At 35.6% G+C, this 72089-nt stretch overlaps 1 long non-coding RNA gene across 1 annotated transcript; it reads right to left on the bottom strand.

Annotated features, from left to right (window-relative positions):
• Nucleotides 1-39513: 39513 nt before the first annotated feature.
• On the bottom strand, nt 39514-68714 carry LINC01442 (long intergenic non-protein coding RNA 1442). Its single transcript, NR_184201.1, has 3 exons — nt 68231-68714; nt 44724-45062; nt 39514-40070 (listed from the first exon to the last, which is right to left on the bottom strand). It is a non-coding gene; the product is annotated as a long intergenic non-protein coding RNA 1442 (long non-coding RNA).
• Between the last annotated feature and the right edge of the window lie 3375 nt (nt 68715-72089).

The raw sequence follows: 72089 nt of genomic DNA, 5'->3' as shown, positions 1-72089 counted from the left end.
AAACCTTGATTCCCACTACGTCCTTAAAGTCCACTAAGTCCAATCAAATCCACTAAGACTGCTATTACCTCCTCTGCTGAAGGTTTGCTGTATCCTTGTAATAATATGTTGGCTATTTCAACATAGTGTGATCACACTAAGAGCATTTAAAATAAAAAATCAAAGCACTGTATACTTTCTACCAAAGAGGAAGGAAGCTTATTCTCTTCCTTGCCTTAATGTTACTACATTGCTTGGCTCTTAAAAAATGTCTGCAATATATTTTAAGTACTGATTAGAGTATTTTAGTGAAATAGCCTTTTCGGGTTGTATTTACTATCTTCACTCTCCCTAGGATTCACATATAAGACCACGAACGGGTTTATTAGGACCAATTGGAGTGCCAGTGTTGTTATTATGGTTGCCCTTCTCTTGCGAATACTCCAGATACAGTTGGAGGAACTGTCACATGTCAAAGTCTCACCCTTTCTTCCTATTGGGTGATATTTTTCAAGAAGGCTCCATTTTGGCCAACTCATGCATTCTTCTAGTCAGGCTCACACATGTATTAATCTTAAATGGGCAAAGGTTAGTCTCAAACTAAGAACTTTTTTACTATGTACAAATACATAAAAAGTTGTTATATTCTTTTGTTTCCTCCATTTAAAAATGTTTTTGTCTTTATGTTCCTAATCAATAATTAACCCTAAGTTGAAAGGAGGGAAGAAGTCTGACAAGGTGACAGAGAGAATACGTGTAACAAAACACAAAGAAAAAATATGCCAATAAGTCAGCCCCACTAATGTGAATAAATTATTTCCATGATCCTTTTCTGTAATCACTTCTGTCAAGTAATCACAATGTGCCCTAAAACCTGATAGTTTAAATTAGCAACTTTCATTGAGTGTTGTAGTAATTTCATATTTCCAGTCACAATAGCATGATGTTTTATGCTTGCAGGGCACTCATTTGCTCATCCCTTCATTCATTTAACAGCAGATGTTGTATGCTCATTATGTTCTGGATGGATGTGAATATAAGTAATTGCACTATAGCAGGTTAAGGGAAGATGAGCAGTTTGGACCAGAACCAATGGGAGTACAAAGGAGAGTGTCATCAATTCTGCTTGGTTGAGTCACAGAAAGCTTAACAGAGAAGAACACATAAGAGATTTGTTCTTGAACGATAAAAGTTTTAGTCTATCAAGGGAACAGTAAGAAAGAACATTACAGGCAGAATGAAAGTTTGCGCAAGATACGAAATAATGAAACTTGTCCAAAGAATTATAAATAGGTCCATATACTTGGAAAGCCTTAGAAGCTGCAGACTTTGGTGTCAGAAAAGCTGGATTTGAATACAGCTCCAATATTTACTGCCTTGGTAATTTTGGTCAGGTCGCTTAATCTTCCAACACTTCTATTTTACTCATTTTGAAAATGAGGATAGCAACGGTATTCACCTCAGATTTTTGGGTAAGGATTGAATAACATATGTCATTGTATAGAGTTTTACACTGCTTTTGGCATGTGGAAAATACCATACAATTGCAAGAAGTTGTCATGGTTGAAGCTGTCATCATGGTTGTTGCTGTTAACATAGGAAAAAAGAGGAGATAAAGTTGAAGAGGATTGTGGATGGTCTGCTAAGGCATCTGACACACACATTTTTAAATATTAATTTAAATGTTAATTTCATTAATAACATTTTTCAAAATTGAGTGAAATCCATCCTTAAACCTTACCATCCTTTATAAGTACAAATTAAACTTCTAGTTATATTTCTATATCAACCTTCAATACTTTTACTAATCCCTTCCTTGGCCCACATTCTTTCAATTGGCAATTTACTGTTATGTTTAGCCATGTAATTGTTAAGCATTTTCCCAAGATGCAAAATTAATTTTCATTTTCATCTTCACTTGCAGTCATTTCTGTGAATGAGGAATTAAACTTTTAACTTGACACTTTCATCATAAAAAGTCCTAGACGTCTTTTTGTCAATCTCCATTCTTTTTTCACTATACTCATTTGTTCAAGTGATTATTGGTTAAGAAAACGGAAAAAATACTTTCATCCACATGCTTTAATAGAACTACAAGGCTGACATAATTCTATTAATTTATGGCATATAAATAGAGCTTTCATTATATATTGTCAAAAATCACGTTTTTAAATAAATGTTTTAAATAAATACCTAAAACAAAAATCATGTTTTAAACAAATGTATACAGAATATTTGATTTAAATATCCTGGTTTGAAAATTTTTTAAAAAGCTATTTATGGCAGCTATCAGGAAGACATTTATGCATGAAAATGATTTTGGGTCTGAATAGCATCATGCGAAAGTATACATTTTTTACTGTGTTTCAAAATAGTCATTTCCATAACTCTCACCCATGATATATTTACATTGCCAAATTCCTCCTACTGAACTAGCAAAAAGTAAAAAAAAAAAAAAAATCCTCAGACATAAAGATGTTTAGAGAAAAATATATAATCCAAAGTAGTTACACTTTGCAAGATGAGTATGCAAGAATACTACCTTTAAATTTTGCCCATAGTAAAATCATTTTTAAAAAATTATTTTAAAAATAACATTGTCTTGGGATTAAGAGAAATGAAAACTTAAATATTGAGGAGTGTATAAAGTAGGGACATTTTAGCATACTTACTGAGATATAATTCATGTACCATAAAATTCACCCATTTAAAGTATACTATTAAATGATTTTAGTATATTAACAGAATTATGCAACCACCCCACAATCTAAGTTTAAAACACATCAATCACTCCTACAAAAACCATGTACCAATTACAGACAGTCCTAATACCCTCTCCAGCCCTAGGCACCATTATCTATTTTCTGTCTATGAATTTGCCTGCTCTGAACATTTCATATAAATGGAATCATATAATGTATGGTTTTTCATAATTGGCTTCTTTCACTTAGTGTAATGTTTTCAGGGTTCATTCATTTTGTATCATACTTCAATAATTAATTCCTTTAATTGCTGAATAATATTCTTTGTGTGAATATAGCACAATTTGTTTATCCATTCATCAGTTGATAGATGATATGGTTTGGCTTTAACCCCACCCTAATCTCATCTTGAATTTCAGCTCCCATAATTCCCACATGTTGTGGGAGGGACCCGATGGGAGATAATTGAATCATTGGGGCAGTTTCCCCCATACTGTTCTCACAGTAGTGAATAAGTCTCATTCAATCTGATGTTTGTATAAGGGGTTTCCCCTTTTGCTTGGCTCTGATTCTCTCTTATGTGCCACCACGTAAGATATGCTTTTCACCTTCTACCATGATTTTGAGGCCTCCTCAACCCTGTGGAACAGTGAGTCCATTAAATCTCTTTTTCTTTTTAAATTATCCAGTCTCAGGTATGTCTTTATCAACAGCATGAAAATGGACTAATACAGTAAATTGGTATCAATAGAGTGGGGCATTGCTGAAAAGATACCTGAAAATGTGGAAGCGACTTTGGAACTGGGTAAAAGGCAGAAGTTGGAACAGTTTGGAGGGTTCAGAAGAAGACAGGAAAATGTGGAAAAGTTTTGAACTTCCTAGAGACTTGTTGAGTGGCTTTGACCAAAATGCTGATAGTGAAATGGACAATGAAATCCAGGCTGAGGTGGTCTCAGATGGAGATAAGGAACTTGTTGGGAACTGGAGTAAAGGTGACTCTTACTGTTTTAGCAAAGAGGCTGGCAGCATTTTGCCCCTGCCCTAGATATCTGTGGAACTTTGAACTTGAGGGAGATGATTTAGGATATCTAGCAGAAGAAACTTCTAAGCAGCAAAGCATTCAAGAGACGACCTGGGTGCTGTTAAAAGCTTTCAGTTTCAGAAGGGAAACAGCATTTGCAGCCTGATAATGCAATAGAAAAGAAAAACCTCTTTTCTGAGGAGAAATTCAAGCAAAAATTTGCATAAGTAATGAGGAGCCAAATGGTAATCACCAAGACAATCGGAAAAATGTCTCCAGGGTATTTCAGAGAACTTTCTCGCAGCACTTCCTATCACAGACCCTGAGGCCTAGGAGGAAAATATGGTTTTGTGGGCTGGGTCCAGTGCCCCACTGCTGTGTGCAGCCTAGGGACTTGGTGCCCTGAGTCCCAGCTGCTCTAGCCATGGCAGAAAGGGGCCAAGGTACAGCTTGGGCCACGGCTTCAGAAGGTGCAAGCCCCAAGCCTTGGCAGATTCCCCATGCTATTGATCCTGTGGGTACACAGAAGTCAAGAATTGAGGTTTGGAAACTTTTGCCTAGATTTCAGAGGATGTATGGAAACACCTGGATGTCCACTTAGAAGTTTACTGCAAGGGCAAGGCTCTCATGGAGAACTTCTGCTAGGGCAGTGCAGAAGGGAAATGTGGCATTGAAGCCCCCACACAGAGTCCCCACTTGGGCACTGCCTAGTGGAGCTGTGAGAAGGCCACCCTCCTCTAAATCCTAGAATGGTATATCCGATGACAGCCTGCACTGTGTGCCTGAAAAAGATGCAGACACTTGATGCCAGCCCATGAAAGCAGCCCAGAGGGAGACTGTATCCTGCAAAGTCACAGGGCCAGAGCTGCCCAAGACCGTGAGAACACACCTCTTGCATCAGTGTGACCTGGATGTGAGACATGGAGTCAAAGGAGGTCATTTTGGAGCTTGAAGATTTCAGACTTGCATGGGGCATTTAGCCCCTTCATTTTGGCCAATTTCTTCTGTTCGGAATGGGTGTATTTAACTAATACCTGTATCCCCATCATATCTAGGAAGTAGCTAACTTCCTTTTGATTTTACAGGCTCATAGAATGGACTTGCCTTGTCTCAGATGAGACTTTGGACTATGGACTTTTGAGTTAATGCTGAAATGAGTTAACACTTTGGGGGACTGTTGGGAATGCATGATTGGTTTTGAAATGTGAGGACATGAGATTTGGGTGGGGCCAGGGCAGAATGATATGGTTTGGCTGTGTCCCTACCCAAATCTCATCTTGAATTGTAGCTCCCATAATTCCCACATGTTGTGGGAGGGACCCAGTGGGAGATAATTGAATAATAGGGGTGGTTTTCCCCATAGTATTCTCATGGTAGGGAATAAGTCTCACAAGATCTGATGTTTTTATAAGGGGTTTCCCCTTTTACTTGATGCTGATTCTCTCTTGCATGCCGCCATGTAAGACGTGCTTTTTGCCTTTTGCCATGATTGTGGGGCCTACCCAGCCATGTGGAACTGTGAGTCCATTAAACCTCTTTTTCTTTATAAAATACACAGTAGTAGGTACGTCTTTATCAGCAGCGTGAAAACAGACCAACACAAGGAACAGTTGAGTTGTTCTGATATTTTGCTTATGATAAATGATGCCATTATTAACACTTAGATACAAATTTTGTATGGATATATGTTTTAATTTAGCTTGGTATATACATAAGAGAAGCATTGTCATAAATTAAACCCTATGCTTAACCTTTTGAGAAATTGCCAATCTGTTTTCCAAACCACTGTACCATTTTACATCCCCACCTGCAATGTGTGAAGATTTCAGCTTATTAATATTTTATTAATAAAAACTATCAGTGTCAGCTGGAATAAAGTATATCTCATCAGGACAAGTTTTTTTGTAAGAATTCATTCCCTTGTATTTTTTACATTTTCTACAAGGCTTACTGACTTTGTGATGTGAAGTTGTTGCCATTCACCTACTTCTAACAAACAGTCTGTCTTTGCTTATAGCTATCCTAGTGGATGTAAGGTGGTATTTCACTGGGGTTTTAATTTTTTATTCATCACTTTCCCTTAGAATACATTTTGTTTTTTGATGGGCCAGTAGATATATCATCTTTTATTCCTGATTTTAGTTATTTGAATCTCTTATTTTGTGGCTCTAAATTGACCAATGATAATAGTTTTCAATACTGTTGGTCTTTTCAGGTAATCAACTTTGATTTTGTTGATTTTCTCTGTTATTTTTCTATTCACTATTGATTTATTTTTCCTCTAATATTTATTATTTTTTCCTTCCATTTTTCTGTGTTAGGCTTGGTCTTTCCTGTTTGTTTTTTAATGTGGAACGTTAGGTTATTGATTTGAAATTCTTTTTTTTAACATAGATGTTTACAGCAATAAATTTCCCTCTGATTACTGCTTTTGTGCATCCCATGAGTTTTTGTGTATTGTGTTTGTTTGTTTCTTTTATCTCAAGGTGCTTTTTAATTTCCCTGGTGATTTCTTCTTTGAACAAGAAATTGTTATGTAAGAATATGTTGCTTAATTTCCATATATTTCTGAATTTGCCAAATTTGCTTCTGCTATTGACTTTTTATTTTATTCCAATGTAGTTAGAGGACAAATTTTGTATTATTTCAATCTTTTTAAGTTTAATGACATTCATTTTATGGCCTGAGTGGTCAACAGCCAGTAGAAAACTTATATATATGCAATCCACGTTTTAAAGAAATAGCCTATTTTATAATTTAAATCAATGTAGTTATACTATTTGTAACATCATAAAGTCCTATTCTTGCCTTTGATAACTTTGAATCCATTAACGCTTGTATACATAAATTGTGACTTAAATGCATAAATACCTATCCTTTCTAAATATGTTTATTTTCATTTTATTTTATCCTTTTGATTAACAAATAATAATTGTACATATTTATGGGGTACATAGTAAAGTTTCAATATATTCAATGTATGGTGATCTGATCAGGGTAATCAGCATATCCATCATGTCAAGAATTTATCATTTCTTAGTGTTGGGAGTATTCAATGTCTTCCTTCTAGCTATTTGAAACTACATTAAATAATAGTCTTGACCACAGTCATCCTGAACTGGTATGTAACCCTACAGCTTATTCCTCTTACCAAGCTATAGTTTTGCATTCTTTAACAAATCTCTTCCTATGCCTCTCTTCCCCTGCCCTTTTCAACCTCTAATATTCTCTGTTCTACTTTTTATTTTCATGAGATCAACCTTTTTTAGCTTCCACATGAGTGAGAAGATGCAGTGTTTAACTCTGTGCCTGTCTCATTTCACAGATATATATACACACACATACATATATGTATACACACACATACATATATACACATATATGTATACACACACATATATGTATACACACACATATGTATACACACATACACACATGTATACACACATACACATACATGTATACACATACACATACATGTATACACATACATACATATGTATACACGCATACACACATATGTATACACACATACATGTATACACATACACACATACATGTATACACATACATACATATGTATACACGCATACACACACGCACACACATGTATACACACGCATACACATGTATACACACACGCATACACATACATGTATACACACACGCATACACACATATATATGTATACACACACGCATACACACATATATATGTATACACACACGCATATACACATATATATGTATACACACACGCATATACACATATATATGTATACACACACGCATATACACATATATATGTATACACACACGCATATACACATATATATGTATACACACACGCATATACACATATATATGTATACACACACATACACATATATATGTATACACACACATACACATATATATGTATACACACACATACACATATATATGTATACACACACATACACATATATATGTATACACACACATACACATATATATGTATACACACATACACATATATACATATATATGTATACACACATACATATATACATATATATGTATACACACATACATATATACATATATATGTATACACACATACATATATACATATATATGTATACACACATACATATATACATATATATGTATACACACATACATATATACATATATATGTATACACACATACATATATACATATATATATGTATACACACATACATATATACATATATATGTATACACACATACATATATACATATATATGTATACACACATACATATATACATATATATGTATACACACATACATGTATACATATATATGTATACACACATACATGTATACATATATATGTATACACACATACATGTATACATATATATGTATACACACATACATGTATACATATATATGTATACACACATACATGTATACATATATATGTATACACACACACATACATACATATATATATGTATACACACACACATATACACACAGAGTTGTTGTCACTGAAGAGTTTTCTAGAGGAGAGATGATAATAAATTTCCAACAGTCACCGAGAAGAATAAATGCAAGGATCTTTACTACTATTTATTAGAAGGCTAGATCCTATTGAGTAGGAAATTGGATTCTCTTCTAGCCCTCTCATACTCTCCCAGGTAAATTCTTAAAGAGGAAAGGGGTGGAGGATCACTGGGTACGTTTACTTGATAGGAGTGTTTTCTCAGTGTTAGGTGCTTCTCATAATCATGGGATGCCTGGTAGCCGCCCCTACAGATTCTGATAGAACTGGCTTGGAGCTTGGACTGGGAATCTTATAAGGTCTCTTGTTAATTCAGGTACAGCCTAGATTGATAACCACTGTGCTATAAGAAATTATACAGCTAGACATATATATAGACACTTTTCCTTTAGATACACACACACACACACACACACACACACACACACCCCAGTGAAAGTTCCAGAATTCTTCTACTGGAAATGTCTTAGAGATGGCTATTCTGGTTGGAAGGCAGTCTGGAGATATATCTGGAAGCTGCAATTTTTCAGCAAGAATATTCTTTACTTATATTTTATTTGGAATGGCTGTTAATGGTGGGGCAGGTGATGGCCCCAAAACCCAAAAGGCTTTCTTGGCACCTTTGCTGGTGAACACAAAGACTGAACTCTGGAATGTATCATTCTCTCAACATCTGTCATCTGTCCCTGACAATAAACAGACCAAAGCCTTCATTAGTTCTGGTTTGGAAATTTTGTACAGCTGTATAATATTGTTACACTATTACTTCTTATACTGTTGAGTAATAGTATTTTGTTTTCAAGGTGTTAGATTTGTGTAGCTTTAACCATTTTCTTCTAACTTTCACATCTCAGTTTACAAATCAAACTTGTATTCGGTCTCTGTTGAAATTAGTGAAAAGTTTAAGAATTAAGGCATCAGATAAACTATGTTTAAATCTGGAATAGCTTCCTAATTAGCTGTGTATCTTTGGAAAGTTATACAACTTATTCAAAAGTCATGGTAATATTCTTAACCTTACTATATAGCCATTGATAAAATCTTAAGAAAATGCATAGATGAGAGCATTTTTGTGGCCTATAAAACTCTATATAAATGTAATATATTTTATTATAAACTCTGTCATCAGCAATGGTCTTACTTTCAAAAGTAACAGGTAGTAACAGCATTCTATAATTTGAGAGGTGTTTTTGGAAGAGTGCTCCAAACCACCCCACTCCTGTCAAAAACAAACAATTTTGCTTTTCAGCTTGAACTCATGGTCAAAATCCCATTAAGAGAAGCCATTACTCAGTTATACATATATATATCCCCAGAGAGATGACAGATATTCACTGACAGTGCTATTTTGAGGTTAAAAGCATGGATGCCGGGACAACGTTGCCTGGATTTGGATCCCAGCTCTGTCATTCACTGACTTTAAGAACTGAAGTGAATTTGTCAACCTTTTTGTGCCTTAATTTATTTCTCTGTGTCTGAAATGGTGATAATTATAGTATCTGTGTCATAGAGTTGCTATGATGTTTAAATGTATTAATAAACACTAGGAATTTAGAACAGAGGCTGGCACATCATTGACATTAAATAAATGTTGTAACTATTTGTTATTGTTGTTATCATTATTATTCTTTCGCCCATCTGCCTTACATTAGCTGTTTCTTACCCACCAGCTGCTACCCATCTGAGATAGCCAGCTCTCTCACTGTTATTACCATCAAATATCACTACTTTCAGAAAGCCTTCCTTGATTTCTTACCTCCTTCCTTCTGGAGTAAATACATGAGAAGAGTAGAACTATAGAAGAGAGATGGAAGGGAACAAAGGAAATTTTTTTCTTTGTAACTTTACTTAAGATTTGCCCTACCTATAGAAAATGCCTCAGAAAAACACAATGAATTCCTTTCCTTTGCCTACTCCCCTCCCAATGTGACACTGAGATAGAGTAGAGATGGGACAGAGTAGAAATAGGAAGGACGCCATACCTGCAGATTTCAGGGCCTTGAAGAAACTAAAATAAGAAGCATCACACTTTAACTCTGACTCAAGGGAGTTAGTTAATTCTATCACCTGCATGCACACAAGACTAGGAGGATGACCAATCTTTACACTTTGCCTCATTTCAATATGAAAATCCATGCCCAGGAAAGGGGTATCTGCCATTTTCTGATTACGGGATGTATGTTTTTGCATGATCTCTTACTATGCCTGTGCATCAGCACTCCACCTCACACATATAATGATTCTTCTTAACTCATGAGTTTTTCATGTCACCCTCCTCAAAACACAACAAGAACCTTTGCTCAGGGAACCAGCTGCAGAACGCATCCTCTGGGCTGTCTCCATTTTGCCCAATCTGTCCAGGCATAAGTCTTAATAAACCCTAGCTGGGAAAAGTTTGCCTGGCCTCCTCTCAGTTTATATTGCATGGGAACCTAAGAACCTGTGGTCGGTAACAACACCAAAAGTAGAATGTGAAGAATTATTTTCATCCACAAAATCCTCTCTCCTGCCCGTTGGTTGACTCAAAGCAAAACTTTACTGGACAAAGTTAAATTGATAAAGAAGACTTTATTTCAAGCTACTGCAATAGAGGAGAGAAGCCAGAAGTCAGGCTGTGGTTAACTCTGATAACAAACAAAAGGTGGAAGGGTTTTTAAGTGCTAGTTCAGTAGCTAGTAAAAGTACTGGAAGAAAGACTTTAGTGTGGAGGTTGATGAATGGGATCTGTTGAGCACACGAAGCTTTTCCTGAGTTTACAAATGTTTTTCTCTGTGATTAGGCCATCTGTGTTTGCTAATTGACCCCAAATGAACAGAGCCCTGGAGGTAAGAGGAGTGCTTTCTTCCTTAATGATTACATTTCAAAGACATGGCTCCCAGGTCCTTGAGAAAGACATTCCTGGGTTGGAAAACTAGCAAGAGGCTTTTTAAAAATGTACATATGCAGCTGACCCTTGAACAACACAGGTTCAAAACTGCATGGGTCCACTTATACACAGATTTTTTTTTTCAATAAATATAGCAAATATTTTTGGAGATTTGCAACGATTTGAAACTCACTGATTAACCATGTAGCCTAGAAATATCAAAAACAGATTTGTCATAACTGCATAAAATATACATAGATACTAGTCTATTTTTATTATTTAATACCATAAAATATACATAAATCCCTTATAATAAGTTAAAATTTATCAAAACTTACTTACACACACAGATTGTACTTGGTGCCATTCACAGTGGGGAGAAATATAAGCAAATGTAAACGTGCAGTGTTGAATCACAAATGCATAAAATTAACTGAGTGCATACTGTACCACTGCAATAATTTCATAGCCACCTCCTGTTGCTATTGCAGTAAGCTGAAGTGTTGTATCTGCTTAAAATCCTGTGTGACACTTATCATCTCCATGTAAGCAGTTCAACTCTCCAGTAAATTGTGTACCACAAACAGTAATATCTCTTGGTTCTTGCGTCTTTTCATCATGCTAAGTGTAATACTGTAAGCCATAAATAATACCATGGGAGCCAACAAAGTGCCGCTAATGACGTTGGAAGTGCTCCCAAGAAGCAGAGAAAAGCCGCGGCATTACAATAAAAAGTTGAACTGCTTAATATGTACCATAGATTGAGATCTGCAGCAGCAGTTGCCCATGATTTCAGATGGACAATTTATTTCGTAAACAGATGATGTAAATTTACAGTGTTGATAAATACAGCACAATACTGTAAATGGATTTTCTCTTCCTTATGATTTTTTAATAACATTTCTTTTCTCTAGCTAGCCTCATTGTAAAAACACAGTATATAATACATGTATCATATAAAATATGTGTTAATTGACTATTTGTGTTATCAGTAAGCCTTCTGGTTAATGTAGGCTATCAGTAGTTAAGTTTCGAGGTAGTCAAATGTTATATATAGATTTTTTTTACTGCACAAGGGTCAGCACTTCTATCTCCTGCATTGTTCAAGGCTCAACTGTATCTCAAAGAGATAGAGAAAGAATTTGTAACTACACATTTTTCTAGGGTAAATGCTCTAAGAAAAGGCCAGGGGCCTGTCTAAAGTTTGATGCAGCTGAGAGAAACAACAAGGTTCTCTTGGTCAGTTGCTATTATCATCTCTGCCCCAAGTAATGACTACAAAAGAATGAAAATACTGACATTACCAAATTCTTTTGAGTGATCTGCATTTTATTCTCTACCTCAGCATGTCTTACTATGTTGAGATTTCAAGATTTTCGTTCTATTCAAATGTTGATTATTTTTCAAAGTTCTAGAACAGAGGCATTACCAAGTATAGCAATTAACTGAAATATAAGATCATTAACTTACAATAGTAATATGAAAATAATAATATAACAAGCTTAGGTATGTGTGTGTTTGCATGCATGGGTACAGATACATGTGTGTGTATATAACAATTTACCTTTGGAAGAAAAAAATGTTGGTAAAAAGAAATTAATCGTAGTGAATTTTTGTCAGTTTATTCTATTAACATATTGTTAATATTAATTAAATCAAGCAAGGAATGACTCCTTATATTATGGACAAATTTTTTTAAAGTGGGTTTGGGCTTACCAAACATATAAATTAATGCCTCATTGTCACCTGAGAGACTGTTTCTTTTTTATGTTCAAAACAAGAAAACTAGGATGTTTGTTCACATGTTTCATCTCTGTCAAATAAGGTAATAAATCAACAGAAATTCATGCAGTATGAATTTGTAAAACTCAGCTAAATCTCTCTAGACTTTTGTCAAGTTATAAAGAAGCCACCTGCATCAAGTTCACAACCCAATGGCAATTGAGGATTGAGTCAGCTTTTAATATAAAGCTTTTGAAAATCTAGAAAACAGCATTAATTAATTCTATTTATAGAGAAATTGTTTGCAGGGTGACTTTTTTTTTTTGAAAGCATACATTGAATTCATTCAAATGATATATTACCAGTAAGTCTAAGTATCACTAATTTTCTCTGCCCTGAAAGTAAAAGGCAGCCATATTAACTTTAAAATAGTCAATAAGATGCAAAGTTACTGAGGTTAAAATATTGACCTTGCAAACTCATGTGAAATCTGAATGAAGGGATACTTGTGTAATTTAAGTAAAATATATACGTATATATATATATATATATATATATATATATATAGAGAGAGAGAGAGAGAGAGAGAGAGAGAGAGAGAGTTGTATTAGTCAGCTTTCACACTGCTAATAAAGACTTACCCAAGACTGGGTAATTCATAAAGGAAAAAGGTTTAATGAACTCACAGTTCCACATGGCTGGGGAGGCCTCACAATCATGGCAGAAGATGAAGGAAGAGCAAAGGAATGTCTTATATGGTGGCAGGCAAGAGAGAAGTGCCAAGTAAAAGGGGGAAAACCCCTAATGAAACCATCAGATCTTGTGAGAACTCACTCACTATCATGAGAACAGAAGGAAGGGTGGGGGTAACCACCCCCATGATTCAATTACCTCTCACTGGGTCCCTCCCAGGACGTGTGGGGATTATGGGAACTACAATTCAAGATGAGATTCAGGTGGGAACACAGCCATATCATTCCATCCCTGGTCCCTCCCAAATCTCACGTCCTCACATTTCAACATGTAATCATGCCTTTCCAAATATGTGGAAAGAAATTGGCCAAAATAAAGGGGTTACAGGCCCCATGCAAGTCCAAAATCCAACAAGGCAGTCAAAACTTAAAGCTCCAAAATGATCTCCTTTGATTCCATGTCTCACATTCAGGTCACAGTGATGCAAGGGGTAGGCTCCCACAACCTTGGGCAGCTCTGCCCCTGTGGCTTTGCAGGGTACAGCCCCTCTCCCAGCTGCTTTCATGGTCTGGTGTTGAATACCTGTAGCTTTTCCAGGTGTGTGGTGCAAGCTGTCTGTGGCTCTACCATTCTGGTGTCTGGAGGATGGTGGCCCTCTTCTCACAGCTCCACTAGTCAGTGCCCAGTAGGGACTCTGTGTGAGGGCTTCAACCCCACATTTCCCTTCTGCACTGCCCTAGCACAGGTTCTCCATGAGGGCCCCACCCCTAAAGCAAACTTCTGCCTAGTCATACAGGTGTTTCCATACATCCTCTGAAATCTAGGCAGAGGTTTCTGAGCCTCAATTCTTGACATATGTGCACCTGCAGCCTCAACCACATGGAAACTGCCAAAGCTTGGGACTCGTACCCTTAGAAACTATGGCCCAAGCTGTACCTTGGCCTGGTTTTAGCCACAGCTAGAGCAGCTAGGACACAGGGCACCAAGTCCCGAGACTGCACACAGCAGGGGGTGCCTCAGATCTGGCCCAGGAAACCATTTTTCCTTCCTAGGCCTTTGGGCTTGGGATGGGAAGGGCTCCCACGAATGTCTCTTACATGACCTGGAGACATTTTCCCCATTGTCTTGGAGATTCACATTTGGCTCCTCGTTACTTATGCAAATTTCTGCAGCTGGCTTGTATTTCTCCTCAGAAAATGGGTTTTTCTTTTCTACTCCATAATCAGGCTGCAAATTTTTCAAATTTTTATGCTCTGCTTCCTCTTGGACACTTTGCCACTTAGAAATTTCTTATGCCAAATACCTAAATAATCTCTCTCACATTCAAAGTTCCACAAATCTCTAGGGCAGGGGCAAAATGCTACCAGTCTTTTTGCATAGCAAGAGTGACCTTTACACCAGTTCCCAACAAGTTCCTCATCTCCATCTGAGACCAACTCAGCCTGGACTTTATTGTCCGTATCACTATCAGCATTTTGGCCAAAGCCATTCAACAAGTCTCTAGCAAGTTCCAAACTTTCCCACATTTTCCAGTCTTCTTCTGAGCTCTCCAAACTGTTCCAGCCTCTGCCTGTTGCCTAAACTACTGATTTTTAGAGAACTAGCCCAAACTAAGATCCATTTGACTTGTAATATTTTTGTATCTAAATGCCTGGTATAATATACCTGTAAACTTTATCCTTATCCAAATAGGACTGAGAAAAAAATACTTATTGTCCTCAGGGATGAAACAGAAATAAAATATTATCAACACAATTTCTCTCTGTTAGTTTAAACATGTCAGGAAATATAATATCTTTCTGTAGTGTACAAACCTTGTTAATTACTTATATTATCTTGTTATCCAGGTTTCACAACAGATAGTAGATAAATTATAATTGGCACATCCCTAAAGACTGCAGATGAAGAATAAATACACTAGAAAAAATATATCTCCACTGATTACCTTCAAAATCCTTAATAAATGTTGTTAAGAAGTGATTTAAAAACCTTTTATCTGACAGTAATGAATCATTTGTCAATTGTTACTGTGAAGTGATGATAGTTATTGCACAGCAAAGTGTTTAGCAACCAATGCTGATGTTTTGGAGCTATTTATACTTTGGCAAACATTGGAGATAAGGACTGGGAATTGGCACCAAAACGGAACTCTCAGCTACTTCAGGAGAAAGCTATTTTATTCTGAAATTTTTCATTGAGCAGCACAACCCAACAGTAACTATTGGAAGCCAGAAACTCTGTGTTAACATTCAGATCTAAAAATCGAAGACCTGGGTCAATTCCTGCTGCTTTCTTTTCAGGAACCACAACAAAGTAAAATAAGCTACAGAAATATACTAAGATACTTACCTTTGAAGCCATTTTTCATTTCAAGCAATATTTTATTTATTTTGCAAATACTGATACGTGAACCTGTAAGATCATAAATAAAGTTTGTTTTAAAAGTATGAAGATATTCAAAGTTTGTCCTTCGATAAGGAAGTAGTTATTATTTCTTTTATGTGTAGAAATTTATGACAGGGAAAATTGATATAGATTCCTTTGCATTGTGTTCATGTAATATTTCTTTATTTTATATATGTATATTATAATTTTAATTTTATTAATTTATTTCTCACATCTCAGAACAATCTTATCTCACAGTTAACAGCTTTTTTTCCTGTGAGATGAGACTAACAGATTTTTAAATTTTAAATTTTGTGTTTTTGTTTTTGTACATCCCAAAACACAACTTAACCCCATAGATCAAAAGATTAACACATATATAATATGTATGGGTACATTCAGACCTTCCAACAAAATAGGTAATACCAATATCAAACAGAATATAAGACGTTTTATTTCTAAACTGAGTCAAAATAGCAACATTTTAAAGTGGTTTAGGTAAAATGACAAAGCCAAACTCAACCAACACCTGTGTAAGCATTTCATTTCAACTATGGATTCCAATAGACTAGTGGTAGAAAAATATTTCAACAAATATTCAACATTTCACCTGACTTTTAAACACTAAAATTTTTAAGAAATATGGCAGTTGTTTCTCATGGCCAAAAATTATAGTAGAAAAAAATAGAAAACAAAATTCTAGGTAAAATGTTAACCCTTTGAGAATTCTCCAAGTCAAACAGACTTGTATTCCATTGTCTAAATAATTCACCTTTAGTAGCCTCAGGGGTAAAAAAAAAAAAAAAATAAAGACTGTCTTTGATATATACATGTCACCCAGAGGCAGAATCTCAGAATGTACAAAAGTTATTTCGCTCAATAATAAAAAATGGAAAACTTCCCAAATGATGTTATAAAGCTAACATGGCTTTGATATCCAAACTTGGCAAATACTGTACAAGAAAAAAAAAAACAAAAAACTGAAGCAATTTCATTAGTAAATACAGATACAAGTGCCAAATAAAATATCATGCAAATCAAATCTGACATTTTATTAAATAGATAACATACCAGAACAAATATGTGGTTTGAAAAGATAGAGAGATGCCTCAAAATTAGGAAATCAATTCAGAAAACATATGTTATCAATAGGTTAAAATTTCCAAAAACACACAATTATCTTAATAAATGTTAATAAATAAATAAATCGTGAAAGTTTAATATCAGCCCTGATTTTAAATTCTTAATAAAATAGAGAAGGAAGTTTCCTTACAATGATTATGAAATATATCTGGCCAAAATCCAATAGTAGTCTTTACAAAGAAATGTTAAAGAAATTATAATAAATGGAATAAGGCAAGATTGCCAAGCAGTAACACTCTTTTTAAAATTTTTCTAGCCAAAGCAATAAATAAAAAGAGGGAGGTATAATAGAAGATATAACTGTCTGAAAAGAAGGCAAAACTTTCATTATCTGTAAATGATACTATTATCAACCTAAAAATGATTATCAACCCCCAAAATGATTGAATAATCAATTAAACTTATAAGTGTTTTCTATGTTTAGATTTTGAAAGAATATATATAAATCAGCTCTTCCATAAACCTCAAATAGCTCATTGAATTAATCACAAAGTAATAATAATGTCAAAATGACTTCACATATAAAATTATTTGCAATACTTTTAATAAGAAATATAAAATAACTTTAATAAGAAATATGAAAGAAAACTTTACTTAGTAATATAAGAAAAATAACAGATAAAGATGCATTATTCCTGAATGGAAGTATACAATATTTTAAGGATTATAATTCTCATCAAAATAACTTATAGAGAATTTTAAAAGTACTTCATTAAACAAAACTAAAACTTATTATACATATATACACACAAATATATATATACATATATATGTTTACATATACATGTACCAGAATGAACAGAATATTTTTGAAACAGAAAACTGATGTTGGCTTCTGTATTTCAAATTACTAAAAGCACATTTTAAACACCAACAAGAAAAAAAAAATGCCTGTCATCTACTACTGTCCAACATTCTATTGTCCCTCCTAGCCACGGCAAGAGGATAAGGGAAAAAAAGTGAGAAATAAACATTGGAAATAAAGAATCAAATATTTCACTGTTTGCATGTGTCATGATTGTTTTGCTATGAAATCCAAGACAATCATCTGAAAAACTATTACAACTGTTAGAATATTAGCAAGACACAAAAATGACAGAAAACCTGTAATAGTTTTCTATACACACAAAAATCAACGTATGTAATGAGAAAAAAATTCACAACAGCAATAAATACCCACAAATAATGAAAAATAGTACTTTCAAGAAAAGAGAAAATAGTAATACAGATTGAGTCCTTTCTGCCTAGAAAAAAAATGTATCATAAAAGTCCAGTAAATAAAGGAGCATTGTGTTAGCTCAGAATGAATAAATAGATAAATGAAATAAAAGAGAGATTCCAGAATAAATTATGTATATAGGAGAATACGTGAGCAGTGGCAAAGCCAAACAGGTCTGCGGAAACCTCAATTCTTGCGTCCTCAGAGGAAAAAAATCGACTGAGGAGCATAAGGCAGAAGGAGACCGAGGGAAGTTTTAGAGCAAGTTTATTAAAAAGCTTTAGAGCAGTAATGAAAGGAAGAAAAATAAAAATACACTTGGAAGAGGGCCAAGCAGGCGACTTCAGAGATCAAGTACACAGTGTGACCTTTTGACTTGGGGTTTCACACAGTGGCATACTTCTGGGGTCTTGCATCACTTCTCCCAACTCCTGAGATCTTACTGGGGAGCTGCAGATCACCAGTTTCAGTTTTTTCCTATGTGTTTATTAGGAGACTGCCTTTTCCTAGCACTGGCTGTGACCAGTTACTTTAGAGACAGTTAACAACCACCTGACCATCACTTGATGGTTGCTGGACTCTCCTGGTGTGTGGGTGGGGGGAAGGAGCTCTCTGCTGCCCTGCTTATACCTGACTAGCTACCTACTGTAACAAATATAGTATACAACAAAGGTGAAATTTCAAGTCAATATGAGAAAATGGAGTTTTTAATAAACAGTGTTGGAGCATTTGGAAATCCATATGGAAAAATTAAATCAGAGCTTTACTTCACATCATGCACTCATGTAAATTATAGCTGAATCAAAATTTCCAATGTAAAATTATACAAAATACTGGAAAACTTATAGAAAAATATCTGTATAACGTTATAGAAGGAAAGATATGAAGCCTAAGAATAACCAAAAAATTGGATGGATTCTACTACATATTTTAAACAACTGTGTAATAAAATGGACCATTAATAAAGTTAAAAGACAAGTAATATTCTAGATCAGGTTGAAAATGGTGGCCCATGGACTGCCTGCTAGTTTTTGTGAATAAAATTTTACTGGTGCACACTCATACTCAATCATTTACATATTGTCTGTGGTTGCTTTTATACTCTGGGGAAGGCTGGACTATTGTGACAGACTCCATATGGCCAGCAAACTCTCAAATAACTTGCCAACCCTTGCTCTAGGAGAAAATATTTGCAACTTACATAATAGATAAAAGATTAATCTTCAAAATGGTCACCAGAATAAGATGTCGATCATGCCCGAGTCTACCACTCACAACACCAAAAGAAAATACTGCTTCGAAAGAGTCTCAGTAATGTCTCAGAAGTTGGTAGTGAAGAGTGGATATTAACAGCGTTTTGAAGTCTCGGTTCTAGTGCATAAAGGCAAGTCTTTCAATAATGAAATCTGGTTGAAATTTAAAAAATATACTACTAATAAAAATGTTATTAAAGTATAACTGTCACGTGATAAACTACATATATTTAAATATATAATTTGATGTTTAGACATATATATAAAACCCATGAAACTGTCCTCACAATCAAATAATGAACAGGTCAATCACCCCCAGAAGATTACTGATGGCCCTCCCTGCAACACTCTCTTTCCCCAGTCAACCACAATGGATGTTTCTATATTAATTTAGATCTACTGTGTTTTCTCATAGCAATGTTTTATAGCTTTCCATGTACATGTCTTGCACATCTTTTGTCAGATTTATCTCAAAGTATTTTGTAACTTTGATGTTGTGGGAAAACATGTTATTTATTTAATTATAATTTCCAATTGTTCATTAGTAGTATATAGAAATATAATTAACTTTTCTACATTGATCTTGTACTCTAAAATCTTGCTAAAATTATGTATTAGTTCTAGCAGCTTTTTTTTAAATTTCATTAGGTTTTTTGGATACATGTGATCATGTCATCAGTAAATAAAGATCATATAATTTCTTCCTTTTCAAGGTGAACGCTTTTCTTTTTCTTGCCTATTCACTGCCTAGAAACTCCAGTGTAATGTTGAATACAAGTGATATAAATGGATATCCTTATTTTATTCCTGATCTTATGGGAAAAGTATTCAGTCTTTCATCATTAGGTATGATGTCAGCTGTAGGTCTTTTGTAGATGCCCTTTATCACATTACAAACACCCTTCTACTCTTAATTGGCTTAGAGTTTTTCATCAGGAATAGATGTTGGATTTTATCAGATTCATTTTTTCAGTGTCTATTCAGATGATCAAATGCTATATATAATACTTAAAAGAGCAATCCTGTTTTTCAGAAAGTCACTCTATTGATGATGATTTTTACAGAAGTGATAAAATGTAGATTTTTATATATCTCAGTAACCAAAGCTCTATATTAAGTTCACACAGCTTAACTATGTCCTATTTTTGTTCAAAGTCTAAAACACAGGAAGCATACACTATAAATTATTTTCACTCTTCATCTTACTTGAATCATTCCTTTCAAATAACATTTCTAAACATGTTGAAGAGAGAGGGAAAGAGAATGAGAGAGGAAAAGAGAGAGAGGTAGATAAAGTGGGAGAGGGAAGGAAAAAGGGAGATGAGTTAGATTAAAAACAATCTAATGAAATATAAGCAATGCACAGAAAAAAATAAAATGTCTAATTAACATATGAAAATGGACCCTATATGATTAAAATTTACCTTTCAGAATATTACTTTTCATTAGTATTTACCTGTGGAACCTGTATATAAATTTTGTATTATGTTCTATTAATCTACTCGGTCTCAGGCCAACATTGAAGTACTGTATTTGTTTTATCTTTAAAAAAAGTTTATGTTAATACAAAATAAAATAAATCCCTGGCCAGGCGTGATGGCTTACGCCTGTAATCCCAGCACTTTGGGAGGCTGAGGTGGGCAGATCACCTGAGGTCAGGAGTTCAAGACCAGCCTGGCCAACATGGTGAAACCCTTTCTCTACAAAAAATACAAAAATTAGCTGGCCATGGTGGCGGGCGCCTGTAATCCCAGCTACTCGGGAGGCTGCAGTGAGAGAATCACTTGAACCTGGAAGACAGAGGTTGCAGTGAGCCAAGATAGCACCACTGGACTCCAGCCTGGGCAACAAGAATGAAACTCCATCTCAGAAAAATAATAAAATAAAATAAAATAAATCCCCTTTCATTATTCCTCCTTTAGGAAAGTCTTGTATTTTTGCTCGTTTATTTTTCTAAAAAAGCTTTTAAATGTTTAACTAATTATGCATTTTGCTATATTTTAATTTTGAAAATTTCACAAAGTCTGTGACATCCAATCACATGTTTATTATTCCTGGCAGTGTGGGAATTAAGTACCTATTGCTGGTGAATTAGATATCTAATCCCATTAGTCACTGTTATTCAGTAAGTACTTCCCTGGTTTCTAGCTTAATTTTAAAATGTTGAAAATGTTCAATGATTTCTATTGGTACTGATTTTCAGCTTGAGCAGAAGAGACAAAGAAATCCATTGAGCAAGCAAAACAGCACACCTGCAACCTAAACAAAAATTCATTTTGGCAAGAGAATTCAAGAAAATATTCAACTGTGAGAAATGTATAAAACAAAACCCAAGTTAATTATACAAGTCATTCATAACTTACACATCTAATATATCTTAAATGTTAAATAAATGCAAAAGGAAAAAAATTAACATGGAGACTTACATGAAGACTCTTTGAACATTTGAACGAGTTTTGGAGATGCATGTAATCACGGACCTATTCATTTTCAATGATTTCATATTCTCTTGCCCTTGGCGGCCTCTAGAACCAACTGTGTTTCAGTTTTATATATGTTAATCAAATGATTTCTGAATCTACACATCTTTTATCTTATATTTCCTTGTATCTGTAGACCTTAGTCTGCATTTATATATGCATAGTATGCATAGTCTGAATGCAGGAAATTTAGCATTACCCTGATACCAAAACGAGACAGTTACACAACACCAACAAAAAAGAGATTATAGGCCAATCTTCATGATAAACATCAATGCAAAATTACTCAACAAAATACTAACAAATCAAAGTTAACAACAAATTAAAAAGATTGTTTACCATATTCAAGTGGAATTCATACCAGAGATGAAAAGATGTTTCAACATTATCAAATCAAGAAATGTGATATATCACCTTAACAGGATCAAGGACCAAAAAACAGGATCACGTCAATAGGCACAGAAAAAACATTTGATAAATTTCAACATGCCTTCATGATAACAACTCTCAACAAACTAGGTATAGAAGAAACATACATCAACACAGTAAAGGTCATATATGATAAACCCACAGCTAACATCATATTGAATGGCAAACAGTTGAAAGCTTTTCTCTAAGAACTGGAATGAGACAAGGATTTCCACTCTTACCACTTCTATTCAACATGGTACTAGAAGTCTTTGCCAGAGCAATTAAACAAGGGAAAGAAATAAAGTACATCCAAATAGGAAGAGGAGAAGTCAAATTATCCCTCTTTGCAGAAAATATGATCTTATAGCTAGAAAACTCTAAAGACTCTACCAAAAGAATTGTTAGAACTAATAAACAAATTCAATAAAGGTGTAGGGTACAAAATCAACATACAAAAATTAGTAGTGTTTCTTTACACCAATAGTGAACAATCTAAAAAAGAAATCAAGAAATGAACCCCATTTACAATAGCTACAAAAATGAAGAGTCCTAGGAATAAATTTAAGCAAGGAAATAAAAGATATCTACAATGAAAACTATAAAATGTTAGTGAAAGGAATTGAAGACACACACAAAAATGGAAAGATATCCAGTGTTCATGAGTTGGAGGAATTAACATTCTTAAAATGTTTCTACTACCAAAAGCAATCTACAGGTTAATTGTAACCCCTATTAAAATACCAGTGACTTTCTTCACAGAAATAGAAAAAATAATTCTAAATGCGTAAGAAACAAAAAAGATCCCAAAGAGCCAACATATTACCTGACTTCAAAATAAACTACAAAGATACAGTAACCAAAATAGCACAATACTGTCATAAAAATAGACACATAGACCAATGGAACAGAATAGAGAACCCAGAAATAAGTCCATGCACTTACATTCAACTGATTTTTGACAAAGGTGATAAGAACACAAATTAAGGAAAGGACAGCCTCTGTAATACATGGTACTGAGATAACTGGATACACACAGGCAGAAAATTCAAGCTATACCCTTATCTCTTACTATACAAAAATCAACCAAAAATGGATTAAAGACTTACAAGTAACACTTGCAAGGATAAAACTACTAGAAGAAAACATAAGGGAAATGTTTCCTGGCATTGGTATGGGCAAGGATTTTTTTTGATATGACCTCAAAAGTACAGGCAAAAAAAGCAAAAACAGATAAATGGGGCTACCTCAAACTACAAAGCTCAGCACAACAAAGGAAACCATCAATAGAGTGAAGAAACAACCTACAGAATGGAAGAAAGTATTTGTAAACTATGCATCTGATACAGGTTTATTATTCAGAACACATAAAGAACTCAAACAACTTAATAGCAAATCATCATCATCATCAACTGATTTAAAATGGGCAAAAGACCTTATAGACATTTCTCAAAAGGAGACATAGAAATGTCCAACAGGTATATGAAAAAATGCTCAACATCACTAACCATCAGGGAAATGCAAATTGAAACCACAATGAGATATCACCTCACATTTGTTAGGATGCTGATTATCAAAAAGACAGAGATAGCAAGTACTTGTGAGAGTGTGGAGGAAAAGGGAACTTTGTATTTCATTGGTGGGAGGACACGTTGGTACAGCTGTCATGGAAAACAGTAGGAGATTCCTCAAAAAATTTAAAAAATAAAACTATGATATGATCCAGTAATCCCACTACTGGGTATATATGCAAAGGATATAAAATCAGTATGTCAAAGAGATATCTGTACTCCCACATTTATTGCAGCTCTATTCACAATAACCAAGATATGAATCTACCTAAGTGTCCATCAACAGATGAACAAATACAGAAAATGTAGCCTGTATTCACAATGGAGTACTATTCAGTCTTTAAAAAAGAATGCAATCCTGTCACTTATAACAACATGGATGAGCCTGGAGGACATTATGTTAAGTGAAATGAGCCAGGCACAGAAAGATAATGATCTCACTCAAATGTGGAATCTAAAAGAATTGACTTCATAGTAGATAGCAGAACAGTAGTTACCAGAGGCAGGGGAGGAAAGGAAGGAAAGGTAATAGGCAGAGATTAGTCAATGAGTACAAAGTTACAGTTAGGAAGAAAAAATGCTGATTTTCTATTGCACAGCTGGGTCACTATGATTAACAATACTATATTATATATTTTAAAATAGCTAGAAAATAGATTGTATTAGTTCGTTCTCACACTGCTAATAAAGACATACCCAAGACTGGGTAATTTATTAAGGAAAGAGCTTTAATTGACTCACAGTTTAGCAGGGCTGGGGAGGCCTCAAGAAACTTACAGTCATGGTGGAAGGGGAAGCAAACACATCCTTCTTCACATGGTGGCAGGAGAGAGAATGAGAACTGAACAAAGTGGGGAGCCCCTTATAAAACCATCAGATTTCATGAGAACTTACCGTCATGAGAACAACATGGGGAAAACCACCCCCATGATTCGATTACCTCCCACCAGGTCCCTCCCATGATACATGGGGATTATGGGAACAACAATTCAAGATGAGATTTGGGCAGGGACATAGCCAAACCATATCAGAAGTTTTGAATGTTATCACTACAAAGAGACATTAAATGCATGAGGTGATGGATATGCTAAATATCCTGATTTGATCTTTACACAATGTATACATATACGGAAATATCACACTGTACCACATAAACATGTACAATTATTATGTGTCAACTCTAAAAACTCTCATTACTATATGCTTTTCATAGAATATTTATGATGAGCATTTTAAGCCTTGATGTCTTGATGTTTTCCATGAAGACTTGACTTTGACATGTTGATAGTCTCTTCTAGATCTGAAATTGTGAATTTTACTACGGGTGATTTTAGAAATCATGAACCTCTTGCTAACTGATGTTTCAAATTTTTAATTTGCTTTATATAGGAAAAAGTCTCTAGTTGATTGCAATAGCTTCAGATACATCAAGGAACCCTTGTGAAAAAGGTTAAAAATTATACAAATCATTTAAAACTCAGAGACTTAACGTATCTTAAATATTAAATAAATGCAAAATGGATAAATTAACACAGTAACTTGTATAGAGACTCTTGAAACGCTTGAAAGAGATTTTAAGATGGCCTAACATAATGGAGGACCAATTCATTCCCTATCCCTCAATGATTTCACCATACATATTCTTGCCCTTGGAGCCTCTAGGACCAACTACGTTTCATTTCATATATTAATTAAATGATTTCTGAAACTATATATCTCCCATATCATATGTCCTGGTATCTACAAACCATAGTCTATGAAACTTAAACCATTGTTTTATCATCGAAACCTTTGTTTTCACTTGCCCAATATGCTTACTGTTACAGGATTACTCCATTTACACAGGATGAAACATGTGTCATACATATTTTTTAGCCACTTTCACTCTTCATTACCTTTTCAAGTCTTTGTTTTCTATCATTTTGGAAGCTATAAAAGTGAATCATAAGCTGACCTGCTTTTTAATCATAAAATAGCTATGATTTGGATAGCATCAAACTGTTTCAAATTCCAACCTCACCCTAAAAAGTACACATTATCTTCTATTTAATTAAGATACTAAAACACATAGAATTTGTCACCCCTTCTCATGGGCCCCCTTCCCAAATTCTTTAGCTATTAAGTGGCTTAGCTGGGATTTGGACCAAGGTCTGTCCAACTCCACAGTCCCTGACGTATCCAAAAGAACTGCCATCTATACATAAATACAACAATGACAAAAGTCATTTTCTCTAAGTGCTCTGATATGATCATTCCCTGTCATAGTAATTCATTTTACTTTCAATCATCATTTACCTATGTTTTACTCTCCCCAAGTTGCACTACTCTTACTTAAGTGTGTTTATATAGTTTTGTAGTCTTTACTAGTATCAAGTAAACCTATGTCATTAATTGATTTAACAATGAGTATTAATCTATGTGCTGAGTTCATCCATTACTATTCTTGGTTTCTTTTATTCATAACTTGATTTAAGTTTTTATTTACCCTTTTATGAAACTTTTCTTAATATATTCTAACAAGCTTCAAGTTCATCTATTCTAAACACTCAAAAACCATTTGGATTCAGGAACATAATCTCTGTACAGTTGCAATTGTTTTATACATGTTTGTTCACTTGTATTAATTCTTGCTCCCTTGTTCTCCAGTATTGCTATGTGCATGGAATTTTCCAGAGAACTTGGTGGAGTGGCCCATCAATGAATGCATATGCTTGGCTCTTGCTATATGCTCTGAACATGGTAAAAATCAGGTGTACTCGTCAGGGTTCTCTAGAAGGACAGAACTAATAGGATATATGTATATGTGAAGAGGAGTTTATTAAGGAGAATTGCCTCACATAATCACAAGGTAAAGTCCCATGATGGGCTGTCTGCAAGTTGAGGAGCAAGGAAGCCAGTAGTGAATTGGTCCAAGTCCCAAAACCTCAAAAGTAGAGAAGTCGAGAGTGCAGCTTTCAGTCTGTGGCCAAAGGCCTGAGAGTCCCTGGCAAACCACTGGTGTAAGTCCAAGAGTCCGAAGACGAAGAACTTACAGTCTGATGTTCAACAGCAGGAAGCATCCATCACAGGACAAAGTTGAAGGCTGGAAGACTCAGCAAGTCTGCTGATGCCACCTTCTTCTGTCTGCTTTTTCTAGCCCTAGCCCTAGCCCTAGCAGCAGAGTGGATGGTGCCCACCCAGATTAAGGGTGGGTCTGCCTCTCTTAGTCTACTGACTCAAATGTTAATCTCCTTTTGCAACATCCTCACAGACACACCCAGGAACAATGCTTTGCATCCTTCAATCCAATCAGGTTGACACTTAATATTAACCATAACATCAGGGAAGCCATAAATGCTGAGGATGGTTAAGCAAAGAAAAAAAAATGGTTTATCTTCAAACTTTAATTACCTGTCCAAAATGAGAAGGTAATATATCAGAATACAAAAAGATAGGGTCTCAAACAATTACAGTCTACCTTCTAGTAAGTCACAGATTGCACTGCACCCTTGAGGTGGGGTTGAAGGATTACAATACTAAAATTTAATTTCCTATAGTAATATCCTATAGTACACATGAGACAAAGAAAATTGGCACAGAATTAAAATATGACAAAGTTGGCTAACTCTTGGGAGGCTTTCAAAAAATGTTTATTTATCGAAAAAATGCCTAAAACATTGTTACTTTTTTAGTTTTAATGCTGTTATTCTATTTATACAGAAGTGAGATGGAGTTAAGGTGAAGGGAATTTTGTTCTCTGTAAACCATCCATCCACTTTATCACAAAGTTGTACTATGTAAATAAGTCAGAAATCCAAACTTAACAATTTGGTCATAAAAACCACCAAAAAATTTTTTAATGTCATTGTTTTAGTTCATTTGGGCTGCTATAACCAAATACCTTAGACCGGGTAGCTTCTAAGCAACAGAAATTTATTTCTCACTATTCTGGAAGTTGGGAAGTCCAAAATTCAGGCACTGGCAGGTTCAGTACCTTGTGAGGTTCTAATTCTAGCTGTGTCTTGACAAGGTGAAAAGAAAAAGGCAGCTCTCTGGGGCCTCTTTTACAGAGCATGGATCCCATTAATGAGGGTTCCACTCTCATGATCTAATTGCCTCCCAATATTCCACCGCTAACACCATCACGTCGGCGATTAGGTTTCAACATACGAATTTTGGAAGGACACATTCAGACCATGGCAGACATATAATAAAATAGCATATTCTATATATCTTCTTTATTAACATTGTATTTATTTACAAGGCAAATATAATATTCTGGTTTTATTAAATACTAGTGAATTCACCAAAATATCAATAAATTATATAATTGAAAGTAATAACTGATTTCCTCAATTTTATTGATAAGCATTGAAAATAAATATATTAATGCATTTTAAATATTAAAACTTCAGTAACTGTGTGGTGTTTTGCCCAACCTGCAACAAATCTTTTTGTTATGTTACTTTTAAGCAAAGATTACAATTTCCAAAGACAAAAAACTTGTTACATATTGTTAAACCTGTTTCCTCCCAAAATTACCAAAAAATAAAAATAAAACAATTTTAATGTGCAAAACTGAAAAGTAGCTACTTGTGCAGTTATTACAAAACTTTATTTCAAACGAAAGTTTTAACCCTTTCTATTGCTAAAACTGATAATTTATTATGTGCTTCCTAATTTATTTTCCTTAGTGCACTCTTTAAAACTCAGCATAATATCTTTAACACAGTAATCATTTTTCTTTACAATGACAAAGCTAAAATCTGCTCAAATGTAGGGCTAATTCTTTTATTTTTCTCTTTGGTGAATAATTAGTAAGCACCAGGCCCTGAGCTAGGCAAAATGGTTACAAAATTCACAGTCACCAAAGGATTCCATTTATTAAATAAAGTTTCTTGATTACGAACTGTCCTCTGATTGCAAACACTGACTTTTCTGAAATTTTATTACATTTAGTCAAAATAGTTTCAGATCAGAATCTATAACGTTCAAACAAGAATCATTCAAAATTCTCTTTAATGGGCATATCAGCTTGGATGGTTATAGATTCATCTATTCTTATTCTGTTGGCAAGTTGTATTAATAATTCTCTTAAAAATTGGTAATGATGACTGAGACCCTAAAATATGACCCATCCAATAGCCCTAATAATGCATTTCTTTAGACAGGACCTGCCTGTACCATGAGTGTATGGTCGAAAACAGGGATGCACCAGTAATCACAGTGGGAAAACTGCTAAAGGAATGATTAAAGGACCTTGTTAATCACAACTTGAGTAATTTATCATAGCAGTAGACAGTTTAGGAAGTATAGTCCAGGACAACAACCTTGCACACAGCAATTAGAAGTAGAATAGCATGAAGGAACTCAGAACATTTCAGTGAAGAAAAATGTGTAAAAGAAAACGTCTTAAGTGTTGACTTAAGTCATAATGACTGTGAATATACATATGAGATACTGAGGTCTAAACAAGGATGAACCTGCATTGACTTTGCCTTAGATAATCAAGTGTTCTTAACCACTGTTTTTAGACTTAGGAAAAATTAGAAATTCTAGTATTATAAAAAAGTTCTCCTCTTTAACTATGACACTTTTTTTGCTTGCTTATTGACTGATTAAAACGTCGTGCATTCACATGCCTCAAAATTCCAAAAGTGCAGAGAATAGAGTAATAAATTTTCCTTAACTCCTATCTTGCCACCTAGTTCTCCTCTTCAGAGGCAACTAATAACAATATCATATATAATGCTCAATGCATATATGAGCAAATATATTCCTTCCTTTTACACAAATGATATTCTATTTACCTGGGAGCTTATTTTCCAAGGAAAAAAATACCATGGAACTTATCCCCTAACAGCAATAAATTTACTTTCTCTTTTCAGTAGATAGTATTCTATTGAATGGATGTATCATAATTTATTTGACCAGCTCTATGTTGATAGACATTTAGTTTGTTTTCAGTCTTTTGCTATTTCAAACAATGCTGCAATGACTTGTATTATACATGTCATTTTGTACATAGGTAAGTAATCTCTAAGATAAATTCCCAGAAGTAGAGTTACTAATTTTAAGAGTATGTGTGTTTGTAACTTTGATAAATGTTGCTAAATTACCCTACATAGATTTTTTTAAATGCCTCTTTCACACACACTCACTAATGCTCAGTGTTACCAAGCTTTGTGATCTTTTCCAATTTAATGGGTCAATCAAGATATTTCAGTATAACTTTCATTTGTATTTCTCATTATGAATGAGATTTATACCTTTCCATGTATATTTTAGAGCCATTTATATTTCCTTTCATGTAAACTGGTCATAATCTTTGCTCATTTATCTTTTGGATTACTGGTCTATCTAGAGTTTTTTATATAAGATTCTTTATATTAAAAAATCTTATGTATCTGTTCTTTACAGATACATAAAAGTTGGCACTTTGTGATATGAATTGCAAATATTTTCCTAGTATTTTCAGAGTTAATGAACATTAAAAATTATTTACTGCTTTTATATTTGAATGAAAATTTGGATGATATAAGATACTTGGGTCATACTTTCTTTTCTTGAAAATTTTAGAGACATTTCTCCACTGTCCTCTAGAATTAAATACTACTGTTGAGAAGTCTGATGTCAGCCTGTTTTGTTTTTACTCTCTAGAGATGAATTATTGCTTTTGCCTGATTGTCCAAAGGATTCTTTCTTTATCTTCAAAGTTCAGCAGTTGTATTAGGATATGTCTCCGTGTTGATCATAACATGTTAATTTTTCCTAAGACCTGACATGCCATTTCAAAGTTAATATTTTCTTCAATCATATTTCAAGTATTTATTCTCATCTATTATATAGGAATTTCCAATAAGTGTAGGTTAGATCTCCTTTGTCTGTCTCCCTAGATATCATTTTATCTCTAATCATTTTAAGTTATATTTATTTTCATTCATTTTGATTGCTTTCCTCATAGTTAATCTCTATATTCCTTTTTGCATTCTCATCCTGATGAATCTTTTTAAATTGCCATAAGCACTCTCTTATCTATCTGTACACTCTGAATTATTTTTCAAATATAGGACAAATCCAGGAAAATTTCAGCAAAAAGAGAGATAATGATGTAACGGTTTTTAATTCATGGAATAAAATAAGAATCTGCAAGTCCATAGAGATTTAAATAGGCAGAAAGATACTTATTTACAGCAAAATGCTAACTAATAAACATAGAAGGATTGCAGAAATAAGAAAATCACCTATGGCTTTCAAAGTTAATAGGTAAAAGTTTGGTGAGGAAGTGTATATTTACATGATCTCAAAATAATCTTGGCTTAAAATCTCCTGGGAAAGAGTTCTGGCTAAATGAAATGAGGTACTCATTTTTTTCTAAGGAAATTAGACCTAAGTGCCTTGACACCAAAGTAGAATGAGGTTTTCTTTGTTATTTCACATTTTTTCCTTCCTATCTCTTTCCCTACCATCACCATTTCCCTGCTTAAACCAACAGTCTTGATGGGATGAGAAAGTCAACTTGCTCCTTTTGCATTGTAGTAGAATAAAAAACTAATTCTTAAATACATTAATAAAGAAGACATAGAGCTTTGAGAGTTTCCAAAGCAATGAATATGGAATAATCGGGGTTCTTTGTCTATAGCTGGAAACTTTTGAAGGGGCATGTAATACAAAAAAGTTACGAGTATCAATTTCCAGAGTATCAAGTGTCTTTTGTATTTTTTTCTCAAACACTTGATAAACCAAAGAACTTATGATGTTGGTTCTCCTGTCCCAGTTGTCCTTCTCCCACTTGACAAAAAAAAAAAAAAAAAAAAGACACATATTTCCTACATCCAAAAACCTGTTGTGGTGAATTGCCCCAAGCTCTGAAAACCACCAAAGCAGCAAAGGGTAATTTCAATAGAGGATGCTGAAAAGGCAAAAGGCATTAGTAACTGGGAAACAAATCCATTTCCAAGACAGGTAATTACCAATTATTTGCTTAAGACAAAACTGAAAAACAAAAATGGCCTAAAGCTATTAATCGGTAGAGATCAAACATAATTTTTGATGACAGTTCAGTCTGTGATTTTTAACAAATAAGGTAGGAGTTCAAAGTAACTTATTTATTTGTATCTATTTCTATGTGTTTTTCAGCACTTAATAAAAAAGAAAAACAGCATGGAACTAGTGCTGAATTATCTCATTCTCACATCAATACATCAATTAATTTTTAAAATCATATAAATATAAATTTTGATTATTTATCAACAATTTTAGGTTTCTGTTCTTATGGTCATTTTGAACTGATAATAATTATAATGATAACTCAATGAAGATGTTAACCACTTAGGACATTATTGATCACAAGAAATAACATTTTAATTTATATACATAGTTTTGTTGAATAAAATATATTACTCTGATCTATCAAGCAAAAACATATGTTACATTAATGTAAAATTCTGTTGAGTAAGAGGAATAAATATAAGATCACAGGGAAAAATGAAGTAAAAATTGTTAACTGTTGAAGAATATTCATGTGTGATTTTTTCAACAGCTGATGATGAGTATCAAATTGCTCTGGCATTTATTTCCATTGAAAACTTTTTAAAAGGTAATTTGATGGTTTTGTTTTAAAATATAAACATATGCAATGTGATAAAAGTTACATCTTAAATGAAAGTTTAATATTGTATGTGCGAATATACAGTTTTTCAACATCTTACAAGAGTTGCACAAAGAAAGTTTGAGAATAATCAACTCAAAAACTATTTAGTTGAAATTTGGAGAAACAGATTTTCCATTTAAGAATATGTGATAACTGTTGCCTAGAGCTCATCTAAAGAAACTCTTGTGGAATTAACTATGAGAGTTTGCAAGTATTTGTGCTCACTTCTCATGTCAATATTAAGATTGCATAGCATTTTGAAGTCTGGCATGACTTTTCAAGAGTTGAATAAAGACAGCATTACAGCATTACAAAAAGTAGGACGGAAAAACCTTAATATCTACAAAATTTAGGAAAATTGTTAAAGACTTACAAAGATGAGCAAGCAACTTGCCAGTAATCAATATAGACCAATTTGATATCTGTTGTACTATCTCCACAGTAGGAACAATGTCTTTACACCTTTATTCATCATTGACTGTGATCACTGATTCTATAACCTTTCAATGAATTTATTAGAATTCCTGCTTTTAAAAAAAAGGAGGAGGGTGGAGGAGTGTCTAAATAATTTCACAGTACTTTACTTTTCTGATCATCTTTACAAAAACAAGAGATAGGCTATCTAGCCTTCCAGTCCATTTAAGTGGAGAAGAGGTAAAAGCAAATCTCTTAATACTCTACTAGAACATTTTACAAAATATGTGAATAAAATGTACACATCATGAAGTCACTTACATAACTGAAGAGATATTTGCTCCAATTTTAAACTTTATATTCATGTAATTTCATTTTCTCAATTGCATGTATGATCAAACTAGCAAGTTAATATTGCGTTGCAAATTAAATTGAAGAGTGGAATGGACTCTTTGCACCTGGTCTAAAATATTTATCTTATGATGGTCCAGTAGGCTATTTAAGAGTATTTTCCCTTGGCTTAACTTGTATCTTTTATTTCACACTAGTAGGTTGAGAGTATACATTTTTTTTCCTTTAGTTTAAATAGTGTTCCAGAGAAATAATCCATATGGAAATAATGTTTTGAGCTCAAAGTTACTAATGTACTTAGTAAAAAGTACACTATGAAAATTCAAGTTCCTTAAATTATTGTTAGCTATTAAGTTAGCTACTAAAACAAAAACTGCTGAATGCTGTGAAACCACCTTCACAGGTGCCATAGGGTTTAAGGACCAAAATTAACCCTTTTTTTTTTTTGAGACAGAGCTTTGCTCTTGTTGCCCAGGCTAGAGTGCAACGGGGTGATCTCGGCTCACTGCAACCTACGCCTCCTGGGCTCAAGTGATTCTCCTGCCTCAGGCTCCTGAGTAGCTGGAATTACAGGCGCCCACCACCATGCCTGGCTAATTTTTATATTTTTAGTAGAGACGGGGTTCACCACATTGGTCAGGCTGGTCTCGAACTCCTGACCTCAGGTAATCCACCTGCCTGGGCCTCCCAAAGTGCTGGGATTACAGGCTTAAGCCACCACACCCGGCCCAAAATTAACCTTTCTGAGAGAGAGAGAGAGAGAGGGAGGAAGAGAGAGAGAGATGTAGTTTACATTGACAACAAGGTAAGTATTAACAGAAAAAAAGTTATTATGCATTTCAGGGAGATCAGAAGTTCAGCCTCTGATATTAATGTATTAATGAGGTTATTCTATCTTTGCCTTTATCAAAATTGTTTTGCTGGAAAACTAAATAGGGAAAACGTATAAACCCTTGGAAAATGAAGTATTTAGTTCTTAAAATTCAATTCTTTTTTAATAATATGTCAGTAACCTCAGCCAGTAAGTTGAGGAATTTTTGTGTTTACTTTTCCATACGATCCCTTTTTAGTCCTTCTCTTGGAGAAATTTAATACTGTCAGAGGTGATGTGCTTCGAAGGCTAAAAGGATCTCTTCAGGGAGCAGAAAGTACTTTAAAAGGCAAGCTCTTAACTGGACTGTCTTTCCTAAACTAGGGATTATTTTTCTCCTTTTAAAAACAAAAAAGTTAATAAATTATTGACCAATATTATTAAAATATAAAAATATATATAATAGAAATATTTTTAAAGAGAGAGAAACACTCTCTTAGAAATATACTTTATTGCAATAAAAGGTTAAAAGCTGTTAACAATTCATCAGGCAATGTAGAAATAGAGCTATAATGCCCTTAATTTGAACCATGTTTTGATTTCTTGCCCAAATTCAAGTGGATCTTTTCAAGCTTCGCAAGGACTCTTCCTTCCTCAGGTAGGAGCCTATTGGCTAATCTACTATATTCTTAGTAATTTTTTTTTGACTGCTCTTTCTATCAGTACTAACTTTAATTTCTTTCTACTAGTTAAGATTGAGAAGAGTTCTTTCCACTATAGACCCAAATAAATATTTTGACATAAGTTACGTGAAAATGAATGGAAACCTACAAAATTCTAATTTTAGTCAACAGATTTAAGCAGTTATCATTTTGCCTTTATCTATTTCTTGAGAACTATAGTTAGAAGAGTTACACACCAATAATTTCTTCCTGGGTTATAGATCAGCAATGAAAGCTTCCATGAATATTGATTTGCTCTGACCTAAAGGTAATGACATTTATTTTGCTTATCAGCAGAACTTTGAACTCTATTTCATGATTCTTCACCTGAAAATAGCTACCCACTTGTTCTACTTTGGAGATTCTCATCTTAACTCTATCTGAAATAGTTCTTTTCTGTATTGAATCTCAGACTCACCACTAAAATCACATTTGGAGACATTTTGGTCATTCAGTGTCCTAGCTCATTTTCTATTGCTATAAGTGAATACCACAGACTGGGTAATTTATTAATATAAGGAATAGAGGTTTATTTAGCTCACTGTTGCAGAGGCTGAGAAGTCCAAGAGCACCGCACCAGCATCTGGTGAGAGCCTTAGCTGATCCTAATTATCTCCTAAAGGCCTCATCTCCAATCAACATATGAATTTTAGGATTAGATTTCTAACACATGAAATTTGGAGGACACATTCAAACCATAGCACTCAGTATTCCAGAAAAGGCAAAAAGGTTTCAGCCATATTCTTATATAAACTGGTATTCAGATTGAGGTCACCTTTATGGGAGATTATTCCTTGTAAGTGAGCAAACAATATGCAATGAATTTAAGAGGTATAAAAAAACCAGCTCTGGAAATGATTAACTTTACTGCTTTCAATCAGGTGTGTGGATCAGTATGACAGAAAATTGAATTGGTAGCCAATTCTTAAGAATTGGATGAAACAGGCAGACAAAACCTGGAGAATCTGAGAACAGCAAGTTGGTATAGGAAAACCTCCCCAAAAATGAGAACCAATGAGTAATTCAGAACAGTTTCCAGAAAAAAAAAAAAAGGAGATAATTAGAGTACCTGGTTATATTTAAGAGTGAAAACCCAATGCAGAAAGCTAAACTTTTGAGTATGCCAATATAAGTTGTATTAGCAAAATATTTGGCTGCAAATCACATATATTCCAACTAACAGAGGCTTAAACAAATAAGAGTTTCTTTTCCTCATATAAAAAGTCTAGAGATAGGCAGTTGCTGGAAATACTTTATCTGTTCATGGAAACTACTCTGCTCACTGCAGCCTCCACCTCCTGAGTTCAAGCAATTCTCCTGCCTCAGTTTCTCAAGTAGCTGGAATTATACGTGCATGTGGCCACACCCAGCTTATAGCATATATATATGTATATATATATATATATAATTTTTTTTTCTAGTGGAGATCCCCATCTCTACTAAACATCTTCACCATGTTGGCCAGGCTGGTCTTGAACTCCTGATGATTCACTTGCCTCCCAATGAAACTACTCCTAACCTAGTGTGTTATCATTCTGTTCTGCCATCTTATATTGGCCCCCATTCACATGGGTGTTACCCAATGGTTGCAAGATGGCACTACATCTTCAGACAACATGTCTGTGTTCAAAGTCAGATTAGTGGTATGGGTGGTTGTATCAGCTCATATGTCCCTTTGGAATGTAAAAACTTTCCCAAGAAATCCAGGAGAAATCAATTTACATGTCAATGGACAGAACTGTCATATAGCCACTCCCTAGCTATAAGATAATCTAGAAATTCAGTACATTCTGATTTGCTATGTGTGTTTTTTTTTTTTTTTTATTTTGTTTTTAAAAAGTGGCTATATGGGTGTCTGTTACATAAATTAGCTAATACATGATTGATAAATAAGGCAAAAATGCCATTATAAAACAATTAATATGTTATTTCCTATGTAACTCTCATATGCAAAAGGACCCAAAATATGAGAAGTAAATTCATGTTATATTAATTTTAAAATGTACATTTTTTCACATTTTAACGTTTTTGAAACCAATGGAGTTTATAATTGTTGTGGGCCAGATGGAAGTCATTATAAATTGCCATTTCCTGTGCATGCATATGCAAACTTGGTCATAGTAGTATACATCGTCATGCATTCAAATGAATTATGCACTGTTGGTACTGCATGCCAAGCAATGCACCTGAAGGCAAGAGAAAGTGAAAAATTCCTCAAAGTCAATGAAAGAAATTTCACGACGAGAGGCTGACTGATACATCTATTAATCACGTAAAACTATCATTAAGACAGAAAACATCAGTTTGTCAGAAATTTAATGCTGATTTTGAACAGAAGCTGTTTAATATTCAGTGATGCATGATTTCATAAGGTTAAATGAAGCTATAAATTAATCAAATACAAAAAGAGCAGCTTCAAAATTCATAAGTTAGTAACTTGGAAGAAAACTTCAAAATGCTTTTAAGAAATGCTATAATGCTCTTAATGGCATAGGTTATAATATCATGTGCAAAAATATGGATGACTTTGCTGAGTTGAAACATAATATAAAAGAGTTAGACTCCAAATGTAAAGAAGTTTTAAAAATATTTAACCAATTCTCTTTATATGTAATCATTAGTTTTAGGTATACACAAGAGTGATTTTTTTTTAATTCCATGAGCAAATTAGTCTAAAAAAACTCTTCCAATGAGTATACAACATAATTATAGCTTTGAAAGTAAAACATTGTGTCATTGTTTAATTAGCATGTATCACTCTTTCTTATTAGCTGATAAACTGAGTGTTTTGTCCTACAATCAAGGCATCTTAATGAATTTGATATAATCAGCAAGAAAGCGGGGGGGGAAGTCTTCAGATTAGCTACTCTACTGGAATCAAGGACCCTCTCTGAATATTTTTTAAAAAGATAAAAGTGAGGTCTTCATGAGTTGATCCCTCTCCAGAGACACTCACCAAGCCTTGAATGACTCATGTTTGACTCCACTACCCTCCCTCCTTGGTTTTGAAAATGGCAGCCCCACTAACCCAGAACTCTGTTTTCATCTCCATTGACTCAGTACCTACTACTTTTGTTTTAGTTGATGTTTTGCCATTATTTCCTGTTTCGTTTTTTGTTTTGGGGGGTGTTTTGGGGGTAAATTTTAATATACCCAGTGGTAGCCTCTGTTTGCATCTCATATTCAAATACACAATTGATCACTAATTATCATGGAAATGCAAATCAAAACCACAATAAGATATCATCTCACCCCAGTTACAATAGCTCTAATCAGAAGAACAAAAATAACAAATGCTGGTGAGGATGTGGAGAATGGGGAACATTCAGGCACAGCTGATAGGAATGTAAAGTAGTATAGCCATTATGGAAAACAGCATGGAGTTTCCTCAGAAAACTAAAAATAGAACTACCAGATGATCCAGCAATGGACTGTTTAGTATATAGCCAATACTAGCTTTTCTTTGTAGTTTCTTGACCTTTATGGATTTGGATATATTTGACTTCCTTTTTTGGTATACTTTCTTTTTTTTTTTTTTGGATTGTGTAAGGCTGGTCTCTCCTGGCTTTCTGCTAACATCACTGACTACAGCTTTTCTGTCTCCTTTGCTGAGTCTCAATTCACTTCTAATTGACTTCTAAATGTCAGTGCCCTATTCACAATCACAAAGATATGGAATCAAGCTAAGTGTTCAAGTGTCCATCAATGGATGATTGAGTAAACAAAATGTGGTATGTTTATATACCATGAAATACTACTTGGCCATAAAAAAGAATGAACTTGTGTCTTTTATAGCAACTTGGATGGAACTAGGAGCCATTATCCTAAGTGAAATAACTCAGAAAGTTAAATATGCATATTTTCACTAATAAGTGGGAGCTAAACAGGGTAAACACACAGACATCAAGTATGGAATAACAGACATCAGAGACTTAGGAGGATGGGTGGATGGGAGGGGGATGAGTAATGAGAAATTACCTAAAGAGTGGAATGTACATACACATTTGAGTGACGAATACACTGAGAGCCCAGGCTTCACCACCATGCAATAGATGCATGTAACACAACTGCACTTGTCCTCAAATTTGTACAAATGAGGAAAAAAGAAATCTATATATTTATATATAAATAAAGACCAGTCAGGCAACCTGATTGGAAACCTTTGGTTTCAAGAAAATAAATAAATCAATGAGTGAATGAATGAATGTTGGTTCCCAATACTCTTTCCTAGACCCATTATTTCTGTCTTCTTTTTTAGTCTCATGGTTTGGAACACCATCTTGATCCTAATGAGTCTCACATTTTTCTCTCCTATAATTCCATACTTATTTGATTCTAAATTAGATATGTAATAGGCATGTCTCAGAAGCAAAATCTTGATTTCTTACCGTCTGCATCCACCAAGCTTATTTCCCCCTCAACTTTTCCATTTCAGTAATTAATGCCAAAAGTCTCCCAAGTGTTCAAGCAAAATGTCCAGAAATTATCTTTGTTCATCTCTTAACTCTATCCTTCCCAAAGTGTATGTATTCTCACATATGCACGGACATACACACACACACAAACACACACATGCCATGTAATAAATTGACAAATGTCATCAATTCAGCCTCAAACGCATATCCACAGCCTATATATATACTCCACGTTTCCCATAAACATCATTGTTCAGGCTGTTATTACCTATAGGGTGAACCATTAAAAGACCTCCCAACTGGTTCTGTGTTTCCTTGCTTGCTTTCCTATAATCCACCCACCAAAGAAGCAGAGTTATTTTTAAAATAAAATAATTCAAATTAATATCATTATTCTATTTAAAACACTCTAAGGCATTCCCATTGCACCTGAATAAAATCCCAATTTCTTAATCTGGTTGGTAAGCCCTATACAACCCTGCTGCCTGCCTACCAGTCTGTCTCATCTTGTTCATGCTTCTCTCTCACCCACTGTGCTCCACCTTCTTGCTGTTTCTTGGACACAGCCAGTTTATTCCTGTTTTAGTGCCTTGCACTAGCTGCTCCCTCTGCCTGGAATGACTTGATTCAAGGTCTTTGTGTGGCTGGTTCCATCTCTTCTTTCAGATCTTGATTTATGTCACCTATTCCGAGAAGGGTGATAACCTAATTCAGCCATGAGGTCACTTTATCACATTGATTCATCATAATTCTGTGAAAAAACATTTAACATCTTTTTTATTATATGCTTGTTTGCCTCTTCTAGAATTTAAGCATTTGAGAACAAAGATATCGCCCATCTTTGTTCACTGCTTTATCCCCAGAATCTAGAAAAGTGCCTCTCACAAGATATGAACTTAATAAATGAATTTTTAAACATGTATCCCCAAAACAAAATATAGAAAACATTAAGAGTATTCCCTAAAGTAGCTCAGAGAAACAAAACACAGTGACATTGCAGGTGGCCTTCCTTAATAAAATACCTTGCTTACTTCCTTTTCCATCTGGCAGTAGTTGTTTTAGGGACAGGACTCAACAGGCCCAGTGAGAAGGCACAGCAGCTTTTGCTTAGTCCATTCTGTTAATTCCAGAATGATTTGAAGGCTTAGAGAAGAAATCACAAAACCAAAACATATGACCTCTGACACAATCATCTTGTAGTAACCATATTTCTGAAAAAAAACTGCCACAGGCAATTTAAGAGAAGACCCCGAACTAAGAGGTGGGCTCAGTCCTCATCAGGAAATATCAAGAAGTACCCCTTGCCTTCTCCTTCAATTCTTTTAAATCAGATAAGTAAGAACATTTAAGCTGTGTTTGTGGAATCAGTTGAAAATGGCTTAGACAGGGAAATTATTTTTTTTTCCCCTTTCTAAAATCCTTTTGGTTTTGCTCTGATTTCACTTCTTCTCTCATTCTCTGATGACACTATTCAATGACTGATTTTATTTCTCTAAAAGGTTAAAGCTAGTGCTTGGACAGGGCAATTTGGGGGCATGAGGAGCATCTAGACCAGATACCAGGTGACTTCCGCCCTGAGTTGGCTAGGCAGTGAAAGTGCCATGACACCGGGTTTGACCCTAATGCACAGAGCAGCAGGTGGGGCTTAGAGGGCCTCTCTAAACTGCCTTTGCCCAAAATGCCCAGGGTGAAATGGCCACTTGCAGTGTGGGGCGGTGGGAAGAGGAGAGGCCTGACCACTGTGACCATTAAAGGTTTGCATTTCCCTTCCTTTGAAATGGAAGTTTCAAGAAAACCTAGAAGTGAATACAGGTTAAGGGTCAACTGAAAATATTGATTGTACAAAGTTTTATTCTACATTTTAGATCTAATCAAGTAAATTAGGACTAAGCAAAAGCTGCTGTGCCTTCTCACTGGGCCTGCTGAGACCTGTCCCCAAAGCAACTACTGCCAGATGGAAAAGGAAGCAAGCAGGGTATTTTATTAAGGAAGGCCACCTCCAATGTCACTGTGTTTTGGTAAGGAAGAATGCCTTAAGATTTTTCAACAGAAGGAATAATAGAGCTGTTATGACAATTACAATTATGCTCCGATGATTTTGAGTCCAGAAAATCTTTGATTAAACTGAATCTTCTCCATTGGAAGCAGGAATCTAACGAATCATTCATACATGAAGGTATAACCAATTCTTTACTCACAGAACTTAAGAACTAAAATTATTGACTGCTCTGGGAAGTCCATTATGCATCTTGTTAAAATTCTGCCCTTGTTAAAATTCTCCCCTCTGGTAGCCTGTTTTTGCATTGCTATAATGAAATACCTTATAACATAAGTTATAAAGAAAAGTGGTTTATTTGGCTCGTGGTTCTATAGGCTGTGTTCTATAGGCTATAGGTTCTATTATTGCATTGCTATAATGAAATACCTTATAACATAAGTTATAAAGAAAAGTGGTTTATTTGGCTCGTGGTTCTATAGGAAGCATGGCCCTGGCATCTGCTCCTGGTGAGGGCCTCAGGAAGCTTCCAATCATGGCAGAATGTGAAGGGGGAGCAGGCATGTCACTCAGTGAGAGTGGGAGCAAGACAGAGGGAGCAAGGGCGGGGAAGGTGCCACAGTGTTTTGAACAACCAGATCTCACATGAACTCAGAGCAAGAACCCACTCATTACTTCGAAGACAGGACTGAGCCATGAGGGATCTGCCCCCATGACGCAAGCATCTCTCACCAGGCCCCATTTCCAACATTGGGGATCACATTTCAACATGAGATTTGGAAGAGAAACACATCCAAACCATATCACCCTCTTCACAAGGTCAGGGCCCAGAGTGTGAATTACCTGCTACAATCTTCAAAGTGCCATAAATTGTGGAAGCTGCTTAATTTCCTGCTCTGTGGTCTTCGGGTAAGAAGTACTAGAGGTCCATTCAAAATAGCTTACGCTTAAAAGTAGAAATTCGGTGTAATGGTATGGGATTTGATTACACAAGCTAAGGGGAGAACACATCTGATCCCTAGAAACAAATAGAAGCAGGGACTTAGGCTGGCTTTCATATCCGGACTCTTCTTTTTTGGTGGGGGGCGTGGCTAATTCTTCTCTCTCTTTCTTTAGAGTGGCCTCCTCTGCTTCTCCAGTCACCCAGGTAGAGAAAGTGATCCCAATAGTTCTAAGTTTAGATATTATATTTTCTGCTACTATGTCAGAGAATGATCTCTCTCAGTTCTGATTACAAATTCCTAAGAAAGAAATAAGTGTGCTTTGACCATTTCCTCCAATCTTAGTGTAGCTCCTTACTACGTACCAGCTGATCCTTCTAAAGTTTCTCCCATCTTTGAAAGAAAGCCTACCATTTCTCTCATATCAAGAAATCAGTCAGCTATGATCACTTTAATCATAGCTTCAGACTATTTAATGTCTGAAGAAGGAAACCAATGGTTACTGAATATCTACTATGTGTTTGCTAATTTTATGTGAAGTATCTCATTTAATCTCCACAATAGATACGAGGATAGGCCTTAGGCCTTTGTAATAAATGAAAAAAAGCATTTATACGTAGAGGCCTTAATGTAGCATGCTCAGTAACACGGCCAGCATGTGTCAAGGCTAAGCCTCTCTGTGAAATTCAGAAATTTTTTCTTACATTCTACTCCCTTCAATTTTTAAAATTTTTTTTAAATATAAGGACACCTTATAATCTTTTCTTGAGATTTTTGGTCTAAGAGATCTGGGTTTTCCATATCTCACCAGACTGTGAGTACTTGTGATATTGTAAAATAATTATTTGGTCTTCTTCCCCATTTTCTCACATACAACTCCTAAAATCCTTAGAATATCCAAAGTGATATCTTTTTGTATGCTAATGAATTGACTGATGGCTGGAAGCTCCTAAGTAGCTTCAGTACGGGGCCTGGTCACTGGAAAGACTAAGACAGGGTTAGAGGGTTGGGACTTTTCCTCCCCTCAACCTCCAGGGAATGAAGAAGGGCTAAAGGTTGAGTTGATCACCAATGGCCGATGGTTTGATTAATCATTCTTGTGTAATGAAACCTCCATAACAACCCAAAGGGACAGGGTTCACAGAGCTTCTGGACAGCTGAACACATGGAGGTTCCTGAAAGGTGGCATGCCCAGAGAGGGCATGGAAGCTCCATGCACCTTCCCCTATACCTTGCCCTCCCCATGTCTTTATCTACATCCTTTGTTATGTTGTTTACAATAAACCTGTAAACCTAAGTGTTTCCCTGAGTTTGTTACCCGTGGAAGGTATCCGAGTTGCCAGGAGTGACTCCATGCAGGTCTATGACAACCTCAATTCTTGCCTCCTCAGAAAAAAGAATTCAACTGAGGGACAAAGGCAGAAAAAGAGACCTAGGCAAGTTTCAGAGCAGCAGTGGAAGCTTATTTTAAAAAGCTTTAGAACAGAAAAGAAAGTGTGCTTGGAAGAGACCCAAGCATGTGACTTGAAGAACAAGTGTGGTCTTTAACCTGGATCCTAGGACTTTATAGGCTGGCCCCTTTCCCATGATTCTACCTTAGGGTGGGCTGCCTGCATGCACAGTACCCTCCTTATGCTTGGAAAATGACCACATGCAGTGTGTTTAGGAAGTTGTACACATGCCCATCTGAGGCTTTTCTTCCCTTTTCTGGTGGAGTGTGCCTGGAAGATCATACTCAGCCATTTTGTCTCTTAATGTGCATGCCCAGAAATTTGCTCCCCACTGGCATCTGCATTCAATTAACACTTTAGTGCAACAGGTGTAGATCATCAGGAAGTGGCCTTTCCCTGGCACCGGCTGGCAACTTATCACTTTTAGAGAGGCAATGTGATAATTGCCAAACCATCACCCAACATTCCTAGTAGGTGAGGGAGGACCCTCTCCTGCCCCACTCATGCCTGTCTAACTACCTGTAACAAGTTCTGTGAGCCACTCTAGCAAACTAATCGAACAGGAGAAGGGAATTTTGGGAACTTCTATTTACAGCCAGTCAGAAGCACAGATATAAAAACCTGGGGCTTGTGATTGGCATCCAAAGTCGAGGGCAGTCTTGTGGGACTGAGCCCCCAACCTGCGGTATCTGATGCTATCTCCAGGTAGATGGTGTCAGGATTGAAGTGGAGGATACCGAATGCTGGTGTCCACTGCAGAATTGATCACTTGCTTGGTGTGTGGGGTGCAGCGGAGGACCCACATTTGGTCACAGAAGTCTTCTGTGTTCATTGTTGTGGGATGAGAGCAGAGGAAAATCTATTTTCTCCACAGTTTGTTTTTCCTCACACAGTACTTATGTGCTTATATTAAGTTGAGCAATCCACATTTCATTGGCTTATTAACCCCTTCACTATTCAAATCCCATCAATGACTCTGGCCCACCTTCTCCCTAGTGGCCTCAAGGGCATCTCACCTGAGCTCACAGGCAGGCCCTCCTAGACTTGCCTCCTCCCATCCCCTGAGCAGTGATCCATGGCCCAAGGAGCCCTTTGAGACGGCAGTCTCCAGATTTTCCTAATGCAGACGCTCATGGCAAAAATGCTGCTCACTATGCCATGAGTCCTACAGCTTGCTTTCTCCAAAGCTGCAAAATCTTGAGATGATCTAGAAGCTCTGTTTCAGTTTCAAAGTTAAGGGCACTGAGATATCATTTTGTTCTATTTAGAAGTGGATGGAAGACTCCTCTCTCTCACTTTCTCCTTTTTTAAATGTTTATGCAGGAAAGATGCTATGCTTCACTCATCTTTGAATCCTGTGAGATAGAGATAAACAAACCAAGTGAGCACTAAGTAAATGCTTGATGAATAAATAATATCTGTGGGTGTTAAGTGCCTGATCTCAACTCAGTTGTTGGATTGTTTTGTTTTAATATACCTTCTAACTGCTGCATAAAACCGAAATACCAAAACTGGGAATGGTTCTGTTAGACCCTCGTCCTCAGGAGGCTTGTCCTGGAAACGTGATCCTTATGGACCAGCATTTCTCAAAGTATGTTTCATGGAACATTATTCTGGTAAGATCTAAGCAGATAGCAACTCTGAAACCCAGTAAGAGTTGACTTTGTAAGATAAATGCACGCACATTCCTCTATCAGAGAGCAATGTGTAGAGTAGCCTATGAAGGACTAACTTTGAATAACAAGTTCTTTTCCAAATGCATGTGGCCATAGAAATACTTGCTCACTTAACACCTATTAACATTACTTGTAACTAAAGGCATATTAATAAGGAAATATTCCTCTTAATGTAGTGTTCTTAAAGAGGAAAATATTTCATCAAAATCATATCTGGAGAGCCATGATGCAAGACTGCAGCGCTCAAGGAAAACTTCATTCCCATTCCCCAATGCACGATCCCCTTTGGTAGTTACGTAGTAGCTGGGCCTTTCCCAGATACCTTCTCCAGTGAAACTGACAACCCAGTCAGACTGGAAAGAAATCATGTGTCCATAAATTCCCACTTTCAGGCCCACTGCACCCTTGGCTCTCCGTCTCTGTGGCTGACTATTCATGTAAAACATGGTGCAACTAGAAGGTAAAGAAAGTAAAGATAAAGTGAAATCTAGTTTGCCTTCAGCACTTTTTAATGGTCCAAGATGGTTTCAAGTCTTTTGCTCAATTTTGGAAACATCTATTATCAATGGATCACAGTAATCCTGATCATGGGAATAAAGTCAAAGCCAACAATTTTGGTAAAATTAACAATAATTGTACCCCAGGAAGAGACAGTTACTTATTTTCTTTTTACATGTAGGTAGTCACATTTAAGTTTCTGTAACAGTCATTTTCTAGGAACAAAAGGAATGATTACACCTGAGCTTAGCTATACAGTGATACCAAATACAAGTTTTGGTATCTCTCCAGATTATCTAAACTACTAAACCAAGCTGGTAGATTTAAAGCAGTGGCCTCTAAAATAGGATGTATTTATGTAAGGGGTTTTCAAGATGATGTACTGGGATACTGAGAAGAATTCTAACACTGGAGAAAAATAATAGAACTTTAACTTTTATCCTTTTCCTATTAATGCTTCTACTTTCTTTGTATTTTCTAAGGTACATAGCACCATTTCAGTAAGTTCTTTTTTTTTTTTCAGGCTAAGGAATTCTCTTTTTATGGCATCTACAGCTTTAATGAGAAAGAACTAGACATTGAACTAACATCTGGCCTGTCCCAAACCACACTGAATAAAGAATCAGGTTCTAAAATTAAAGTGCCACCAGTTAATTTTAAAGCAGGTATTCTATGGAACACTGACTGCTAGTCCTATTGTGGATTATTATGCAGAATGCTCGGTGTTCCAAACATCTTTAGAAACTTTGTTTTGTAATTTTTCAATCTGTTAATGATCTTCAGTTCCACATTGTTGAACAGGAGATGTTCAGTTCTATTGACTTTGAACATTGCCTGTTGTTCCTCTGACATTAAATGCAGGCCTGGGACCCCCAAGACATTTCCACAGAAGAGCCACTGATGGTAGTTAGCTATAACTTATCTATAAAGAGAAAGACCTTTAAGAAGACAATAACTGCTGTTTATAAATCACTCTGTAATTTGTCCTCAAATTAAAAGTTGTTATGATTCAACATTAAGATGATAAATTCTGAGTGGGAAAATTGAGACTATTATTAATTTTTTATAATGAAGAAGGTTCATTTTCAAAATAGACTTGGAGTGGCTTTGCTGATTAGCATAATAATAAGATGGTATAGTCTCAAATATCATTATTAACCTTCTAAAAAAAAATTGGAAACCAAAGCATTGTCAGTCTCTATAATTTCACCAGTGCAAGGAAAAAGGTAAGCCATAGGTTTCATGAAATCAATGAATGAGTTATTGTTTCTACAAAACATTCATAATTTGTGTGCATGAGTCTGTGTTTGTTTTCCTTTTTCCCTCATTATTTGACCATGCTGCATGTGAAACAGATCTGTGAGTACATCTGTAACAACATTGCTGGGACTTTAATAAATATAAATAAGACAAATTAAATCAGGTAAAAACTTAATCGAAAAAATGGGATTTGTTCAGTATCTTGAAGGCTTAGCACCTTGTGGAAGCTCAATAAATATTAAATCAAGGTAACAACATTTAAGACCTGTTGAATCACAAGGAAAAACTAATTTCAAAGTCCTCAGCTATCTATAAAGGACCCCCTGCTTCCAGGCACTGAATTCCAATTTTAGGTTTCTACCAGGTATGCTTTAACAGATAAGCTTATAACAGTCTGCATAGGGAAAGATATTATTTGTGATGCAAAGAAGAGTGAAAGCTTTTTGAATATAATGAATAAAACTCCTAGAAGAGAAGACTGAAAACCCCAGGAAGAAAATGATTCATCAGATCAATCGTTGAATAATTTTCTCTACTCTCTAATTGTAAAAATGCTTTGAGAATCTCAAAGCCAAGTTTCAAATCTAAAGCCAAGTTTCAATAACTTCATAGGTGAATTGAGAGCTGTGTGTGGGCTAGAATAACTTGAAGTAAAGCCAGTGAACACAGATTAGCTCTGGATAGTCTTACTCGGCAACTTTCTGGAGCCTCCTCTAGAAAAGTTAGGTTTACCAAATAAACCTAGATTTCATAATATTACTTATATAAAAAGATGCTCAACAACATCCTGTATACTTTGGAGTTGCTTCTAGAAAAGTCCCATAGAGATTTTTAATAAGACCAGGTTCCTATTGTAGATCAGGTGCCCAGTGTTCAAGTCAGGGTCCTGGCCTCGGCATTTAGTAGGTAGTTGTGTGACCTGAGCATTTCCTTTAACCTCTCTGGTCCTCAGATCTATTGTAAGTAAAATAGCGATGGTAACACTATGTCAAAAGGTTTCTGTGCAGATTAAGAGAGAAAATATACGGAAAATAAACTGCATATAAGAAGCTTGGAATAAATAATTGTTAAATCTAAAAGGGATCTAAAAGAATCTAAAATCTAAGACTCCCCAGGTGAAGCAGATGAAAGCCTTTGGCTGCTATATTGGTTAACTACAGAATGCTGGAGAGTATCCGCAAGTAGCATCAGGCCATAGGGTATCTACCACCAGTCCCCATCCATGGATGGGAAGAAGATTTTAGAAAGACTCTGGGATGGTTTCAGAAAGTCCAGAGGGCACTGGACTGAGTCAACACACTCAGGTACACTTTAATGCCCTCTTTGGAAGTCAATACCATATTCAGTTTCCCAACATAGAAAGGCTTTTGAAAGATGAACCAATTCTGCACCACCTACAAAGCTTCGGATTACTTGAAGTACTCATTAATTCCCATGACATTTTCTGCCTGTTGAAATTGTTCAATGCTTACCTCAAACTTGGCTTTTCCCAAATATTTCCCCATATCAAATGTTTGCTTTCCCACCACTGAAAATCATATTGCATTTTGCATCTATAAACATATCTCAATTTATCTTAACTTACATTTATTTGTATGATTGTCTTACTGTCTATGTTAATCTGCTATTGCCATCATAATGCTGCAAGAAAAAAACCCCAAATATTAATGGCTTCCAACCACAACCACTGAGTTTTCTCCTTTTACTGTGTTTGTCATTTTCCTATGACCGGTGACTATCAGGTGCATGTTCTTTCCATGGTGGGTCACAGTAGTATTAGAAGATAAGCCAAACCACACAAACACATTTTGAACCTCTTCTACATCATGCACACTGACATTCCAGGGGCCAAGAGAAGTCACGTGATCAAGCCTAACATCCATTGGGCAGGGGCGTATATTTCATATACACTAGTGGAAGGCTTGTCAATGGCACAAAGGTGTAAAAAATTGAGAACAATTATCCAGTATCATATTATGTATAGCATATAGCAGGCTCTATTATGCCAAATATGTATTGCTCATTTATGGAGTCTAAACAGCTCTGTGCTTTAAAAGCATTTGCTCCCACCCAGATTCATAAAGCAAGTCCTTAGAGACCTAGAAAGGGACTTAGACTCCCATACAATAATAATGGGAGACTTTAACACCCCACTGTCAACATTAGACAGATCAACGAGACAGAAAGTTAACAAGGATATCCAGGAATTGAACTCAGCTCTGCACCAAGCAGACCTAATAGACATCTACAGAACTCTCCACCCCAAATCAACAGAATATACATTCTTTTCAGCACCACACCACACCTATTCCAAAATTGACCACATAGTTGGAAGTAAAGCACTCCTCAGCAAATGTAAAAGAACAGAAATTATAACACATTGTCTCTCAGACCACAGTGCAATCAAACTAGAACTCAGGATTAAGAAACTCACTCAAAACTGCTCAACTACATGGAAAGTGAACAACCTGCTCCTGAATGACTACTGGGTACAGAACGAAATAAAGGCAGAAATAAAGATGATCTTTGAAACCAATGAGAACAAAGACACAACATACCAGAATCTCTAGGACACATTCAAAGCAGTGTGTAGAGGGAAATTTATAGCACTAAATGCCCACAAGAGAAAGCAGGAAAGATCTAAAATTGACAGCCTAACATCACAATTAAAAGAACTAGAGAAGCAAGAGCAAACACATTCAAAAGCTAGCAGAAGGCAAGAAATAACTAAGATCAGAGCAGAACTGAAGGAAATAAAGACACAAAAAACCCTTCAAAAAATCAATGAATCAGAAATAATGCCACATATCTACACCTATCTGATCTTTGACAAACCTGACAAAAACAAGAAATGGGGAAAGGATTCCCTATTTAACAAATGGTTCTGGGAAAACTGGCTAGCCATATGTAGCAAGCTGAAACTGGATCCCTTCCTTACACCTTATACTAAAATTAATTCAAGATGGATTAAAGATTTAAATGTTAGACCTAAAACCATAAAAACCCTAGAAGAAAACCTAGGCAATACCATTCAGGACATAGGAATGGGCAAGGACTTCATGTCTAAAACACCAAAAGCAATGGCAACAAAAGCCAAAATTGACAAATGGGATCTAATTAAACTAAAGAGCTTCTGCACAGCAAAAGAAAATACCATCAGAGTGAACAGGCAACCTACAGAATGGGAGAAAATTTTTGCAATCTATTCATCTGACAAAGGGCTAATATCCAGAATCTACAATGAACTCAAACAAATTTACAAGCAAAAAACAAACAACCCCATCAAAAAGTGGGCGAAGGACATGAACAGACACTTCTCAAAAGAAGACATTTATGCAGCCAAAAAACACATGAAAAAATGCTCACCATCACTGGCCATCAGAGAAATGCAAATCAAAACCACAATGAGATACCATCTCACACCAGTTAGAGTGACGATCATTAAAAAGTCAGGAAACAACAGGTGCTGGAGAGGATGTGGAGAAACAGGGACACTTTTACACTGTTGGTGGGACTGTAAACTAGTTCAACCGCTGTGGAAGTCAGTGTGGCAATTCCTCAGGGATCTAGAACTAGAAATACCATTTGACCCAGCCATCCCATTACTGGGTATATACCCAAAGGATTATAAATCATGCTGCTATAAAGACACATGCACACGTATGTTTATTGCGGCACTATTCACAATAGCAAAGACTTGGAAGCAACCCAAATGTCCAACAATGATAGACTGCATTAAGAAAATGTGGCACATATACACCATGGAATACTATGCAGCCGTAAAAAATGATGAGTTCATATCCTTTGTAGGGACATGGATGAAGCTGGAAACCATCATTCTCAGCAAACTATCGCAAGGACAAAAAACCAAACACCACATGTTCTCACTCATAGGTGGGAATTGAACAATGAGAACACATGGACTCAGGAAGGGGAACATCACACACCGGGGCCTGTTGTGGGGTGGGGGGAGGGGGGAGGGATAGCATTAGGAGATATACCTAATGTTAAATGACGAGTTAATGGGTGCAGCACACCAACATGGCACATGTATATAAATGTAACACACCTGCACGTTGTGCACATGCACATGTACCCTAAAACTTAAAGTATAATAAAAGAAAAAAAAAAGCGTTTTCTCCCTCCATCAATTAATTCCCAGTTAAGTACTGAAAACCCAAAGCAATCCCATTCCTAGCACAGTGTCTGGCACTTAGGAAACACACAGCAAATGTTTGCTGAATTAATTTCTTGAATGAAGAAAAGTTCCCTTAATCCATATCAGGCACTTAAGTGGAACTTCTTTACACCGTTTCTGTGCTTCTTGAAGCCACAAAAGATTTAACCTGAAAACCTAATCAATAGCACTTCAATAGCACTCCCATCAATAACACTCCCAAAACTGTAGGCTCTAAGAATCAGGCAGTGTCTTGAGTGATTAAAAAGAGGATTATCACCCTTATAGTCTTTATTAAATGCAGGGGAGCTGAGTCATTTCTGTGGTTTATTACACAAAGCAGGACACTGCATCAAGGAGGAAGACAAAATATTTAGCTTTGCCTTTTTGTGAATGAGCCTTAGAATAAAGCCAGATCTGCTTTTCTGGAGGACACTTCTTTGCCATTCTCATTTTTTATTTTATAACTTCCTTTCGGCATTTAAAGTCTATGAGATCTGAAGAGTTGAATTTGGTAAGTAGAAACAAAATTATTGAGTCTTCATTTGCTGATTGTATCCATGCAAAAAGAAATTTTACTGCCTTTCTCAGAGCATTGAATTTTTCACTCTTAGGCTGTAGCAACAAAGTGGAAAACTTATTCCTGTCTCTTCCCTATACAGTGACAGTCAAGTTTCAACTACAAAGATGCCTCAAGGCCCAGTGATTATTTAATTATCTCCTGGAAAATAATTTCCGAATGTGACAAGGGCATCAACAATCTCCTCAAGCCTGCTAAATTTACTTCTTCTGTCACCTTGTCGACTGTCTCTTCATATTACTTCTCCTGCAGGGTCATATCTAAATTTCGTGGAGCCTCAGGTTTATATAATTGGGAAGGAGGCTCTAAAGAAAAGGCTGGAAAATTGCCAAGACAACATTAGATTTAAACAAAATCCTGCCAGCGAAGACCCCTGAAAACTTAAGCTTCATTAGCTTCAGGATTAATCCACTTATAGGCTCCCCTTATAACTAATGTTGCCAGGTAAAATACAGGATGCCCAGTTAAATTTGAATTTTAGGTAAACAATAAACAACTTTTTTATTATAAGAATATAGTCTTGGGGACAGATTTATACTAAAATATTATTCATTGCTTATCTGAAATTCATATTTAACTGGGCATCCTGTATTTGTATTTACTAAATCTGACAACTCTACTTAAAACATGGAGAGAAAAGGCAGACACCTAAGTTCCTAAAACAAATCTATAATACCCACGTGGGTCTCTTTAGGCCTTCTCTGACTTCCCTAGATAATTAGGATCTTGGTCTTTATATGAATAAATATTGCAGAATTGAGTTTCATTCACCCCTGGTTAAATGCTATAAATTTTTAATTAATTTTTATATCTAAAAATTCTATGTGGAAGAGATATGGCATGAATGAATGCTTTTCATTCAAAAATAACTTCAGTAGCAAAGAGACAATGGTAATTAGAAATAAATGCCAATAGATTGTCATATGAAAGAAAAGTAACTTTGTCACACTCAAATTCCCTCGGTAACATATTCTAACCTCTCCTAGCCTTTACAGTGAAGATGTGCTATCATCTTCAAAATTTGCAACCTAAACCATCCTGCTTGAATTTAACCCTCTTGTCCTCTCCTTAATTTAATGGGAAATATCACTAATTAATATATGGCTTTCCAGACTGGAACACTGTTGTCTTTCTCAGGCTACTCTTCTCCAAGTAAAACAAACAAACAAAAAGCCTCCATTGCATTAGTGTCTGCTCCAGGGAGTGTCTCCCAGCACTCTCACAGAGCGGACTCCTCCATGCACAGATACTCCCCACACCTCAGGATACTTTAGTTTTAAGATCTGGCCACAGGAAAGAATGTTAAGGAAAATTTTAACTGAATGTTGAATATAATTTGAAAATAATCTCATAGATACAAATTTCTGTACTATTTTTAAGATGTTTTGGGAAACTTCATGTGTATTTCGAATTTGTCCTCATACTGACAATAAAATGGAAGTCCTTGTCAGATAAAAGAGAGCGGAAATGTGTTTCTATGAGCCATATAGTAACCAAAGAATGAAATTCTCTATCGATGAGTCACATGCCTAATAGTTTGGTTAGATATGTATTCAGGTGCACAGAGCAAATATTGAACTGAAAAAATGACCCTGAATGCAATCCAAAAATGTTCACAAGACTGATATTATTAAAAGAAATATAAAATTCAGTACATTCCTTCTGAAGTTACAATTTTGAAAGCAATACACAGTTTATTTATAAGTTCTATTAGTTTCTTTTGAAATGCTTATCTCTTTGTAATTGCAAATTTTTTTCTTCATATGTAAATGGAGAAAATAAAAGCACTTATTTCATTGAGGTGTTGTAGGGATTAAATGAGACTATATTTAAAGCACAACACAATGACTATAATACAATAAGCACTTGATAAATATTTTCTATCAGTATCATTTTCACTACTCATTTTTAATAAGTTACCAAATATATATATATAGGAGATATTCTTTTCTGTCCTTTCTCTTCTTTTAGTTTCTTTCTTTCTTATGCCTCTGAGTACTTGCCATATTGTCAATTATTTAATAGTTGCATGAGTATAAATATAGATTTTTAAGTAGGGAAAATCAATAATTTTGTATTTGATCAATATTTTTATATCCCACAAATGTATGTAATATACCTCAGAATTCTGATAGTATTGTACAATTGATTCTTGAACAACTTGATTTTGAACTATGTGGGTCCACTTGCACATGAGTTTTTTCAATAAATATATATATAAATTTAATATATAAATATATTTCATATGATATATAATACATTTTATATAATATAAAAATATATAAATTTTTTGGAGATTTACAACAATTTGAAAAATGTTGCACACAGAACACCTAGCCTAGGAATATCAAAAAAGAAAAAGGTAAGTATGCATTAATGCACAAAATCTATGTAGATATTAATCTATTTTATCATCTACTATCATAAAATACACACAAATCCACTATACAAAGTTAGAATTTATTGAAACATGCACCCAAACACAAACTGTACATGGCACCATTCATGGTGGAGAGAAATGTAAACAAACGTAAAGATGCAGTATTAAATCATGACTGCATAAAATTAACTGTAGTACATACTGTACAACAGTAATCAATTCATAGCCACTTCCTTTTGTTCTTGCAGTGAGCTCAAGTGTTGCAAGTATCCATTTAAAATACTTCGTGACACTAATCATTTCTGCATGAGGAGTTCATTCCTCTAATAAATTGCAGTAAAAAGGGATCTCTTGTGTTTCTCATGTATTTTTCATTTTGTTTAGTGCAATACTTTCAACCTTGCCTAACAACATGGAACACATACGAAGTGCCACTAGTGATGCTGGAAGTGCTTCCGAGAAGCAGAGAAGTCATGGCGTTGCAAAAAAAAGCTGAATTGCTTGATATGTACCATAGACTGAGATTTGCAGCTGCAGTTACCTGCCATTTCAGAGATTCATCTTGTAAACAAATGACTAAACTTGTGGTATCAATAAATACAATACAGTACTAAAATATATTTCCTCTTATGATTTTCTTCATAACATTTTCTTTTCTCTAGCTTTCTTTATGGTAAAAATATACTATATAATACATATAAATTGCAAAATATTTGTTAATTGATTAATTGGTAAGGCTTTTGGGCAACATGGTCTATTAGTAGTTAAGTTTGTGGGGAGTCAAAAGTTCTATGTAGATTTTCAAGTGTTGAGGATCAGTACCCCAATCCCCATTTTGTTAAAGAGACAATTTTATTTACAATTCTATTATAAAGTACATTCATTTCAATGCTAATCAAGTTGATTTCAAGAATTATTGGTGCTAAATAAGTATAAATATCATATTAAAATTTGACCTTAAAATAAGGTGAAATCTATGCCTCCATAACTTTTATTCATTGCTATTAGCTCTGCCCTCTGAAGAAGCATTCTTTCTTTCATTGAGTAATCCAATACGATTCTTCCTTTGGCAGCTCTTCAAGTACCATCAGAAAATGTCTCCTTAGTAGCTGCCCACATCAGGTCGTGTTTTTCCTCAGTTTAGTTTACTTTACCTTATAAAAACATTGAGAGTCTACAGTACACTAGGAGTTATTCTGCACACTAAAAACAAAAAGAATGAAACACAATCCCTGACTGCAGAAAGATTAATTTAATGGGAAGGCAGATGAAGACAGAGAAACTTAATACAAAATAAAATTATTGAGTTGGGACAGTTCTAGGAATGAGACACACCTACCCTTATTATTCTTCATGATTATCCTTCCCAGCCTTTTACTTTCCTTTTACCTTCTTTTGTATACCCTGCAGCACAGAGGTTCTCAATCAGGGCAATTTTGCCTTCCAGGAGATGTTTGGCAATGTCTGGACATTTTTGTTGTCTTTCTGGGTGGGAACATGGAAGTTCTAGTGGCATCTAATGGATAAAGGCCAGCAACATGCTAAAAATTCTCAGGAGACTGCCCCTGCCACCCTCAACAAAGAATTATCTGATCAAAATGTTCCATAGCTTGAGAAACCCTACCTAGCTTTTTTTTTTTTTTTTTTTTTTTGGGACAGGGCGTTGCTCTGTCGCCCAGGCTGGACTTCATGATCATGGCTCACTGCAGTTCAGCCTCCTGTGCTCAAGCAATCCTTTCTCCTGGGCATCCCAAAGTGCTGGAATTGTAGGTGTGAGCCACCGCACCAGACCCCTACCTAGCTTTTCAATGTCCTTTGTAAAGTGTGGAATTTAGCTTAAAAAAAGGACACATAATTCTAGCTGTCATCTGACCAATTTGAATACGAACAACCTTTATATTGCTGAATCTACGCTTTGCACCTGAATTAATTAGCCTAAAATGGAACTTAAAAAATTGAATATCCATTCACAGTATTGGCACACAAGGAACTTATAAAACTACTACATTGTTCAATTTTTTTCCATATAAATTGTTTTGTTCATTTTTACCTACAGTTCTAGCCTACTGAGAACTTCTGAACCTAATTTAGCTATTGTCAAGTTTCATATGTTCGACTTTTACATCTTTATCCAAATACTGGCAAAAACATCAAGAAGACTAAACCCTATATTATTAAACTGCAAAAGTAACTTGAAAGCTTGAAATTGGTCAAGAAAACAAGACTCCTAGGAACAGATTTTCAATAATGAGTCTGCTACATGACACGAACATTATTACTTGCCCCCATAAACAATGCTGTGGGAGTATGGGTTAGTCAGGGTTCTCCAGAGAAACAGAACCAATAAGTATATATATACACATATATATGTGTGTGTGTGTGTGTGTATATGTATACACACATACATACATATATATACACATACATACATATATACACATACATATATATATATATACACATGGGAATTGGCTTACATGTTGGAGGGAATGGTATAAGTCCCAGAGTCCGACGACCCCATAACAAGAACCTCCTATCCAAGGGCAGGAGAATCTGGATGTCTCAGCTCGAGAAGATAGACTTTGCTCTCCTTCTGCACTTTTGTTCTATTTAAGCAGATTGACTAACGTTGAACCACATTAATGAGAGCAATCTTCTTTACTTAGTCTATTGATTCAAATGTTAATCTTTTTCAGAAATGCTCTCAAAGATACACTTAGGAGGAATGTATACCAGTTACGTGAGCATCCCTTAGTTTAGTCAGATTGACATATTAAACTAACCATCATGGAATAAATAGTATTAGATTCATTTCCCAGCTAAAGACACTGAGGTTCTGTGAGACTAGGGGACACACCGAGGGACACACAGCAAGTAAGTGAGCAGGAAGGATTGTTATACCACCTACATATAATTTCAAACACCATGAACAGTCTTTCTAGTACACTGTTTCAAAAAACAACAACCAGATGCCAATATTGAGTACGTACAACAAAGCTTTACCTATGTAGCTAATCTTCACAACACGTTTGCAATCCAGGCATTACTGCATTCATGTTACAGAGGTGGAAACACTGAAGGTTTAGAACAGCTGTGATTTGACCGTAGGCATGTAACTACTAAAAATCAGACCTACAATTCATGCCTCATTCATGTGGCCCTAACACTGCCACATTGCCTCCCACCAGAGGCCATATATCCACTTACTACACAGCCAGCCGGTCCTCATTTCCCTTTTGTACAAAGAGTTGTCCTGGAGTCTCTTTGCCAGATGTTTTCTAGAATAGCAGTATATTTTGCTTTTGCTTATTGAGACTCTTATCACATTCATGTATTTAGGAAGAATGTAAGTTTATGGGTAGGTGATTTTTAAAAATTCCAGGGAAAACCATAGAAGCAGTCTAGTTCTTCACTCATCATTAAAACATACGGAAAGAAGCTATCAATTTTCCCATATGCTAGAAAAAACAAATGTAAAATCTCTTCTGCCTTTAAATGTTCCACACTTATAGCATTATACTTGGAAAAGTTAAGATTTATTTTATATCTAGTTAAAATTATGCCTTGGCCGGGCACAGAGGCTCACCCCTGTAATCCCAGCACTTTGGGAGGCCGAGGCAGATGAATCACCTGAAGTCAGGATTTTGAGACAGCCTAACTTGGTGAAACCCCGTCTCCACTAAAAATAGAAAAATTAGCTGGACCTGGTGGCAAGCGCCTGTAATCCCAGCTAGTCAGGGGCCTGAGGTAGAAGAATCACTTGTACCCAGGAGGCGGAGGTTGCAGCGAGCCGAGATAGTGCCACTGCACTGGCAGGTGCCAGTCCGGGTGACAGAGTGAGAGTGAGACTCTGTCTCAAAAAAAAAAATTAAAATAAAATAATACTTTAAAAATACCGATGGAGGGTGAGTTTAAAATTGAAGTTCAAAAGAGATAAGGCAAATATTATAAAATATTAATACATTTTAATATAAGTGATGGATATATGGGTATAATGTTATTTTTTTCTACCCTTAGTGTGGTTGAAATTTTTTATAATAAAAAGTAAAACAAAATATAATGTTCATGATTTGATAATACTTGTCTTCTCTTTAGAAAGTGATTTTCTTTAAACTATTTTTATCGTTCATTAATTCAGTTCAATATAATTTACTCCAAAATATTTTTCTCAAATGTAATTTTTAAAAATCATTAGATCTCAACCTTTAAAAGATAATCAGAATCCCAATAAAACCCTCACTAGAGTCAAATCATAAAATCCGCCATTTTTACTTTCAAGACTTACTAAATATGCTGTCTTTGAGTACAACATTAAATTCGTATTTGATTTACTATCAAATGCAGCGTGCTTCAATTTCATTTTAGATCCCTCACATTTAAACCACATTTAACAGGGCTGAAAGCTGTTGCTGAGGTTGACAAGTGTTGGCATAACAAGTAAATGAGACAACGGTCATTTTTACATATATGAATTATTTGACAGTATTATGAGTCAGGCATACCCTGAAATGATAGTTACTTATTGAGCTCACTGTTAAGTAAAGTGAACTACTCCTGCAGTGAGTTCAAAGGAGAGGTATAAAAAAATCTGCCTTTTGGTTTTTCTAAAACCTTTCCAGTTTTTGTAATATTTTCTTTAAAAAGGAAACACTGCCAAAAAATAATAAAAGACCCTTCATAGGTATTTCATCACTAGAGGCTGCTCCAGATGGTAGCAAGGTGTCTGCAGGTAATTCCCCTGTCTCATGCATGTGAGGCAGAGAGCATATTTTCACAGAACCTTGAAATAGGCATTAGCAGAGAAATGACTTAGCTGATCATGCACTACGTAAGTATGACTGCTTCCCAAGACCAAACATCAGACAGAGCGTCACACCAGGAAAGGGCCAAAACTACTGTGTCAGTATTGTAGAGCTCTGATTCTATTCCTAATTCTGAAGAGGGGATTGAAAAATACTTTACGCAAATAATAGCTATCTTTTCTTAAGAGCTCACTATGCTAAGCCCTTTATGTACAATAACTCCTAACATCCTCATTACTATTTGTGACGGTTAATTTTATGTATCAAAGTTGAATGAGTTGACTGCATAAAGCAGATGGCCCTCCATAAGGGGAGTGAACCCCATCTATCCCTTGAAGATCTGAATAGAACGAAAAGACTGACCCTCCCCCAGAGTAATAGAGAATTCCTCCTGCTTGACCACCTTCAAATGTGAACATCGGTTTTTTCCTGACTTAGGACTCAAACAGCATTGGCTCTTGCTGCGTCTTGAGCTTGCTATTTTCCAGGCTGGAATTACTTCATTGGCTCTCCTGGGTCTCTGGCTTGCCAACCTACCCTGAAGATCTTGGGACTTAGCCTTTATAATGATATGAGTTCATTCCTTATAAAAAATATCTTTATTTATTATAACATATGCATTCTTTTGATTCTCTGGAGAACCCTGATAAACAAACCATATATTATAAAGTAATACATTTATTCCTATTTTTCCTGTTAAGAATATTAAGGATTGTAGCGTGTATATTTCTTTTCATAGGTTTCCTTCCCTGCTAGACTATAAGCTCCTCCAGGATAAGTATTTTTGTCTGTTTCATTCACTGATGAGTCCTAAGTGCCTAGGATAATGTGTTTCATAGTAGGAGTTCAGTTTGTTAACCAAATGAATAAATTCACCTGGAAAGTGACAGAGCTAGAGCTGGAAATGAGGTGTGGCTACTGCCCAGATCTGTTCTTTTAACCTGTATTATGAAATGTCTCTTAGATTTCCTTGATATTTTCAGAAGGCAATCTTCAAAAGAATAGTCCTTTTTAGAAAATTACTGGCCTATTTGAGTTCAGTCTTAAAGCTATTAAATCCTGATAGAGGATAAAATCAGGATCCCAAAATATCCCAATGGGTGGAACACTGGACTTGCAAGATGAAATTTAATTAGGAAAAAAAAAAAGTAAAGTCTTTTTATTCCAAACAGCAACTAAACTTATATAGACGTCAAAGGCGTAGCTTAGCAAGAGAATAAATAAAAAAGTCCCTGGAGGATTAATTGACAGGGAGCTTGATATACATCAAGCACTGAACAGTGGTTGCCAAAAAAGCTAATGCAATTCTTGGCTACATTAATAGAATATTTTGTCCAGATCAAGGGAAATAATAATTCCATTCAATTATGCCTCTATATCAAACCACATCTAAGCCACACACTTCAAGAAGAGAGGTAAACTGGAGTACATTCAAAGGAGAGTCACCAAAAAGATGAAGAGATTCAAAGTCATGTTATACAAAGATTAGCTAAAGGAGCAGAAGATGATTGCCAGAAAAGTCAGCAAACATCTGAGATGTCTTCAACATTTGTAAGGCTGTTATGTCTAAAAGATATTATTATTTTTTCCTAACTGGCCCCAGAATGGACTTTGGCCTAAGTAATGAAAAGTTAATGTTATAGTATACTGTCTCATTTTTCCAAAAGTGATATTGACAACATCATGACAATAGTTAAGATCTCACTCTCTGGTTGTTCAAAACTGACAAAGCTACAGTTTATACTTAGTTGGTAGGTTAGCTTCAGATGAACTGCTGGAGTAGAAGACCTTTATGGTTCCTTCTAGACATAAATATTATGATGCTCTAACAGAATATTAAAGCTAAAGGTAAAGTGGTCAGAATGAGAAAAAATACACTGAAATCTATTGTATGGTTAATAGCATCAGCACTGTGTAGAAAGCATCCACTTACATTATGTCATTGAAACTGCATTGTCCCAGAATCAGTGAGTAAGAAAACTAGAGATTCCTATGATTCCAAATATCTTTCCCCCAAAAGGGAAAACTTCTTGTTTGGTGACTGCTGACACTTTTCAGTTGTGCTTATCAAACCATGAGTGATCCTTTCCACAGGGGGCTGTTGGTGCCAATATACATGTAGCCACCCAGGAAAGAAAATGTGCCTCTACCTGAGACCGTAAGGATCACTTGCATCAGAGATACAGCCTGTCTCATTCCATTAGGATCCTCTATATTTTGATCTACACTATGACTGTTAAAAGAAAGTAACATCAATATTATAAAATTATCTGAGTATGACAATCTTTTAAAATTTTATTGCACCCAAGGTTTGCATAAAATATGAGATTTTATATAATCTATTTCTGATAGTAATGCCAAGAAAAGTTTATAATAAAGCATCACTTCAAAGAATTTAGAATATTAGTCTAATCGTACATTCTTTCTTTACTAACTATGATTTATTTAATAAGCCACTGTGTTTAGTTATTCTAAATTCTATATAAGCAACAGTGTTTAGTTAGTCTAAGTTCATTCAGCCTGTATAATCAATGTTCAAAATCCTTCTGGGGCTTTTCACCTCATTTGGAGTAAAAAAAAACAAAAAGTGCTTGAAATGGCCAGGACAGCTTTATACAATGGGCCTCCTTTATACAATGGGCCTCCTCTTTGACCTCTCCTTGGTCTGCTCTACCCTGTCTTGCTCGGCTTCAGCTCCACTGGCCTCTTGGCTAGTTGTTGACTAATTCCTACCTCTGATTACTTGCTGTTCTACTGCATGGGATGCTCATCCCCCCGCAGAGGACTGAATCCTAAGCTCTTCAGGTCTCGAATAAAATGTCACCTTCTCAGTAAAGCCTTCTTTGCTCCCCCTGTTTAAAATTACAGCCCCTCTATAGAAGCTTCCTATATCCCTTACCTGGCTTTATATTTTTCCCCAGAGATTAAAAAAAATTTACATTGTATGTATTTTATTTTGCAGAAGTGCTTTTATTCACTGCTACGTTCCAGAGTCTAGAATGAATGCTTGCTGAATAAATGAGCAAGCAAACAAATGGTGGTCTTTACTTTTGGAAAAAACCTCATGTAACTTCACTCTTAAAGATGGTGTGATGCATTGTGTTTGCTACCCCTGTATAAAACTTCTCACTTAACATTATGTAGACACCTCTAAAAAATGTCTTGGAGACCATAAAGAAAAAATGATTAATATGTAATAATATCTCTAAGATTTAAAAGAAATAATATAATTTGGGTCTTTTCTACATACTCTAACAACATAATTACAGAGATATATGGTGGCTTTCTGTTAAAAAACATTGCTAAGAGATAGACATAGTAGATTAGGTAATGCATATTTTAGCCTTATGATCATAGTCTTTCCAAAGAGTGAGAGAAAAAAAAGTCTTATTCGTTTCCTCACTTAGAAAATGTGCCCTCAGAAATATTTCCACCCTTATTATTAAATGCATTTTCCAATTCCTCTAGATAGAGCCCAGTGCCAGGTGGTAGGAATATAGGTTGAACAAGTGAACAAGAAAGTCCTGACCTGAAAGGGCTTCTGATTCTAGTTGGGGAGAGGAAAAAAAGAAGAGATTCATACTAACAGCTGTCGCCTTGGAGTACGCAGAAATACCGCCAACATTCTTACAGATGAATGATACACAAGAGGATCTGAAAGATTGTAGTGGAAACAGAACTTTGAATAATTGAGAAGGGATTATGAGTGGATGAAACACATCCGTATTCGTTATAACTTGTTCTTAGTTGTTAGCTATTTCCTCTAGTGCCTCTGAAGGATTAAAAAGGTTATCAAGACAGAGTGTCACAACTGATAAGTGTTTTAACCCTTACTGTGACCTGGCTGACAGCAACTGTGAAATCTTAATAGTATCAAATTGTAGTGCTGTAGCATGCTACACTATTTCATTCTTTTATTCCCCATGACTAAAGAACTTGAGGATATTTTTTATTGGTGTCACTACGGTGATAATATGTGATGCTGTGACATTATGAAGGTTTATTTTACATAATTTTCAATCTCTACTTTTAAATCTCTCACTTAGTCATACTTTCAGATCTTCATCTAAAATTCTCACCTTCTCAAGTTCATTTCCTAGTCAATCCAGTTATAGAAAGCAAATGCCTAAAGCACCATTCAGTAAAGCCAAGATAGGCATATTGGTTTTAAGTTACATCCGCTTCTCCAAGGAAATACCAGAATCACAATTTAGAATCAACACATTTTTTTTGTTCATGAATTTAGGTATGCATTTTGCTTGATTGGATCATGCCAACAGGTTGACATTATTTTAGGCTGCTTTAAAATGCCAATGATCTGAGGAAAAAAACATGATTATTTTACCCTTTCATGACATGGAATAAGAATCAATGGTTTAATTTTGTTTGGCCTATCCTACTACACATCCTGTATGTAGCAAACCGTAGTTCCAGGATTTTATAAGAGTCATCAAAGGCTGTGGAGAGAGTAAAGCCAGCCGTTGCTGCTTAACAGCACCTGTCAGGGAACGTTATGTTGCCAGCATATATGCACCTTCCCTGCATTAACAAAGCTTGCAGAGATGAATACAACATGAGCTTCAAAGGTAATAGATGCTGCATTTTGATAAGGTTTTAATGGACATGGACATTTCAACGAAGCTATAATGGGTGACAGCTTAAATTCAGGATCTGAGAAAGCCTTTAATTAAGATTTATAAGGCCAGCTACTGGAAGCAAATATAAAATTATGGTTAGACATGGTGAAAAAGGAAGATGACTGATGGTCCCAGTGCTTTATAACTAACCCTCATGCTAACTTAGATGATTTCATAACATTTCCAAATATGGAGAGTTTTGTAGCTCTGTGTCACAGGAGATAGGGAGGAACAACTCTGAAATTGCCCAGCCCAGATCCAGAGTATTAACAAGTGACAGGCTCTTTGTGTGGGTGATGAATACCAATACCACAGTGTCCCACTGGCTTCTGATGACCAGAAACTATTATTCCCAGCAGCAGCAATGCCCAACAGAGTTTTAGGCTCATACCCTATAATGTCAAATAGGCCTCTAAGCCTCTTCCCTATCCTCTGTTGTCCAAAAGCAGGTTCAAAACTGCCTGTGCAATCACCAGTGGAAATAACACTTCTACAGATCCAGTTTAGTATCAGTGCTGTCACTCTTCTTCAGAGACAGCTCAAAAGAGGTGACCACAGCCTCACTGAAAGAGCATTTAGAGTGTAGTGTTAGCAACATTCACTATACAAAGAGTCCACATGTTTCTTTCTACAGCTGGGAGATCATAAGGAAAAGGCATAATGTGTATACTTTTGATAGGATCATGTTGAATGAGTGGCCTTTATTTCAACCCAAAAGAAGCCAGTGCCAAGAAGGCAAAATGACTGTAAAAACTGAGAAATATAAGTGGGAGCTAAATGCTGAGTATACATGGTCATATAAATGGAAACAAAGGCACTGGGGAGGACTATCAGGAAAGGAGGGAGGGGGACATGGGATGAACAACTACCTCTTGGGTATAATGCTCATCACCTGGATGACAGGATCATCCGTACCCCAAACCCTAGCATCACACAATATGCCCATGTAACAAACCTGCACATGTACCCTCTGAATCTAAAATAAAAGTTGAAATTATAATTTTTTTTGAAATACTGAAAAAATTCTGTGCACTAATTTCCACTATCCTCAAGCTATAGTAAAAGTTTCTTTGTGTATCTTAGAATCATAGAATCTCAAGCTGGGAAGGACACTAACATATCTTGTTTAAAGACATTTTGGATCATAAATAATTCTACAAACTGAAATTAAGTACAATGTCTTAAGCCCATAATATGTTCAATGCAATAGCTTTTTCTGCCAAGATATGGTTTATGTTTTTAAGTAAAATTACGGCTGTGGAGAGGACAGTATAACCACATAAAACAGATGTTAATTGTTAATTTCATTTCAAATAATTAAGGTAACAGAGTTAGATATCAGAATTATAGTGCTTAAACTTGGGCAGAAGTTAGAATTAGTAAATCTAAAGATTAGCATGCAGCTACTCAATATATTTTCATAGGTACAATGAAGATAATAGAATACTTTTATTGTTTATACAGATCAGTTGATAATGAAGACAAAATATTTAGCAAATACAATTTACTTTTTTACTCAACAAGCACAAATTCAACACATTTCCTACATTGCAGTGTCATACACAACCTTCTCTCAGAACATCTTATTGTACTTATTTGCCTACAGACTAATTCTTCAATTAGTCTACAGCTTTGCTGCTATGGTCTGAATGTGTCTCCCAAAATTCATATGTTAGAAACCTAATCCCACTGCAACAGTGTTGGAAGGTGGGGCCTTTGGGGAGGCATTCAGTTCATGAAAGCTCCACTCTCACTTATGCATTCATGCTGTAATCAAAGGGCTTGATGGAAGGCATCTGTCTCTCTGTTCCCTTCTGCCTTCTGCCATGTGAGGACACAGTGTACCAGCCTTCTGGTGGGTATGGCATTCAAGGCGTCATCTTGGAAGTCGATTGCAGTCCTCACCAGATGCTGGTACCTTGATCTTGGACTTTCAAGCCTCCAGAATAATGAGAAATAAATTTTTGTTCTTTGTAACTTACTCTATGGTATTCTGTTACAGCAAAGACAAAAATTAGTACCAGAGAAGTGGGGTGTTACAAATACCTAAAAATGTGGAAGTGACTAAATAATGGATAGAGGCTGGAACTCTTTTGAAGTGAATACTGGAAAAAGCCTATGTTTTCATGAACAGAGCAGTAAGAGTGATTCTGGTAAGAGCTCAGAAGAAGAGGAAAGCTGCAGCCCCAATCTTCTTAGAGATAACCTACATTGTTGTGAACACAATGCTGGTAGAAATATGACAAGTAAAGGATACTCTAATGAGGTGTTAGACAGAAGTAAGGAATATCTTACTGAAAACTGGGAGAAAGGCTAGCCTTGATACAAAATGAAAAAGAAGTTGGCTGAACAATGTCAATATCCCACAACTTTGTGGAAGGCAGAACTTAAGAGCAATGAGCTAGAATATTTAAAAAGAGAAATCTCTAAGCAGCAGTGTTTACTGCTTATAGTCAAATGTGAGAACAGAGAATGATTCAAAGACAGAATTTATAATTAAAAGAGAAACAGTATGAAAAGATTTGGAAAATTCTCAGCCTGGCTTTGTGGAGAATTAAAAACTATGCTTAGGAGAGAAAACCAAGGGTGTGGCCCAATGACCATTTATTAAGGAGATTAGTGTGGACGGAAGGAAGCCAGTGCTACTCATCAAGACAATGAGAAATTGACCCCAAAAGCATTGCGGATATCTAGGGCCTTGAGGGCAGAACAGTTTCATAGGAGGGGCCTAGGGTACCCATGGGTCCTTGGAGCTCACTGCCTATGGCCACCTCAAGTCTCTGTTCCCTACATTCCAGCACAGCTCTTCTCAGGCACCAAGCTGTGACTCAAGCAGGACCAGTACAGCTCAGGCTGTCACTCCAAAGGGCACAAACTACAAAACTTGGCAGCATCCAGACAGTTCTAATTCTGCAGGCACACAAAGTGCACAAACTGTGGAGGTATGGCTTTCTGCACGAATATTTCAAAGGATGCTATAGACAGCCTCAGAGTTCCAACCAGAGACCTGCCACAGAGGCAGAGACACTGCAGAAAGACTGCACTAAGACAATATTTAGTGGACCTGTGGAGCGGGACTACCCTTGAGATACCAAAACTGTAGAGTCCCTGGCATGCAGTACCAGCCTGGGAAAGCTGCAGGCATATGACTTCAAGGTATAAGAGCTGATACGTGGGCTATGTCCAACAAAGCCATAGGGATGGAGCTTCATGGGGCCTGGGAACCTCAACCTCCCCATATCCCAGTATGTCCAGAAGGCAGGACATGAAGATAAGATTATTCTCTAGCCTTAAGATTTAATCTTCTTTTTCCTGTTAGGCTTTGGGCTTACTTGGTACCTGTTACCCCTTTTTTCTTTACTATTGCTCCATTTTGGAATAAAATTGTCTATCCTATTCCTGTCTCACTATTACATTTTGGAAGTACATAACTAGTTTGATTTCACAGACTCACAGCTGGAGAGGAATTTGCCTCAGGGTGAATTATACCTTGAGTCTCACCCTCATATTTAGATGTGAGTTTGGACTTAGACTTTTGGGTTGATGTTGGAACAAGTTAAGACTTTTGGGAATATTGAAATGGAATGAATGGATTTTTCATGTGGGAAGAATATAAATTTGGGGGCCAAGCATGAAATTCTATAATCTAAACGTGTTCCGCCAAATTTTTATGTTGGAAACTTAATCCCCAAAGCAACAGTACTGGAAAATGGGTTTTTGGGGGAAGTGTTTATGTTATGAGGGTTCCACCCTCGTGAATGGATCGATGCCATTATAAATGGGCCTGATGGAGGGAGGTTAGTCCTTTTTTGCCCTCTGCCTTCTGCCATGTGAGGACACAGTGCTCCCTCCCTCTTCCCTGATGCAAGGTTCAAGGTGCCATCTTGGAAGTGGAGACCACACCCTCACCAGACACCAAACCTGATAGTGCCTTGATCTTGAATTTTCCAGCCTCCAGAACTGTGAGAAATACATTTCTAGTTTTTACAAATTATTCAGTCTATAATGTTCTGTTATAGCAGCACAAATGGACTAAGATACTTGCCAAAAGCAGAGGTTGTTTCTTAATGATTTTTGAATTTTAGTGACTAAAGCAGTGCCTGGACCATAACAAACAGATAATAAATGTTTTTTGGATGAAGAAGGGATAAAAGGAGGAATAAATGCCAGAACCTGAGCTAGGCTTCCAGGACAATAAGATGATGAACTAACCTGTAATTCATGTACTGCCTTTATATGTTAGTTGGGAAATGGAAATGTAAAAATATATATGCAATTTATATAGTGAGAAAAATATTTTAATAAATGCATAAGAAATATAATCAGAACACCAAGATCAGCAAATAGTCAAGTCCAGGGAAAATTTTCTATGTTCTTTTTAAATTTATTCAACATATATTTATCAGGTATACGTATATACTAGCATTGTTTAGGATACTGTAAATGTCATACTGAACAAAAAATGTATTTGCTGCCCTTGTGAAAAAGTAGTTGAGATATTGTAAAAAGTTACCTGTGCCTACTTGAGGTGATCTCTCCCCTCCATGTCCCTCGCCTTCCCAGCAGTAGAGATTGGAGGAAAATATGAGAAAGAGACCTAAGATAGATGGTGAGGAAGAGACCTACATTTAACTTGTTTGTGCCATAGTATAAATTTTGAGAAGATTTTGGAGACATTAATATTTATTCCATATCTATGCCAAGATTTTCAATCAGCTTTAGCCATAGTAAAGGTATTTTGATCTCCATGTGATTCTCTCCTATATCTTCTGTTTCAATTGGTTCTAAGTTCTAGACCCTTAAACAATTGGTAGTCATGACAATGGGGAGAAATAGAAATATTTAGATTATTTTCTCAAAGTAGTTCTTATTGCTTAACTGAACCGAGGAAAGAAGAGAAAGGATGCTACCATCACTCCTGGCTCTAGCAGCTTGGTGGATAATGATGTCGCAGTGAGACAGGGAAGGCTGGGAAGCAGACTAAGAGCATGACAGCTTTGTTAACAATGATAAGGAACAAGGAGGAGAAGCAGATTTGAGTGAAAGAAGCCATTTTACTTTTCGGCATGTTAAGGTTGAGACATATAAAGCAGCATTTGCATGTGAAATGTTTTCGTATACAATCAGAAAATAGCTCTCTGGAGCCCATAATACTGACTTAAATTTTTTTTTTATGTATAGGCTATATTTGAAATCACCAGGGTAGACAAGATTGTCCAGGTAAAATACATAATGTGAGAATTGAAATTTAGAACTTAAGAGGTCAGCACTAAGGAATGAATAGAGAGAAAGAAACAAACAAAAGAAACTGAAGAGGTTTATTCAGAGATAAATGGAAAGCCACTGAAGAAATGTGGTGGAAATTAACGGAAGACAAACTTTTAAGAAAATAAGGTTGGTTGGCATCAATGAATGTTGGGACCAGTCACTCAATGTGAGATGCCTAAGCATCACTTTGACTTTTTAATTAGGGAAATGCCAGAGGCCTTAACAAGGGGAGAGATGAGAGTTGAGTAGTGAATGGTGTTAAAGGAATAGTTGAGGAAATTTGGACTCAATCAGGAGAAAATAAGGACCAGACAGGAGCATTTAATATGAAAGTGTTCTTTTCAAGAACACCACTAAAATATCAAATGTTTTTAAAAACATATATTTTAAATACAATTGTCAGTTAAAATGAATATTTTCAATTCCTTAAATATTTTTCAAGTTACTTTTATAATTAAATTTATTTTGTAAAATTCTGTTTTGTATAAAAGGGTTTTCTTATTTTTCCTTTGTCAATTTATCATAACATATATTTTGGAAACCCATCAAACCCACAGAAAAGTTGAGGCAGAATAACTGATGCCAACCATGAAAAAAATTATACATAAGAATAATAAAACTGCAAAATATCAGTTGCAGAATAATATGTAGTTGTAATTAACATTAATGACATTTATATGAGCATTTTGGTTCAAAATAGTTGCTACCGAAGTAGGGAAAATTGTTTAGTGTGAAGAATGTCTTTTTTGAAGATAATATTACAAATAGACTGGAAATAGTTTCAAAGTTATTTCCCTTAGTCTGTATGCAAAATTTCCCATCAGAAGATTAGGCAATTTTCTACCATAAGTAACTGGCTCTTTGCTGCTAATTAATTTGAACTACCTTTTCATTTGCAAAAGTGTTTCATTTTGTTCTAATTAAAAACCTTCTTTATCAATTCATTGTCTATTTTGTCTGAGTATATACACTTCTACCTTCATCCTACTGGGCTTTTAGTTACTACACAGTTTTTGTTAGAGATTACTTACTGTTCAATTTCAAAGGAAAATTAGAATGAAAGTCAGCAATAATAACAACGAATTCACGAACCATGAAATTGGTGCGTTGAAATAAATTGCACTAATTTGGTTGAAGAGTTGAACACTGCCAAATGAATCCTCTTAACACGAACTATAAGATAATAAAAGCCCTCATTTTTGACACTGCTCAAAAGCATAAGGGTTCAGTCTTTGGAAATAAAGTGACATAATAAAATAGAATACAAATTGTAGATAGGGAAGTGAGATTCGGTGTTTGGGCAAGTCTCTAGTAGAACCAGTGCTCTCTATGGCAGCTCAGGACCTTACAGTTTGTGATCAAAGTGACCCCATGAGAAGAGATTCATACATTTCCAAGTAAATCTGCAAAAGACACTCTCATCACATCCACAAGAAAGAGAGAAAGAGAGCACTTCCTAACCCTGGTTCTTGCTGACCACTCTAAAAGTGAAGTTTGATTTCAATTGTCACAAAAGTGAAATGCCCTTCGCTTACTTTGAGTTTGTTTTGAAGAACATCAATGTGGCCTCGGGGAAAGTTTGGCTTGTGTCTGGGGGACCTGAATTTCTCCCACAGATAAATAAATAATTTCCTTTCTAAAGAATTAATATGACTCTGCTGTTCTGGAATATGCATCATTATTGTAAGAAGTAGCTCTGCATTTTGAAAAGAGAATAAAAATGTCTTGTGAAGATATAGAACATTTTTTCCCTTTAAAAACACATAAAATGTGAGGCTGAAACCATCTGTCCCTGCTCCCTTTACCGATTTTAAATCAGCTCTAACCCATTCACTCTCCTCACATGCTAAATTACCAGCAACTCCTCTATTTCTCCATCCTTAAACCTGGAGTCATAACTGATTCTTTTCTCAAGCCTGAATTGATATTTAAACAAATTGAGGCATATGAAGAATATATTTTCCTCTTTTAAAATGTTATAATGTGCATACTTGAGGGTCTGCGATAAAGTTAAACTGATTTCACATAACTCTCCAGATCAGTCTCTATAGGCCTATCGGTGAAGAGAGGCCACTCTGACATCATTCAGGTCTGAAAAATACATAGCAGCACACAATCTGTAACAATTCAGCTTCTTCCCAAATATGGCTATGTCTCACACTCATATGTAGAACTATTTTGAAATGTTGACTTTGAGGCCCCACTCCACATCCACTGGCTAAAAATTTTCAGAATTCTGTTTTTTAAAAAAGATTTGCTAAAGTTCCTAATGCCACGAACCCAGCAACAAGTCTCTAACTACTCTGGGCTAAGGGGAGGCAATTCTGGGAAATTCTCAAGAAGGAAAAGTATCCATACAATGTGAGACCTTGAGCATGTTAAAGAACTTTTGAACTACAATAAGAGAATATCATTATACAGAAAAGGAAACCAAAGCCAAGAGAAGCTGAATGACTTTCTCACTGCAATCAACCTAGTAAACGGCCAAATGGATGATCAGAATTCAACTCTGGGTTGGCTAACCCAACCATCAAATGACAATAAGTGAGTTGAGATAGTAGAGATAAGCAGAAAGCACTTATGAGTTTTGTTGTTGTTGTTGCTGTTATCTTCCAGTTCATGGAATTCATTGCTTAATATCCAACTGTCAAGATAATTTTAATGTGAACTGTACATTAAATGCCTTGGTAGGCGCTATTCAAGTTAAAGGGCAAGATTTTTAAAGGATAAAATGATATTGACAAAGTAGTGTTCTTTTCAAAGCAAGTAAAACTAGGTGCTGTGGGAACATATTGCTGTCTGAATCCTATGGACAAATCAAGAAATAATGCCAGATGCGCCCCACTCCTCACTGCTACGTGGCATAGAGAAGCTCTGGCTGGTACCTGTTTCACCTTCTAACTCATTACTCGATACGCTCTTTCCCCAGCTCTACCTCATGTCATTCAACTCAGGGGTAAGACAGAGATAAGAGAACTGCCCACCCTTGAAAGGTATGTAAGTACAGTGATGACCAGAATGAAACTTTTTTTCCAGAGAGAAGTGAAAACATATGAGAATAATGACTATACTACTCCCAGCACATCCTTAAAAATTTATTTTGA

This window comes from Homo sapiens, chromosome 13 (assembly GCF_000001405.40).
Source record: "Homo sapiens chromosome 13, GRCh38.p14 Primary Assembly".
In the NCBI taxonomy this organism is placed as follows: Eukaryota; Metazoa; Chordata; class Mammalia; order Primates; family Hominidae; genus Homo; species Homo sapiens.
Note: the sequence above shows the minus strand (reverse complement) of the source record. Positions and strands in the feature narration are given on the sequence as shown.